The sequence below is a fragment of the Crocodylus siamensis genome, chromosome 2, assembly GCF_052110815.1.
Source record: "Crocodylus siamensis isolate JL-2025a chromosome 2, ASM5211081v1, whole genome shotgun sequence".
Lineage (NCBI taxonomy): Eukaryota > Metazoa > Chordata > Crocodylia > Crocodylidae > Crocodylus > Crocodylus siamensis.
The window spans coordinates 170,089,803-170,158,759 of NC_143396.1; the positions used below are offsets into that span (position 1 = coordinate 170,089,803).

Consider the following 68,957-nt stretch of genomic DNA (forward strand, 5'->3'; position numbering starts at 1 on the left):
CTGCTCTTGTAGTATATCTTCATGGCCAGGGATTTGCATTCAAGGCTTTCTTTCCAGGTCCTCAAAGAAAGGAAGTGCTTCCTGTCCCCTGAAGAAAACTTGGGTCTAATGCTGTGCTGGAGCCAAATCTCCCACTCTCACCAGCCCCTGGCATATTGGCACAATAGTCCTGCCATCCTCAAGCCCCAAGGCCTACAACCCTCCTGAAAGGACATGGACAAGAGCTGGGTCCATGTGGCTGGTACCCAGGTGGCAGAAACTGAGACCATTGCTTTCCTCTTCTTTCTAGCTCATCTTGCTCAGGTGCTGTACCTCTCCTCTACCTGCGACCTGTGTGACTGTCCCTACAGGAGTCTGGGACTTTCCATAAAGATGCTCCATTCACTGCTATTGGTATGAATTTGACAGAATATGGCACCAAGGTGGGGTTCTTGGAGCACCTAAATCTTGCTGGCAGTAGCAGAAGGACCAAGGACCCTCTAGCTGACCTTGGCATGGATCCATAAAAAAGGCACTGCCTCATGACACATGCAACTTGTGTGCTGGCCTACCACTGAATCCATAGCCTGCCCACATGCTGGGGAGGGCATGCAGTTAACCAGCTCCCATCGTATCATGACATCATAAGGTTGTCTAGCTACTGTCACACCATGACATCAGAAGGCTGACTAGCTCTGGCTTTTGTGATAGGACAGCTGTAATTACCTGAATATCCATGGGGAGCAAGCACTGAGCACACCAATATCTAAACTGAAACGATTCTTTGTAGAGCCCAGGCAGGGGTCTAAATAGGTAGTAGGGTGTAGGCCACATCTGGCTACCTGCTACTGGGAAAAATCTGGCAGACAGGAAGGGTTAATGGAGGAGCTCCTGACCCACCAGAAGTGAAACATGTTAGGCATAAGAGTGGATGGAAAGATGAGAGGCCTGTATGAATATGGGAGAATACCTACAACCATTCACTGCCTGCAGTTAGAGCTTGCTCAAAGTAATAGTGTGGGGAAGGGCTGACTGCTAGAAGCCCACCCTGGAGAACAAAACCATCCCTGGTTCTGGGTTCTGCACCTGCACTAGGGCAGCTTCATGGCTTGAAGGGGTAAGTAGCAGAGGTGAAGGACTTACCTGAGGTTTTTAAAGGATCAAGGGGGTTCCAGGGAATGACTTGAATCTTATGCCTTTGCACACTGAGGTGCCTACTCTCAGATGAGAGAACTGAGCTAGTGCCCATGGGATCTGCTCCCTCCAAGCTACTCTGCCCTGATCACCACCATTACTTTATCATCTCCACGTTTGCCTTTGGGATGCTGTCTCCCAGGCAGCAAGCAGGTGAAATCCTAATTAGGAGCACAGGCTTGCAGTTCCCTCAGACTGGCAGCCACTTCTAAGTAAGCGTTAGGCAGGGTCTGTGTTCACACGGTGGTTGCTGGTGTGCAAGTGCAGGGTGGCAAAGGCTGGAGGATGAGATTGAAAGAACTTCATCAGCTCCCTCCTGATCCCACAGACTGTCTTTTGACAAGATCTTTTGCTTCCCAGCAGTAAGATACAAATAAACTATCTACATGAATTATTCACCTACCCACAGCCTTCTCAGCAAGCTTTCCTCACTCTCATGCTACTTTATAAAGTGACTTGGCCTGGGATGCCCAAGCAGATGGCTATTCTGAAGCATGGTAGCTTAGCAGGCAACTTTGGCAGGAACACTCTTCCAGTTATCAATGAACAGTGCCCACTTTTCTGTAGCCATAGACCACTTCTTCCCATCACCCTGGGATTTTCCTCTGAGTAGTTCAGATAGACTGACAAACTTGTTTGATTCCAATGTCCCTGGTGGGCTCTAGTAGATGGAGCTATTGACTACAAGATGTTTGGATGCCCTGATGTGATGGTGGAAGGAAACTCAGAGTTAAGGGCCTGACTTTTTCACTCTACAGTTAAAGGCCCCAGGTGAATTCTCCTTCTCTTTCCCACTCAACGATAATGCATAAGAGATGGGCTTGTGTCTGTGAAGCCACTCCTTTATAACACCTAGCAGGCGTGATCAGTGTGTCTAACTACCATCAAAACTATGGGCTTCAGAGGCATCTCTGCCACAAAGCTCAGCCTGCCACACTTCCCAGCGGTAATGCTGCAGGACCACGAGCCTGCCACCCAGGGGCTGATTGAAGACAGTCTGAAGTTTCAGATGCACAGCAAGCAGGATCAGCAAGCTGCCTGCTCCAGCGTGATCCTCCCCATCTCTATGGACCCAAGCACCAGGAGAGGGCATAATACACCCAGATGAACAGTCTCATCCAAGCGCAGCCTGCCCTCTAATAGGTAAATGATGGTCATGCTGGTTGTTCCTGTAACTTAAGTGCCATGCAACTGGCATTGTGAGTTACTTTGCCCATAGAGCCAAACTGGAAGTTATCTGACCAGATGCAAGGCAGGGAAATCTTCTCCCTTCCCACAAAGGGCCAAAAAAGTGGCAATGGAGTTAAGATGCACAAAACAGATTTATATCAAATCTTAGGGAAAACTTAATGAAAAGTACCACAGAACAGTGAAGCAAGCTGAACATGGATACCGTGGAATCGCCTTCACTGAAAGTTTTCAAGGGGCTGATAGGCTTTGTCTGGCATGGTATAGACAGAAGAAACCTGCAGGGGGTTGACCTAGAAGACCCTCAAGGTCCTTCCAACCCAAGAATTCCAGGTATGGTCTTGCATAGCAACTGCTGGGTGACAGCACATTTCCTTAACCTAGAAGGCAGCGTTAAAAACATGCTGGTGCTTTTCTCTCTACCTGTCCATCATTGGATACTCTCAGGAAGACTCAAAAATTCCAGGTGAAACTGCCTCACCAAGGTGGCAGGCAGTTCTGTGCCCGAGCCTAAAGGTGGTTTCTGTCCCTCTGCAGGGTGGCACCTTGTACTTCCAGTACATCTGGAAGTGCTAATCCTCTTAGTTTTCCTCCATCTTCCTAGAGGCCACCAATTGCTCCATGTTGAATCTGCAACAGACTTACTGAGCTCTTGCTGGTCTCTGAAATGCTCTTTGGAGGTGGTGGGCAGTACTTAGTCCAACCATAGGCTGGATGGTGGTTCCAAACCAGTGGCCAAGGCCAGTGCAACGGGCACCATCCAGTCATGTGGAGAGGGGTGGGGGTCAGCCTGGCCAAGGTAGGTTGGAGATGGGCACAGGGAAATGACCTTGCAGGGAAGGGTGAAGGGGGCATAGCTCAGCCTTCCTCCAGACTAAATAAGCCCAGTTCCCTCATCTTGTGCCCCAGGACCCTAACCATTTTTGTTGCTCTCTGCTGAACTCTCGCCAATCTGTCCACATCCTTTCTGTAGTGGAGGGCCCAAAACTGGACATACTACTCCAAGTGGCCTCACCAGTGCTGAACAGAGGGGAATAATAATAACCTCCCTTGATCTGCTGGCAACACTCCTACCAATGCAGCCCAATCACTAGCCTTCTTTGCAACAAGGACACAGTTGGCTCATATTCAACTTATTGTCCTGTGGTCCCTTCCAACATTAATTTTCTATGATTCTATGATCTCACAGAGGAATAGTGAAGATACACATTCCCAACTGTTTTACAAGCATCTCTCAGTGATGGGTCTCCAAAACACTTCAGTTTGTCTCTTTATATGAAGCTATGGGCAAACCCAATCTAACAGCTGCTCTCTTTCCGAGCTGGTTGAAAAAATTAACTTCTGTTGTGGGCTATCCACAACTGTGCTCTGATCAAGTGACAAGAGAGGCAGGGAGCACATCACATCTTCCTGACAGCAGGACTTGCGCGACACTCGAGCAATGCAGCAAAAGGAAGTAACAGGATCTCTAGCCTTTAGATTCCCCACAGAGCCTCCATGCACACAATCCCCACAGCGTGTCCTTTAAGATGAATAGCTCTTTATTTTTTTAATGAAACTAGATAGCTGCTTACAAAAATGCACATTCTCCTTCCCACCCACCCCCCTCCTCCTCTCCCCTTTCTTTCCCCCCGCCCTGGGCTCTCATTCACAGATGCCTGTCAGTGGATGGGTTTTTTTTCTGTTTGTTACAATCACAGAACGGAATCTAAGCTGGAAAGACAAAACACATTAACTGGGAAAACAAATCCATTTAGTGCAGGAGATGTGATGGCCTGGGGATGAAGCCCCTTCCCGCTGATGAAGCAGGTGGCCAAAGCCCACTGAAAGCAATGATCATCCTGCCCGCCCCCCACCCCCTCAAGTCTTACCCACCCCCAGAGTCCACCCACCCTATCCTGACCCCCAGCCTCCCCCGCCATTGACCCCGACACTACAACAAAGGACATGCCCCCATCCCCCAGATCCTGGGAGAAGAGGCTACAGACTGTAGAACTTAAGGCTCCTGTCCATGCCTGTTGAAGCAATGAATTTCGCATGGTGGCCAAAGGCTACACCCGTAGTCAGGCCACTGTGCTCTGTAGGAAAGAAGACATGAGAGAGTAGATGGTTAATTCACAGCTCAGCTTCTTACATTTTGCCTACATAGATCCCGCTCTGGGACAGAGACACAAGCCTGCTGGTTCTTCCAGCTCAGATCCTCACCTGTGAAATGGAGGATCTCCGTCCACTGCTTGCAGATGTAGATCTGGACATCGGTACCACCCAGGGCCAAGTATGTGCCACTTTGGTCAAATATGAGGGACTTCACCTACAGAGAAGAGGTATTTGAGACTGAGGTGGAGGACACTCCTCACACACCTGTTCTGGTCATCTGGCTTCCAGAGAGGGAACTACTCCTGCATGTCCATACACACCCCTATACAGGAACTCCCTCCACCTCACAGAGTAACTCAATCAAATGAGGCCGCACAAAGTAAGGAGGTGAAGAGCTGCAGAGAAATCACACCCTCCTCAGCTGGGGGATGGCCACTAGGAGAGGATGGGGGAGCAGGCAAATCATGCGCACCTCAAAGTTATTGTCCAGTTGCAGTGTCTTGAAGTTCTTGAGTTTACGCAGATCCCAGAGCTTCACAGAAGAATCATCAGCGGCTGTAGCCAGGTAGTAACCATTCTCAGAGAACGCGATGCTGGTGATAGGGCCGGAGTGGCCTGGGAAATTGGCCACATTGGTGCGTTCCTGAGAAAGACAGAGAAGTTCACCTCTTGCTGGCAGGGAGCAATGAACCAAATCTAGGGCGAGCTGGAGAATGGCATGGGCAGAAAGAGGGTTCTCTTGAGGAGGAAAGAGCCTTTCCCTCACCCCATGATCCATAAAAAATAATGAAGACACAAAACTGTCTCCTTTGCAAGCAATCTAACTCTAGCTTGGAGTTCAGACATCAATGCTTCTCTGGTAAGAGCACACAGATGACAATGGCCCCCATCCAGAGAGAAACAGTAGGTGGATATACCTAGAAATGCTATCAGATGGGAAATGACAAGATGTATTCCAGCTCTGCTCACCAGCTAAGCTCCACCCATTCACCACCAAGATGAGACAGTTCTGAAAATGAACTGATGATGCATCTGAATGAAAGATCCTCTCTCCACTGCTAATTGAAGCATGTGGGAGGGAAGTAGGTAATTATACTGACTTTCATTATCATTAAACTTCAAAATCAACCCACCACTAAAGAAATGACACTCCCCCACAGCTACCACACCAGGTTTTCTACATCTCCAATTACATATTGGGGCAATAGGCCTGTGGATAGCCTTAGACTCTGACAAAGATCTGAGAAGCTTATGCCTTTCTCAACCACTTGGCAGGGTACTGTGGCAGCTTGCAGACTTTCTGCCTGCCTTCAGACTAACATAGATAACTACCTTTCTGCTGTGGATAGATGCAACTCTAAACCAACCTAGAAGGAGGAAGAGGACTTGCCACCTCTTTGATTCAACTGTGACATTTCTGCTCCTACAGAGGTAAAAGTGAATAAACCCCTGTACCTTTAATTCTCACTGAAATGGAATTAAAGTTACCGTTACATCACGCTACCTATAATATTATTGAAGGGGACAAACATTTTAAATTAGAACATCTCATGCCAATAATTTATTTCTTGTAAATCTGTCACCTCTGTCTACAGCCAACACAACAGTTGCAGAATTAATTCTTCCAGGGGTTTCAGAGAGCAAGAGATGTCACCATTCTGCTGAACTGCCCTGAACAGACTCTGCTTGAGAAGTACTGGCAGCAGGACTTGGCCTGTTTGTTCTACCATAATTATGTAATCCCAAGCTTGCTTTACTCCCCTACAACCACTCTCCCACCAAGTTCTGAACCAGCTGAGGTTACATGCAATGAGCCAGACATACCTTCAAGTCCCAGATCTTGATCTGAGAGTCCATTGTTCCTGTTCCAAAAATGAGCCCATCAGGATGAAACTGGGCACAGGTAAGAGCTACAAATGCAAAGAGAGAAGTTTATGGGTAGCTGAATGCTGCCAAGCCTGGGGGGAGGGCCACAAAAGAACACCAGAAAACATGGAGCCCCCTTCCAACCAGGGGTCCCCAGGACTTACATAACACAAGCATAGAACATAAGCCTTCCCCCACAGTCCCCTTCATCCATGAGGTCATGATGGACGCTAAATATACAATCCTTACCACAGCCAGAGCTCTCGTCCGTGACCTTGGTGAGAACGCGGCCTGTCTGGATATCTGAGAAAGCCCAGTACTGAAAGAGAGGAACAGTATATGACCATGTGCTGCAACCAGCCCTCCTCAGCACCCCACTCACCCCTGCTCCCCAGCTGATAGGTGACACTAGCAAGGGGACAGAAGTACAGAAAGTGCCCATGCAACTCGCATCAGGGTCTCTCACCTGGTCATCAGAGGAGCTAAGAAGGTAGTCACCCGTAGCATGGAGACTCAGCCCCGTCACAGAGCTCTCGTGGGCACGGACGACCTGTACACACGAAGCATTTGGGACAGACCAGATGCGGATAGTGGCGTCGGGAGAAGCAGAGAACACCAACTCCTAGAAGGGGAGGGAAAGCAAGAATGTGCCTGAGGGTTAGCAACCACCAGCTTCAAGAGGGGAGTCCAACCACATCAGAGGGAGACATTTCCACCTCTCATCCAAGAGCCTCAAAAGCCTGTTGTAGGAAGAGACTGGACTTCTGCAGATGCAGCCTTCATAGAAGGCAGGTCCTGAGATGAGCTAGAAGCCATCTGAAAAGAAGCAGTTTGCCACAACCCTTACCTGAGAGGGGTGGAACACTACGCTGGTGACCTTCTTGGTATGACCCTTGAGAGTCGCCAGGATCTGCTCTGAGCTCTTGTCAAAGACAATGACATTTTTATCTGCTCCACCTGAAACGTGGATAGGGACTGTGAAATACAAGGCCCAGATCCACAGAGATTCATCCTCCCCTCCCCCACAAATACTCAACATCAAGAATGAGGGGGACTCCCGAATAACCTTCACAACCAGCCTTGGGGAGAGAAATCCTTGCCACCCTAATTAGTACACAGCCTGAAAGGCTAGGTTCCCAGGAAGCAGTGAGACTAGTGACCTGTATCTGAGCCCTTCAACGTATCATTACACTGGAACCAAAAAGGAGACAAAGCCCTATCCGTCTGGTCAAGCAGGCTTGGGTAGAAGCAGTCCCCTTACCAGTGAGGATCTTGTTGGTGTCAGATGGACAGAGGTCCAGAGCGAGGATCCCTGGGATGCTGGCACTATGCAGCCCCTGGGCAAAAGAAAGAGGGCATCAAATTGCTTCATAGCTAAGCTGGAAGAGAAACACAGTCCCTCAAGGCAGGGAGGAACCGTCATCTGGAGCATTAGGTATGGGACTCCATTAACTGGGCTCTACCTGGGATTGCTCTAGAGCAGGCCCTGTGGGAGAGGGGAGGCCTAATCTCCTGCTTAGTGCAGCTGCAGCAGCAAATGTACCAGCTCTGGTCATACTCCAGAGAGTTAGTAGGGAGAAAAGGAAGCAGAGCAAAGAAAGATATGGCTCTGAATCCAGAAGCCAAAAGGAACAGTAACCACCAGCCATCCACATAAGACTAGGAAAGATCATCACCTCCCCAGCAGCAAAGCACTGCAAAATGCCAGGCTGGAGAGGGGGAAGGGGGGGGAGGGGGATAATGACACACACAACTAGGAGACTCAGCATGACTAGAGCAACATTTTTCAACCCATGGGTCAAACCCAAAAGTGGGTCACAAGAATATATGAAAGGGTTGAGAACAAACTTTAAAAATAGATCGATGAACTTTAAAAATGAATTTTCCTTTAAAGGAGAAAAATGTGGGAAAATGTGGTTTTTCCCTTGCAGGCTAGCAGAGTTCCAACCTGCAAGGGGCTGCTTGGCCCTCCCCCTCCCTCTCCCCCACGAAGTGGGAGGCTAGGACCTGGGGGAGGAGGAAAGCAAATCAGGAGCGAGGGGTGCTGGGTCAGAACTGGCCACTGATGTTTACAAATGGATCTTGGTACAAATAAGATTGAGAAGCACTGGACTAGAGGATACAGGGCAGCATCCCTGGCAGCACAGCACCCTCTAGTGTCACACTGGGGTAGGAATCAAGCCCACACTTTAAAGGACACAACAATCACCTCCTGGTGACAAGCTGGACTGCTCCATCTGGGGAAGGCCTGCCTGGCTATTCCCAACCATGAATGAAGTTTACAGCCTATGTTAACCACTGGTTCCTGCATCTCTGCACTCACCACATGCGAGGCCACCTGGCGGTACTTGCTGAGCTCCTCCGGCTTCACCAGCTCCTCTGGAACCGTTTTGCCTCTCTGCAGGGTGGGAGGGAAAACAGCTGTTCTCCTGAGGCCTTGCTTCAATGCTCACCACCCTATCCCAGGAGCAGTCGCACCATCCCACAGCACACTCCCCAAACACCCATCCTACCTCCCTGCTCCTGTACCCCACAACCCTTAGTACCTCCAGATCTGCAGGGAAGCAAAACGCTCTGGGAAGCAGGCACTCACCTTCTTACGCTCCGTTGTCAGCACCGTGGCTTTGTCTTGAAGCTGCAAGATGAGAGAGGTTTAATTAACTTTGTTCAAGAACTGTAAAGCCAGCCATCAGAAACTAGCAAGTGGGGCAGCTGTCTGACTGCCCTGCCCCACAAAGGGACCAAGACTGAAGGAAGACAGGAACAATTCCCCCTTCTGCAGGAGCAATCGGAGATGGAAAACAGATCCTAAAGGAAGACACGAGCAATGAGAGATGGAAAACAGATCCTTACCTTCTGGATTATCTCAGGGGTCATGCCCACTAGCTCTCCCAGGTCCATTGGCTCGCCAGCACCCTGAATGGGAGAAAGAAGAGGCCAATAAATCCAGGGGAGGAAACAGAAAAAAAGAGATGTGGAGATGGATCCATGCAGGGTGGACTCACCGCAGCGTTGGGCTGTGCAGATGGCACGGTTTGGGGAACAATAAGGCCAGCCTGGGGTTTCAGAGTGGCCAAGGCTGCAGAGAGAGAAACACAGATTCAAGGGGTTAAAACAGAAACCATCTGGGGGCTCTGAGGAACAGAACAATAGTATCATCACAGCATTGCTTCCCCTGCATCATCTGTACCAGCATCTCCCTGCTCCATAGTGCCAAAACCTTCCCTCTCCTCACTCCCACCAGCCTCCAGAATCTAAATGCCCTTCAACCTCCCCTCCATACGGCTCAAGCACAGAGCCCTCAGCAAACCAGCTGCACCCCACCCCCTTGGTGTTACCTTCTCTGGCAGCGGTGACCTCTTTGGTGAGACGGGCAATGACACGACAGGCAGCATCATGCTGGTACAGTGCATGTGACAGCTCCTGGCGGGTGGTTTGCAGCTGCTGGCGAAGCGTGAAGCTATGCAGCATAACAGCATCCTGCAGAAGGAACCACAGCATGAGGGGAATCAGAACCAGCTCACCAAGTTCCTTTTGCCTACTCCAGACAGAGGATCCTGTGACCTCACTTCAGAGCAGCAGTGAGGGCTGCCTCCCCAACACAGTTTATATGGCAACAAGGAGTCAGGCACTTACCCACTCATCTTGGAGGGCCTTCAAAATGGCCGGGATGCTGGTAGCAGAGGGTGGCTTGGGTCGTATTGGGTGGGCAACTGTGAAGGAGAAACACGGGGGTACATTAATGCCAATAGACAGGATGAATCTGCTTATCCCTCGCTCCCTCTCCTTAAAGGCACCTCTTTCATCCACCTGCACCTCTGCTCACATTCCATTAATCCAGATCCAGCCACACCCTCAACATACTTGTCATTTTGTGATTAGTGCAGTAGCAGGTGGACTGTGGATCTATACAGGGGATTTATTATGCTGTGTTGAAGCATCTGGGCTGGTGTCTCACTTGCTTATCCGGCTAGTAGTCCAGCACCAGACAGAGCAGAGTGACCACTGCACTGTACCAGCTCAGGGGCTCAAACACTGTTCCCTTGGTTTGTATCCCCCACTCCTCCCTTGTCCTTGGTACCTTTGATGTCAATAAGCTGCTCTTCCGATAACGGCTGGTTGTTCACAGGGTCAGTGCCATTCTCAGCAATATACTTTTCAATCAGCCGGCGCTCATAGACATGATTTGACACTGGAGACACGCAGGGGTGCTCAGGCACCTCATTTGAGACTGCAAAGGGTCAGAGACAGACAGACATGAGTGGCAATAAAGCAGGAAGGGTAATTCAGGCAGCATGAATCCCCTCCCACATCCTGGGGCAGTTCAGCAACATGGGAGCCCTGGAAGGATAAATAAAACAACCAGCCTCCCAGGATTACACAAGAGATCAGTTAAGTTTTCCCACAGCTTCATAACACACAGAGCAACATGCATCTTTTTGTACATTGCTACTGTGATCCTTGCTCAAGTTAATCTTCATTGACCTCTGCATCTCCATCCTGGGAAGTTTGTGTAGGTTAGACAAACATTTGCTTTTCTAAACCTGTCTGCTGGTTTAGAAAAGCATGATGCTGCCTTAAGCAGCAGGCTGGAGTTGGGGACCTCCTGTGGTCCTTTTCAGCCTTATTTCTCTATAATCAAAACCTTCCCCCAACACCTGCAGTCTAGCAGTGATTACAGCTCCAGTTGTTCTCAAACTTCATTGTATCACATACCTTATTTTAAGTTTCTTACATCACTGGGTATCATGATTCTGTACTAGACAACACTCTGTATCACTCTTACCACATTGTTACCTCTCCAACACCCTAAGAGAAACTGCTGAGTTCATATTTTCATCTTTTTTCTCTATTTCCCCTTTCCTTCCTGACAGTGTCCTGTTCCTTCCTCTCATATATCCCAGTTAGAAAAACACTGGCCTCTTCATTTTCTTTCAAACAACCAGCTTAGCTTTCTTTAGAGGATGAGACAGTTAATGCTGAAGCTAATTCAAGTGAGACCAAAATGCCAAACCTATTGATGTCTGCTGTTGTGTGTTTTCTGTAGCATAGATTGCAACAGCACAGTTTGCCTGTCCTACTAATATTACTAAGAGATGTGCCCAGGATAGTGGTAAGTGCCCTGTCCATTTATTTAATGTGGTACAAAAAAAAATTATCTTGTATTCAAGAAACCTTCAGTACAGGACTCAGGGTTGGACAGGAAGAGCTATTGAGGAAGGTTTCTGAACTTTTGTCCAGCCTCAAGGACTGGTAGGAGCAGCTTTTCATGACAACCTGGTTTCAATTCTGAGTCCTGGGGCTAGCGAGGTACCTGGGATTCTACCTAGCCACAGGTCCGGCAGACAACCCTGTGTTTTTGAGCCTGACCTGGAAGGCAGTATGGCCTAGCACTAACTAGCACTCCTTCAAAGAGCTGGTCATAATCCCAGCTCTTCTACAGGCCACTGCCGAGCGACCACATACAAGTCGTTCCTCTCTCGGTGCCTCAGACCCCCCACCAGTGAGACAGGGATAACAATATTGCCCTTCCGCATAAAGCTAAGCAAGATCCGCTGACAGATATCATATAAGAGCTGGGCATCTCTCCTACCCTTAGTGCGTCTCTATGGAGATAAGGGGCTTGTCTGCTGAGCTTGGAGCTCCATCGTGGAAAAATATGGGGTGGGGGGGGAAAGATGTGTGTATGGGTACATCTATGCATGTGTATACATACATACCTACATAATTAACAAGTACCCTCTTGGGCTCAGCAATGTACATCACTTTGCCCTCAATATCCTGCCAATGGAGCCCTTGGAGTCTGCACCCACCACATGGGAACTGTGGTTCCTTTATCAGCACTTACACGCACTGTTCCTGCCCAGCCAGGAAGGACTGCAAGTGCCTTGCCAAATAGCAGATTTTTGTGTCAACCACTCATCATTATTTATACTACTGACACATGTAGGGGCCCTAATCATAAACTACATCCCCAGTGGTAACACACTATACCAACGACTCATGATACCCTTCAAGAGAGTTTGGGCCCCCCCTCAAAAAATGCCAGGTTTTTGTTTTCATTTATTTTGTGACTACAATTAAACAAACAAACAAACAAAAATTCTTCTGTTGCAAAAGACTCAAAAAAACCACAACAGGGCTGAATGCTTTTAAACACTGTGAAACCTTATTTAAAAGCTCTAGGTTTATGTATCTTGTGAATCACGTTTGCACACCTAACAGTGCTAATACTATCTGGCACCCATGGTATCCTTGAAAGGATCTCAAGGCAACCCAGGGTTGCACAGCACCCTAATTGAGAATCACCGCACAATACAAATACAGATAAGCCGCTGGTTCAGAGGCTCTTCTGCATTTCCATGAAAGATTCTCTTAACCCCTTCCGTGGGAAAAGTAATAGTAAGATGGAAAATGTATCAGATTCCTGTAGCCCCTGCTACACATATTTACACAATTAACTGTTTAATCACACAACCCATTTAGACCAGCCATAAAGTGCTTGAAAATTATAAAAACTCTATGGCTGATTTCTTTCCAGTTTTGGAGGGTCCCAAGTAAACTGTTTTTCTGGCACTTCCATACCTGAGCTGAGAAAATATTGATCATGTATTGCTTAAAAATTAACTTTTGACCTCAAGCTAATGCTGGAAAATGTTAGGCCAAAGGAAGGAACATCTGGGGAGGGTGTCTGAAGCTGAACAAAAAACTAGGGTGGAAACTGCCACATCCCAAACTTCAACCCTGATTGTTTCCACATCAAAGCAGCGGTCAATGAGCTGAACCTTCACCCTAGGGCAAAATGACAGAATCACAGAAAGTGAGTGTTGGAAGAGACCTCAGGGGGTCATCTAGTCCAACCTCTGCTCAAAGCAGGATCATCCCCAACTAGGTCATCCCAGCTAAGGCTCTCTCTGGCCAGGACTTAAAAACCTCCAAGGATGAGGCTTCTACCATGTCCTTGGGTAACCTGTTCCAGTGCTCTGCTACCCGCCTAGTGAGAAAGTTTTTCCTAATACCTAAACTAAACTTCCCTTGCTGCAACATGAGACCATTGCTCCTTGTTCTGTCATCTGCCACCACTGAGATCAGTCTGGCTCCATCCTCTGACCCCAGCTGACTTCCTGCCCTTTGGGCGGGAGGCTGGACTCAATCATCTTCTGAGGTCCCTTCCAGCCCTAATGTCTATGAAATCTCTTTGAAACCCGCCTTCAGGTAGTTAAAGGCTGCTATTAAATCCCCTCTAAAGTCTCCTCTTCTCTAGGTGAAATAAGCCCAGTTCCCTCAGCTCCTGACAAGCCACGTGCCCCAGCCCCCCCACGGGTTTTCAGAGCAGATACACTGCACTCTCTCTGGCCAACCCCTAGGGAACTGGGGGAGGAGGGGGGGCCTTAAGGGCACGATATAGTTCAACCCCCTAGAAGTAGGACACAACACTACAGCTTTGTATTTGAACCCTCTGGGTTGTCCCATGGCTGGGCTGTGCCAGTGCGCCTGCTGGGACGAACCCCAGAGGCTTTTGGCCGGGGGGCTGTGCTTCTACGCTCAGAGTGAGACCATCCGCACATCTGGCCTCCGGAAGGCCCGTGCCCCCGACTTCGGCCTGACACGGGCTGCGGGGGCTTCGACTCCCCCTGCTCGGGGCGCAGCCGCCCCCGGGACCTGGTGACAGCGGTGCCCAGAAGCAGGCCGCTGGCTGCGAGGCAGCCCCACTCCCCGCCCTCGGGGGCCTCCGCGCACCGCAGCCTCCAGCGCGGGAAAGGGGGTAGCGCCTCCGGCCGGACCGCGCAGGGAACGGGGCCGCGCTCGCTCCCCCGCGCCGCGCCGCACTCACTCGAGCAGATCAGGGCCATGGCGGCGGCTGGTCCCGAGCCCGCCTCGCTCTGGCTCCGGTTTCTGCTTCCGGGTCACGGGGTTCTGCTTCCGGCGCGCGCGTGCCAGGCCCACGAGGGGGTCGCGAGAACAGGGGAACGGTGCCGCTCGCTCTGGTTCTCCCGGCAAGCCCCGCGGCAGGGTCGCGCCGACTACTTCCGGCTGCGAAAGTGTTTGGGGGACCCGCCCCGAGGCGGGGCGGGGAGGGGAGCTGCCACTGGAGCCGTCCCGCCTGCTAGGCTGCGGCCCCCGCCGAGCACAACCCCCTTCCCGGCATGCCCCGGGCGGCGGCGTGTTGCCGTGGCAACCGAGCGCCCTGCAGCGCCTAAGGGACCCTCGTGGGACCTGTGGCTCCCGTCATGCCCCGCGCGCGAGGCAGCTTCCAACCCACAACCGTCATTCCCAGAATTCACTGGGCGAATTCCCCACCCCTCGTCACCGCCTCCCTGAAGGACTACAGCTCCCGGCGTGCACCGCGTGGGTGGGTGTACCATTCGCGTTCCAGGGTGTGGGCCAACGGCTGACAGAACCACGCCCCCTCAACCCGGCCCCGCCCCTATTCCTGACGCGCTGGGGTGAGCTATCGAGATGGGGGGCGTTTTCCCCCCAGTCCTCGCATGGCCAGGCCGGGGCCCTGCTTCCGCCCCCACCCCGTCCTTGGGCTTGCTGCGGTGTGGAGGCAGCAGGCAGTGGTAGAGAGGGCCCCCATGGTGCCACTCTGCCGCCCAGTACTGGAGCCCAGGCATTTCTCCCCTGCCCAGTGTTGGCTTCTGGGGCTGCGCCAGGGGCAGGCCTGAGCAGGGCATGTGGGAGACGGATCATGTATCACCCCCCACCTGCTGCGGGGGCCCAGCTGTCCTTTCCATCTCTGCAGGCCCCACGCTGAGGTCACTGCCCAAAGTGGGAATGAGGCAGGCTTGACCTTTGGCCCCTGCCTCCTGGGATCCTTCTCAAATGAAGGGCATAGGTGCTGCTGCCTGCCTTTAAACCCGGGTACATTCGGCCTGCACAGCTCGCTGCTGGGGAACGGTGCAAGGAGTTGCCTTCGGCTGCTGGAAAACACAAAAGGTTGGGAGTGGAAACGGGCCCAAGCGGCAGTAATGAGAGAGTGGCCTGTGGAGGATCCTCAGTTGACAAGGGAGTGTGCTGGCGCTGCAGGGAGTGCATTTGCTCTCTTGGCAGTCCAGGGCGGCCCTCCACACAAGCAGGAATCCTGGGTTCCTACAGCTTTGTTAGCGTCTGTGACTTTACCTGTCTCTCCTGTTTTATTCAGCAGGGTTTCCTGGCATAGAGAGAAGAGCTGGAGAGATGGCGGGAGGGAAGTGCAGGTCCTGGAGCTGCCGCCAGCTTCTGCTCCAACCAGCTGTTGCTATCCTGATGTTGGCCACTTTCCTGCACGTGGCTGGTGCTCAGAACCAATCTGGCAAGCTTTGGAAAGAAGCACCTGTCCACACTGACTTCTTCTCCCATTTGGGTCAGGCCATGAAGGAGACCCTGGAAGAGATGATTGGCCAGGAGGCTGTTCATATGGTGGCTGAGGTAAGGCTGGAATTCCAAAGGGGCTGGAAGAGGGTGGAGGCGAAGGTCTCTATGCACAAAGTTTGCCCTCCTCTATCACTGTTAGAGAAATAGCTATTAAGCTTTGCCAGAGTTGCTCAAAGAGCTTCAGTGAGGGAGTCCAGTTTGAGCTTTGGACTGTGACTCTGGAGACATGGTTTCAAATTCCAGTTTTGTCATTGGCCTGTTGGATGTCTTCCCCTGTTTGTCTTCCCCTGCCTCAGTTTCCCCATCTGTAAGATGGGGATAATGCCAACTTCCTTTGTGGAGCATGTTGAGGCTATGACTTAAAAGCACCAGATAAGCTAGGCGCTACGTATATCAAGGTTAACATTGAGCAAAGTTACTGATCTGAAATTTCTTATGCAGCTTATGCTGGCTGGTCTTTGCTTCTCTAAACCTCCTGTTACCGAGAGAGGGAGGTTTGAGTCACTTTAGCTCCAGGTATCTGCTCTGAAAAAAGGCAACATGTGCCCAAGTGACTGAGATGTGGCACTGTTGTTAGACCTCTGGGTGCTACTTGTAGTTCTGTCTGTAATGAGCTCCTGCAGCTTCTTAGCTAGCCTATCTCCTGGGCAAGTAACAGTTGCACACCCACCCCCACCCTCCAGCAGGGGCATAAGGCTTCATTAAATAGGGGCCGTGAAGGGCACAAGTCAGGAGTAGAGAGGCTAGATTGTCTGCTGGGTTAGGCACCGAGCCTGAGATTTGGGAGGCCCAAGGTAAAGCCTTGATCTGCTGCCAGCTTCCTGCTTGACTTCCGGCAGGTCACTTCATTCTCAAAGGAGTCTGATTTGAAACTGCCTCCATTTCCCCTAAATAAAACTAAGAATAATAGACATTCAGATATTGTTGTGACAGGCTAGAAGATAGAAGCATCAGCTGCTTATTTCAGGCAGAGCTCCTTGACGATGGAGCCAGCTGGGTGGCTAAACAGTACTCTGGCCCTATGGGAACAAGCTTTCAGCACAGATTTTCCTCTTGAGGAAGCTACCTACTTCTCAGGCTGTGGACAGATTTAACTGTCAACCGTTTCAAAAGGGGAGGAGTTGTTCCGCTCTGCAGCTTATGTCAGCTGTGACAGCATAACTGTTGTGTCTGCATGATTCTGCTGAGAACTAAATTGTTGTAACTTGAATCCTGTGGGATGCAGGGTTAGGGTTACAATGGCTTGGCTACAGTGGTCTCCCTGCTGGAGCATGCAGATGTGACAACTTATACTGGTTTCATTGGTAGACACACCATGGCTTGGTTTGCATACACTGTGTTGTAAGAGGCACCAACCAACTGGCTCTGACACTGGCAGGGTTGGTTTCCGGTTGCGGTGTCTCTGCCATCTGTTAGGTGGTGAGACCCTTGCTGGACTGGTTACACAGCTTATCCAGCTGAGCTGAATTGCAGCAGAGCTGGGTACCAAATGAAGGCAGGGATGGGGAGACTTAGGGCCACTATTGTACTTTTCCTAGTACAAAGCCATCTCAGCCCCTGGGGGAGCTAAAGCATCTTTGGGGTTGCTCTAAGTTTTGTCTGGTGGGTTCCTGCTGCACCTACAATTAGTGAAGGCTATTTGCACCCAGCCAGGCATAGGTTCCTACCAGAGCTCCCTTGTGGCCTCTGAAACCTCATATGCGAGTGGTCTTGTCTCCTTTCTCCCCACTGGTGTCTTTGAACACTTGGCAGGGACTGAAATCTCTCTTCCCTGCAGACCATCTCTACTGCGCTGTGGATTGTCTCCACTGGCATCTCCGCAGGGCTGATCACCCTATCTGAGATCATGGGACAGATCCTTAGTGCTTTTGGCATGAATGGTAAGCTGCTTTCTATCTGTGTGATGATGTTAATGCCTAGAGACCTCACCTGAGGGCAGGGGGCCATTGTGCTGGGTACTGCGTAAAAGCCCAGGCAAAGGGAGGGAGGGGAAATTGAAGCATCAGCTTGCTCACAGCAGAGGCAGAATTGAGAGCAGGAAGCAGATCTCTGGTTTTCTGGTTAAGTGCGCACTTCCCTAAAGCCCCCTTGGACAGCCCCCTCTGGCAGGTTGGGGAGGCTGTTCCTAATCCCTCTGTCTGGGGCAGAGGTGTGTTTCTTTGAAGACCAGCCTCTCACTGGAATATGTGGGGGACTCAGTCCCATTCCCCACAACAGACAAGGGTATCTGAGCTTCCTTTTTCAAGGCCTGTGGCGTAGGAGGGGTCAACTCATGCTTGACAGCCCATCTCATCTGGGGAGAGCAATTTCACTTCCCTTCTAGCACTTGATGGGCTAAACCTGATCGTTATCCCTAAATAAAGAAAAGGGGCTCCCATCTGGTAAGGAGCAATTCTCTCCCAGGTTTCCTCTTCCCAGCACTGGAGAGAGCTCTCTTGCCAGCTGCACCACTCCCCTTTCAACTCCCATTATGCCCCTCTCTTCAGGAGCAGCCTGCCTCGCATCACTTGGGCAACAAATAGGGAAGTCATCCAGCTTCTGGGTAGCCAGGGACCGCATGCAGCACAGGCCACAGATCCTGGTGCTGCAGGAGCTACCTGCCACACAGCTGAACTCCCCGCTTCCCTCCCCTCCCCCACCCCCATCACATGTGCAGACCCCTCTCTCAGCCACATATGATGTGGGGGTAGTACACAGTGTGGGCAGCCTGGTTCCCCTTTTTTCCCCAAGCACATAGTTTGGCCCTCGCTGTGCTGTACAGCCCACAAGAGCAGGTGTGGGAGGGAGGGTCAGGGGGGCAGGAACCAGAAGTCAGAGGAGGAAGGGGGAGTTTATAGTCCCCTGCCACTGTTGCCAGAGCAAGGACTGGAGTAGCAGCCAGGCAGGAGCGTGTGGGCCACATGCTAAACCAGGGGTGGGCAAAATGCAGCCCGCGGGCTGGATGTGGCCCGCCAGGCCATTCTATCCAGCCTGTGGGGCCCCTAAAAAATTCAGAAAATTAATATTTATCTGCCCCTGGCTGCCTGTCATGCCACCCTCGATGGCTTGTCAAAACTCGGTAAGCAGCCCTCCACCCGAAATAATTACCTGCCCTTGTGCTAAACCCTTGTAGGCCAACATTTGGACAGCCCTGATGTGGGGATGCCCCATCCCAGAAGTGCCAGCCCTGTGCTGAGACACCCACACACCTTTAACCCCTTTCCTTTTCCCTCCAGGGGACCATGTGATGCAAACCTTGAAGCTAGACCCTGCCCGTGTGCAGACCCTGCTGCTGTGGGGCCTGGCTGCGTTGGTTGGTTATTGGCTACTGTCGCTGTTGCTGGGCCTGGTGCTGACCATCCTGGGCCACATCATGACAGGGGTGAAGGTGGCCTTCTTCCTGGTCTGCTTCATCTTCATCATGTCCTCTGTGCCCAGCCCCTCCTTGCAGGCCATGCTGCTGCTGGCCTTGCTCACCGTCTATGCCCTGCTGGGGCACCTAACTAGGACGCAGCCCTCTGGGACGCAGTTAGAAGCTAAGGTGCACAGCCTGGAGCGGCAGGTGGAGGAGCTGCGGCGCCGCCAGAGGTGGGTGTCCCACAGGGACCTGGAGCAGGAGGATTGAGGGGCTGGGAGGCACAGCCTTTTCCCATCATGCTATACCAAAAACTGACTCAAGTAGCACCACTGCCTTCATGCTGCCCCTGCTCCTCCCCTCCCCTTTGTACACACTGCCAACCCCAGCCACCCCATAGACTTCCAGAGTCTCTCCCTTGTGTGCAGGCTCCCAGCCCCCACCTGCCCAATGCATTCATTCTCCTGAGCCCTTTCTCTTTGTGTACACCCATTTCGCCCCACCCGTTCCCTCCTGGAATCTCTCAAGCCTTTCTCCTCATTGCCCCTGGCACTTGCAGCTGCCTCCCTCCTCTAAGGAAGACCAGAGCCCAGTGGGAACTCACTAGAAGGGAAATGAACCCCTGAGAGAGGATATAGCTTCCTGGCCTGCCCTCTTCCTGAAAGAATAGGGGCTGGACAATCCCACAACCATCTCCTGTAGCATCATTGCTCTGGGGCTAAAATTGTAGGGTTCATGCGGGGGGCAGGTCCTTTGGGGGGGCAGTCTCACTCACTAAAGTGCTGAACTTCCTGTTTCCCTGATGCCTTCATCATCCCCAGCATCATCCTCTAAGTCTTTCCCAACCCCACTTCTCTACCTCTGCCCCTTCTCCCTATCATCATCATGGCTTCTGCCCCCATGTCATGCCAGATTCTCAGCCTCATTAAGGATGGCAGAGTCCTTAGGGCTCAGTTCGCTGCAGTTCTCTACCTTTTATTTTCCCGGTAGCTTCTACTGGCATCAGAAGCTGCTTAGGGCTCTTCCTGGGGCTTGGCATGACGGGCAGGGGCACAGTATTTCACGGGAGGAGGGCGGGAAATCTCTGTTCAAAGAGGATGTGTCAAGGGGCAAGCTAGAGTCATCCTCCTTCCCCAGTATCTTCATTCGAGCCAACAGTGCCTTTCTATGTTGTTTGTCCAAGACTGGATGTCTCAGGTGTGATATACGGACCTATGTGAATGTGGAGGTGTTGCATACCATTTTTAAGACCTTCCCTCCAACTACCGGCCAAGCCAAAGAAACTGCAAAGCAAGGAGGTGCAGTGTACACCCTGGATCTGATGAGCAGGGGGGGAAAAGAGCAGTGTCTGGCTGGCGCATATGCCACGTTGTAGGGGGCTTTTATCTTCCTCTGTCCTGTGGCCTAGAGTAGATGGCTCCAGCTCAACAGAGACAAGAAGTACAAGACAACAGCCTACTGGGGTTGGGGGACTGGCAGGAGGGGCCTGCTCCTCCATGTTCCCTCAGTGAGACTGGCCAGAAGCTGGGGGGGCAGGGGCTCTTGGGCTTGTGGGGAGTTGCCACACCATCTTTTTTAAATTTGAATTTTTAACCAACCAATTATTGCCTGTTTCAAATAAAGTCTATTTTAATCACAGTGTGCCTGGCTCTGTGGTGATACTTGGTTTCAGTTCTTAGGTCCCAGGAGAAAATGCCTCAGGGAATGACTGCCAAGCACAGGATGGAAGGGTCTTTGGCTCCAGCCTGGATCAGCAGGGGTGCAGTGAGGAGCATGGCAGGAGTGCTGGCTATGGAAAGGAGCTCCTGGCTACTCCAGCTCCAGACTGCTCCAGCCTTTCCCAGCTCTGGGAGCCATGGGGAATGGAGCAGGATAAGTGGGGGGGAGTGGTGATGGCTAGTTGAGGTGCAGTGCCAACTGGCAGCAAGCAGCCACTGGGGTTCCCCTGGGAGGGCTGTGCCAAGGCCACCAGCATGAGCGGCTGGGACAGCTAAGCCCTTCCCTGTGCCCAGCTGTCAGGAAGATTTCTGCGCTCAGGCAGGGTCACCTCAGGGGGTTTCAGGCACAGAGCCCTGGGCTCTTTGACAAAGATTAACTCCAAAGCTGCCTGTGCCTGTACTGTGCCAGCTGGGGTCCCCCAGCCCCACAGGCCATGTCTGGGGTATGAAATGGAATCAGGAATGGGGGAGGGGGGCATTCTGGCACCCTCTGCCCTGCCCTGTAAGAGAAGGGGGGCATTGTCTAGCACAGTGGGGCAGGCCCTGAGTGACAGGGCTGAGTCATGCTGGCTACTCCTTAGGGCCCTTCTAACCCACTGATTCTGCCAGGAGGCAGCTAGCCTACCCTCCATCTCCCCATATGCTTGGCCTGAGTGCTGGGGGGTGGCACAGACCCATGCTGGCAGTCCCCAGAGCCAGTAGCAGCAGGACAGTTGTTTAGAGAGGCCCCAGCAGCTTGTTCCATAGGGGTCACTTCTAATTGTTCCCACTGCACCAAGGTCACAGCCTAGGTCTGGCTGTGCCAGGCACTGCACAAACAACCCTGCACCCCTGCCAAGGATCAGGGGCTGTGTCTGGCTGGTTTGGTTGTAGGTGGGGGAGGGAGTAACATCTTACAGCCTCCTTGTGCTTAGAGTCCCCTCTCCTCTTTCCCTCCCACCCCCACTCCTTTGCTCCTATCCACCTCTCATCTAGCCCTGGGGCAGGGAGGGAGGAGCTTTGCTGTGGGCTGCAATCTGTTGCTTTGCTGGCTTACTTAACCCTCTGCTGCCTGGGCTGCAAACAGCCGGGGCAAGACCAACTTTCCAGCTCTGCACTGCTGTGGGGCCCAGGCAGCACCTGTGTTTCCCCTAGCCTGGGATGGAGGGAGGGTGAGACAAGTTGGGGCAGGAGCATGCAGCCTTGCCAGGGTGCCTGGGGGCTGGCACTGACCGGCTGCAGCTGGGCTGGGGAATCCCCCCAGCCCTCCCTGGGCAGCAGGTTCATGCATGCTTAGGAATCCACACACCTTGTCTGCCTGGCTGGCTGCTTGTGTGCAGCGGCCCAGTCTTGGGAAGTGGGGGAAAGGTGATCTGTCCCCTTCAAGGGGCCCTGCTACACATTCAAATGAGAGCTGGCAAGAAACCAACTGTAGAGTTGGTACACATTTTCGAGCAGTAACTTCATAGCTGGCTGGCTTTTTTCATGAAGGCACAGTCATTTTTTTTATGGTGTGATGATTACTTTGCAGGTGTGGCCAGGCTAAATTTATTGCACTCACTAGTCACTTGCTGTCATATATGTAACGTGTAGCAGACATGTCTGTCTGCCTTATTTTCAAGCAGCTGAGATGGGGTGGAAGGGGAGTGGAGTTGGAGCTGGTGTGGGTTACGGGACAGAAGGAAGCAGGAGTGCTGTCCCCTCATCTGTCTGTCTGTCCCTCTGTGGCTTCTGCTGTTTCTCTCCCCTCCTGTCTTCCCCTCTTCCCCCACCCTCCTGGGCCTGGTGCTTCCATCCCTTTGCTTCTTCCAGCCCTTTTCGGCTAGGATCCTGATCAGGCTCACCCAGCTGTTGGTGTCCACAGCCTAGATGCTACTCCAGGAGGTTTGCATGCCAGGTCTCCACACTTTAACATAGGCGACTCATTGGATTCGCCCTTAGGAATTTTGGACAGCATCAAATACAGACTGAGCTCTGTGTTGCACATTGAGGATTTGTGAATTAATCTGAATGCAATCATTGCAATGGTGGCTAATTCAACTTCAACCCAGCATTTGCCAGCAGCTGGACTGCACCTGTATTGGTGCCAGTCATAGAATCATAGAAAATGAGGATTGGAAGGGATCTCAGGCGGTCATCTAGCCCAACGCCCTGCTCAAAGCAGGACCATCCCCAACTAGATCATCCCAGCCCAGGCTTTGTCTTGCTGGGTCTTTAAAACCTCTAAGGATGGAGAGTTTGGGTAACCTGTTCCAGTGCTTTAGTACCCAGGTCTGTTGGGAGGGCAGCTTTTTCTCTCTGTCCCTGGCTGATTTCCACCCCCCAGTCACTGATCCCATCTTCTGCCCAGTCCTGCAAGCATGGCCAGCCCTGTTCAGCAGTCACCAGTGCGATTGCATTGGTAGGAGCATTACCAGCAGGTCAAGGGAAGTGATTATTCCTCTCTCTTCTGCACTGGTAAGGCCACATCTGGAGTACTGTGTCCAGTTTTGGGCCCCTCATTACAGAAGGATGTGGACAAATTGGATGGAGTCCAGTGGTGGGCAAGGAAAATGGTGAGGGGGGATGACCTATGAGGAGCGGGTAAAGAAACTGGACTTATTTAGCCTGGAGAAGAGAAGACTGAGGGGGGATTTAATAGCAGCTTTCAACTACCTGAAGCAGGGTTGGAAAGAGCATGGAGCCAGACTGGTCTGACAGAACAAGGAGCGATGGTCTCAAGTTGCAGCAAGGGAAGTTTAGGTTAGATACTAGGAAGAACTTTCCCACTGGGAGGGTAGTAAAACACTGCAGCAGGTCACCCAGAGAGGTGGTGGAAGCTCCATCCTTGGAGGTTTTTAAGACCTGGGAGCCTTGGCTGGGATGATCTAGTTGGGGATGGTCCTTGCTTTGAGCAGGCGGTTGGACAGGAGGACCTCCTGAGATCCCTTCAGCCCCCATTTTCTACGGTTGTGTGACTGCGCTGCCAGCTCGGATCCCAGCCAGCCCCCGCCCTCGCGGGAGCCAGGGGAGTTTAGGACCTGGCGCGGGCTGGCAGGCAGGCTAGCAGCCCATGTGCTCCCTGTCCCCTCCCTCCTCCCTCCCCAGCCTCTATTGTCTGGCAGGAGCAGCCCGCAGCCAGCGGCAGAGGGGCCGGCGCTATGCTGCCAGGCAGCGGCATCTGAGCGCCGGGCCAGCCGCCCCCGCGCCAGGGGCACAGGGATGGGCTTCCAGGGCAGTGCCCCTTGCCTCTGGCTTGTCCTGCTGGCGGCAGTGGCCCTGGAGACAGCGAGAGGTGAGTACCGGTCGGGGGGAGGGTGGGGGAAGGCTAAGACATGCAGTTGGTATCCCTGTGCTTGCTGCCGCCCACTGCCCTGGCCCCAGGGAAGCTGGTGGCCCCTGGGGCTTTGCCCACCCCCAGCATCCAGATCCGGACCCACCTGGCTGTGGTGGAGGCAGCAGGGAAGTGCTGCCCATCTGACGTACGACCCTGCTGGGACCCCCACGCACCCACTGGAGGGGCAGCAGCACCTCCTGCCATATGGCTTGCAGCCTGAGTGGACCCCATGGTGCCCACCACCCTCGCCAGGGAACCGGCAGGATCCCGTACCCCTCTGAGGTGGCTCTGAACCCAGCTGGACCCCAAAGGACCTGTGTGTTTCCCCTTCATGGCGGGGATAGCAGCAGGGACCCCCCTCGCCATAGGATCTGGTTCTGCATCCAGTTGGACCTCTGTGCCTCCACCTCCCTGGGAGCCAGTTAAAATCCCCTTGTCCCTCCCATCCGGCTTTGAATCCGATCGGACCCGGACAGACCCTGGATCTCCCTGCCAGGCAGCAGAGGAGTGAGCACGGACCAGTGACCCTCGTCCCACTGGTCTGGTTCTGAAGCCATCGGGCTCTGTAGAATCCTCCTTTCTTCCCCACCCCCAACCAGCAGGGATCCCCCATTCCTCTGAACCAGCTCTGAACCTCTTCAGAGCCTGCAGGATCCATGAACTATCCACCAGTGCGTGGAGACCAGTGTAGACCCCGCAGGGATTTCCCAGCATCACCCCCTGCTCCCACCCAGCTGGATTCTGCAGGACCTGTGTTCTCTCTTCTGATATCTGTAGGAGCCAAGTGGACACCTCCACCCCAGGTTCCCTGTGGTCCAGCCTAAAGCCAGCAGGACCCCCCCTGCCTGTATCTATAGGCCTCAGGAGTTCTTCCATCTCTCACAACCTGGTTCTCACGCATTTGTGAGCCACCTCCATGTCCCCCCTGCCAGAAGCATGGCCAAGCCCTGGTAGCAGTGGACACCCACCCCATCCTCTTTCAAGGAAGCCAGGGACTCCCCCCAGGGTATCAGAGTCCTCATATTGTCAGTGGGTTCCAGTCCTGTCTGGTGGCCTGGCCAGGATCTGCCCTCAGGGCAAGACTCTGTAAATGCAGCTCTCTTATAGCAACTGCCCCTCAGCTTGGCCAGGCTTCCCCCAGCCCTGCATGTCCCCCTTATGGAGGCCCCCCCCATTTCCAAGGAGACAAAAAGGAGGCATCTCCTCTCCACTGTGCAATCAACCCTGCAGCGAGGTCCCTGAGTATCACTTTCCCTGCTGGGGCTGTGCAAGGTCATTGGACCCGGTCGATTCTGGGATGCAGTGTCAGTGGATTCCCCAACCCCAGATGCCTGAGGGTCTATTTCTTCCCACCCATGTCACACACTCAAGGCAGTTCTTGAGGTCCCTGGGCACTGGGGGGCGCTGAGGGACATGGTTGTGATGATACAGAATGAGCCATTTTGGGGAGGGGGAGCAGCTTGGGGCCAACAGCCACAGGATCATGATGGGTTAGAGAATCAGAGCTTTTCAGGAGCACACTGGGAAGAGCATACCTCAGGAGCAAGAAGGATCCTAGGGCTTTGCAGGAAGAGTGGGGGCTCTAAAAGTGGGGAAGGGTCCCAGATCATCAGGAGGGAAAGTGGGAAGCAGAACTGAGGGTACTGGGGAGCTACACTCAGGTTTCAGGCTGAGGAGGCGAAACGGATGAGAGGGCAAAGCAATTAGGAGGCCAATGGAGTGGGAAAGGGCAGGGTGCAGAGGTCACATGCTAGGGGAGACAATAGCAGGCTTGTAAAGAAACCCACCTGTTTCCTCCCACCCACATGCACACACTCCCACCCCGGACTCTGGGAGCAGAGAGCAATGGGGGAAGGGAGGGATGTCATGGTATCTCTCCACCATCTGCTCCCTCCCCAGGGGGAAGTGGCCAGGACAGGCATGATGAGAGAGATGACAGCAGGGAGCAAGCAGTGTTTAAGGGGCCTGTTGCTTGGGGTTGGGGGTTCTCTCATTGGGGGTGGGCTGATGGCTGAGGAGGACCGAGGCTTTGTGATCCCCAGCTTCCTGCCTGGATGCAGCTGGCTGAGAGAGGGAGCCTTGATGGAGCATCTTGCTGCTGTGGGTGCCCATGGGTGCTAGCTGCCTGGACCCCTAGTTGGCCACCCTCTTGGCTGACACACTGGGGACCTCCCAAGCTAAAGCTTGGGCTGTGACTGACTCATACCCATTGCAGAGCAGGCACTGAGGAGGGTTCCACTTGTGCTGGCCAGTGGATCTCACACACATAGTGACAGGACTTGAAATCTGGATCTGGCCCCAGCTAGCCCAGAGAGTAAGCTACAGAGGCACCAGACTGGAATACACTAGGGTCTCCAGCCCAGACCCCCAGCAAGCAGGGTTTACTACTCTGTTCTGGGTCTCAAGGATCAAACTCAGAGCTCCAGTTCGGTACTGCTGCCTCCTACCTCATGCATAAGGGATCCCGTCAGGCTGGGCCAGCCCCCTGTACAGTGAGGCCCCCTCAAAAAATCAGTGTCTTGCATCCCCTCAGTCAATCAGGTTGTGGCAGCCTTATGCATCCTTTCCTGGGGCATCATGGGACTGGAGCAGACGTCAACCATTTCATGGCAAGGAGTGGGCTAAAGAGCAAGGGTGGTCCTGATTATAATGCCTGGAGACTGTGGGTGGCTAGGGCCCCTGCCTGGCACCCTAGCAGAGGGATCCATGGGGAAGAGAAACCAGAACCCACTGAAAAATTAGCCTTGGAGAGTCGATTCTGTTTGACACCCTAGTAAAGGAGATCTCTAGTGGTGGTAGTAGCAGTGGCTGCCTTCCTGGCATCCTCTGCTGAACTGCCAGGACCCCTGTGCTGGATTGTGTGGCAGCATTACCAGGGTCCCCCGGCACATACAGACCCTTCTGTCTGGATGGATGCTTCCCTTGCCACAGACTCCCTTGTACAGGAGATGGGAATTGCAGTTTCCCAAGTCAAAGCATCCTATTCCTTAACAATGGTAGCCCAATCCTTCAGTCTGCCCCCATCTCACCCCACCCACTGGAGGCAGCACTGTCACTGTTTCTCAGCAGACTTGGACAAACATCAGTGCATCCAAGACAAGTCACCTGTGAATTCTCCAAAAGCTAGAGACGACCTTATCTTTTTATGTAACACATGCAGCCCGTAGGAGCTGAAGGCACTGCCCCAGGAGCAATTCCTGCTGGCCCCTGGCTAAGAACATTTTCAAGCCTCTGAACCCCTGACATCTTTTGTGTTGACAATAAAGATCACTCAGTGCCACTGCTGCCGCCGCTAAATGCAGTCTCTTCCCAAGCAAAAATCACATTCCTAGTCAACTCTGATTGTGAGCAGAGATCAAACCATTTCCAATAACATGTTCAAAACAGGTTGGGTAATTTTTTTTAATAAGCTCTGTAAAAACCTGGGAAATTCAGGTGTCAAGCTAAAAGCAAAAGCCTTTTTCTTAACATTAAAATTAATTTGTTTCCAGTGCCTCTAGAACAGCTGGCCAAAACAATGTCAAATACCATAACGCCATCTTCAATATTGTGTGATGAATAGCATTTAGTGTAGAGCCGGGAGAAATACATTTAAACCACTACTTTCATGAACAGTATTTAAATTGTTTTAATTTCCTTTCATTATTCAAACCATAATGTTTTAATTGAAATTGGCATCAACATTTTCCTTTTATCAAAATTCGAGTAAAGCAAAAAACATCTCAGTGATGTTAAATGCATAGAATATTTTTTGTAAAAAGAAAAAAGCCCCCCAAAATTGGTTCTTTGAAAGAATTTTCCTTCTGATGACATTTTTGGTTTAGTTCCTACACGCCCCCTACACCTTCTACTGTTTATTATTTATTATTTTACTGCAATCAGCTCAGGAAGCACAGATTCCTCTCCTGTTCCTTCTCCTTCCCACCCCCTCCTGCCCATGTGCTAGGTACTGTACAAGTGCAGTACAAAAGGTCAGGGCCTGACCAAACAGCTGATAATCCATGCAGGTTTATTTGTGTTAGATGTTAAAGATCAGAGTATCTTTTGACTGTGTACATCCTCTCTTTCCCGATTATTCTGTTTTACCCTCTTGTCTTTCACAATGTCCAAGTTCTCTTGCACTTCCAGGTATCTGTATAAACACTGGGAAGACACAGGCTGATTTGTTTATGTAAAGCAAAGGCAGAAAAATAAGTATCTTAAACATAGCCCTTCTAGCCTTTGGATCTAATCACAAAGCAGCCCAGGCAATATAGGTAGCTCCTAGATACATTGCTTGGGAACCACTGTGTTCATACCCTGAGCAGTGAAGGGCTGTCCCTGGCTCAGAAAACTGAGAAACAGAAAAAGCAGGAGCAAAGGAAGGACTTTGAAAACAGGGCACGACAATACAGAGAGGAGTGAAGACTGGAAATGTCAAGAGCACAAATATGTGGCATGCTGGGTACTTTGGGGAATCTTTTTCCCCCTTATCTGGGCACCAAGTTGGAAAATTAGCTTTCTGGAAAATCTGACCTTAAATGCAGGTGTTGAAATTTTTGGAAATCTAGCCCCTAAGTGACTTGCCTAAAGTCTTTGAAAATGAAATGACAGCAATACGATTGCTATTGCACTAATTTGCTCATCTTCCTCCGCTCATATGAGAAGTCAATGAGGTTGGGTCCACAGGGATTGAGCCCAGAGTGAATTTAGGGTTTTTTGTGGCCTTTAAAAGATGTCATCTGGTGGTCAGAGGCTAGAGCTGTGTCTGGAGTTGCTTCCTCTGCCTGAGTCACACCCTGCCAGATTTCTGTGGTTTGACATTTGCATTTTTTTCCTTTTTTTTCCCCTTCCCTCTCCCCATGGGAAAGATCAACACACGCAGCAGAGGAAACTGGTGCTGCTGAAAGAACTGCTAGCACAGTATCTGGTTACCTGGCTCTGGTCTCTGCCCCTCTAGTATGAAGAGCAGCTAAACTTAAATCTCTGGAAACCAGGAAATACAGAGTACCTCCACAATTCAGCTTCAGCTCTGCCCCACTGAGCTGGTAGTATCCAGTGGGAGTGGATTAAGAAAGGTGATGTCATAAGACTAATGTAGTATTATACATACTATCCCCAAAGTGCCCCAGATGCACATGAGGACAAACTTTGGCAAAAAGAAAAATAACCTTTTCTTTCTAATCCACCATCTAGTTGGTCATCTTGGGTCTTAGGTGACATAACACTATCAGGCAAGACATGCTCATGGGGAATATTCATACCAACAGTGTCTCTTTAACAGGGACCATTCAGAATGGATGCTGCCTCTCCCATAGTGTACTACAGTTAAATTTTCTGAATGGGCAGAAGGTTGGGCCCCTCAGAGCTCCACAATGGAATGACGGGAATTCTGGTCTCCCCGGGCAACCCCAGGGCGACTGGATCTCAAACCAGGCTGTCCAGGCTCAGCTGCCGGTTTAGCCTGAAGAAGTTCTGAGATGGATCTGGGCAAGAACAGGGTTGTTACTGCTGGGAAACTGATAACATCAGCTTTGGAGCTTCCTGCTGGTTAAACTAAGCAAGGTGGATCTTCTCTGTTCTTTGGATGGGAGACCACCAAGCAAGAGCCTGGTGCTGGGGAAGAGTGATGCTGGAGGTCCACCTGAGTCTCTGCTGCTCAGTGCTGGCTGTTGTAAGTGATAAAGGGAGAGAGGTGTGATAGCCTGGCGAGATGTCAGTAAAACTCCCTGGCTGCTCTTTGCAGTGCAACAGGCCTTCCAACAGTTAGTCAGCAAGTTTTAAATGATAGTGCTTAAGCCAGTGGTTTCCATGGACCCCTGTCCGCAGACTATGTGTAAGGGGTCCACAAAAGATGACTATGATGAGTCAAAAGTATGTGAATACCCACACTTACAATTCAAAGGGATCTGCACCTCCATTCAAAATTACAAAGGGATCTGCATTTGAAAATTTTTAGGGATCCATAAATGAAAAAAAGGTTGAAAACCACTGGTTTAAGCATAAACTTTTTACCTCTCAAGCTGAGGGAGTAACTTTATGACTGGGCAGGAGTAGTAGGCTCTTATCCTGTATTTGGACAAGGGGGCACTTTACGTATGTTTTGCCTACATCCTTGTTAATTTCCACCTAACTCAGCGTCCCTAAAGCTTTCGCATCCCATTCCAATTGCATGCGTTGGCTCGGAGTCATAATCCATAGACTGGCATTAAGAGAAGATTAATCTTTAGCAAAAGCAGCAAATGCCTGTGTGTTTGGGCTTGGCAGCTGTTTAACAGCTTGCAGCAACACTCCACATGTTTTCAGGGCGGGAAGTGGAAGGGTTTGCCATGGCCAGTCAGAATTGCTGGGGGAGGGGAATACTGGAAGTCTATCTGTTTATCTATCTATCTATTGACAGATAGATAGATAGATACACACACTCTCTCTCTCTCTCTCTCACACACACCACACACACACACAACAATCTGCTTTGCCTCCCTGAATATAGGAAAGGGTTAATTCTATGGGACAGAGAAGTACCTAAAATCAAGGCACATTATTAGCAAGGGAGGCTGTTAGGGCATTAAGCAGCAGAGTTCAAATCCCTCCAGAGGTGAATTGCTTAATGCTTCCGTGCCTCAGTTTCCCATCTTTATACTGTGGGTAGTAACACTGTGCCTCTCCAGTGTCTGACACCAGGGGTTTTTTATCTCAGTTCAGGCTACTACAGACTGGAGTACTACAAATAGCTCCCTTTCCTCTGTTAAGAGGTCACCCAAATCACTGGGGAAGCCATTCTTTTCTCCACTGTCTTTCCATACCCTGGTGGGAAGCCTGCCCAAGTTCCTTTCAGCCACAGAAGGGGTTGGACATAGGGAGGTGAGGGCTCTGTGCGTGTTGGAGAATGGATGTATCCCATATCAATGGACCTGGTCCTTCCTTTCTCTGCAGTGAATGGAGACTCTGACCCCCTGGACCCAGTTTACTTGCCAGCTGAGCTTGAGGTGCTAGACATGCTGGACTATTTCCGGCTGCAGCGGACAGATCGATACCTGCCAGGAAATGTCTCCCTGGGCTACCGCTCAGAGACCTACCTCCTCCTTCATCACCAGCCCACAGCACAGCCTGTCATCCAGGCCACCTACCTACCCTTCACTGCTCGACAGGTAACGCTGCCGGTCCAGCCACGGGGAGGAGTCTCCACTCTACATGAGCTTGGAGATGTTTCTATGCCCTGCACTGCCCCCTAATGTGGGGGGAGCCGCATATTTTCTGGGCTCAGCTTGCCTTTCCCTTTGCAGGTGGCACCCGTGAATGATCCCCACCAGAGGGACAGTCCCACCGCCTGGAATGTCAGAGCTGTGTCCATTGAGGGCTCAGTGTCCCCATCTGAGCCATATGCTAGGGTCCTTTTCCATCTCAAGGGTCAGGACTGGCTCACCAGGCGGCAGGACCTGCCCTGTGTCTGGCTACACGCCTACCATCATATGCGGGTAGTGCATGGAGCCTGCCACCTCCAGGTCAGTGTGCCAACTGTTCTCAACCTTGCCTGCTCTTCTAGGCTGTGAGGTCATCAGCGTCTGGAGGTGGGGGTGTGGTATGCAGGACCTTCAGACCTTCCCCCCAAAGATTGCTTCACTGAGGCTCTTCCTAGGTCAAGATTGGGTCACTGTGGGTAGACTGAAAGTTGCTGTCCTCCAAATCATGGGGAGAGGGGCTGGACAGTTGGGCTCTAGTCCATCTGCTCTTCTTCTGAGGATGTCTTGGGGATCTAGAGGCACAAAGATGTGCTATATGTTGGAGGCAGCAGTGCCTTGAGAACTGGGGCAAGGATTGGGAGCCTCTTGAACTGCCTTAAGGATGGGCAATAAGTTATAGGGTCTGCCCTAGTAGTGGGAGTTTCGGAGGTGTTGGGGAGACTACAATGATGAGGTCTCCCCCCAGGGTTGGAGCCCAGTTCATGCCCTCTAAGCCTGTGCCCTGCTCTCCTTTGCTCAGGCACCCCTGGGAGTGTGCGTGGTGGAGCTGGAGATCCCACCACGCTGGTTTTCCTCGCCGAGCACTGCCTCACACAGCCAGCACAGACCCATGGAGCTTGCCGAGCGTGCTGAGCTGTACTACAGCCTGGTGCCCGGGGAGTGTGGTCAGGCAGGGCTTCGAGAGAAGCCCCGGCTGGGCAGCGAGATCCCCAAAGAGAGCCTGCTGTATGTGGGCTCCATGGAGCTGCGTGTGATGGACCCTCCTCGGCGCCAGGAGGTGCGGTTGGATGACAATGTATTGATCCGCGTCCCTGACATGGCACTGCGGCCAGGACAGCTCTTCACAGCCACCCTGATTCTGCAGCAGAACTTTACTGCCGACCAGCTGACCCTCAGGTGAGGCATGGGGTGAGGTCTGAGGGCAGGGAATGCCACCTGAGACAAGGGGGTGGCCCCTCTCTCCCAGCTTGCTGGGTCCCAGAGGAGCTCCAGGGGGATCCATCTCCAGTGTATGTCCCACCAGCCCCATGTGGTTTCCCTTCTGTGTTTGGAGGATGGTGGCCTCCACCTTGACCTTCAAACCAAGTTGCACCCTAATCGTGTGCTGTACTTCTCACTTATTTCAGGATCAAGTTGAAGAAAGGACTGCAGGTCCTGGCTGCTCGTCCTGCTGTCCCTGAGGCCTGGACAGCCAAGTTGGACAAGTTCAAGGGCTCCAAGCATCACACAGCTCTCGTCACGTGCCGCCAAGTGAACAATGGTCAACTAGAATGGAGGTAGGAGCTACTTGGCTCAAGTTGGGATGGGACTGGTACTCCTGTTCTGCCAGGCACCAGCCTGTTTGACTGGACACAGGGAGGTATGTGGTATTTGGGGTGCCTATTAATGCAGGCATTGGCCAGTTGGACTGATGGTAGGGAACTGTGTGATTCATAGAAAGCATAGTGTCAATGTATCTGTTGTCTCAGGATATAGCCAGCCAGAGGGCAGGCTGGGATCCCTGTGACTCACTGAATGGGTAGTAGCCATGTTTCTGTTCTCCAAGGATCTAGCCAGTCTACATGCAGCTATGATCATACCCATGGGCCCAGGGATGTGGCATTTGTTGCCATTTCTCTGAATTCTGGCCAATCAGATGGGAGGGAGGGACCCAAGGGGCTCAGCAGTGCACAGGGTTGCATCCCCATCTCCATGGATTCATAGGTGTTAGGGTCCGAAGGGACCTAAGGTCATCGCGTCCGCCCCCTGACATGGGCAGGAAAGAGCACTGGGGTCAGATGACCCCAGCAAGGTGCTTGTCCAGTCTCCTTTTCAAGAACCCCAGGGTAGGGGAGAGCACCATCATCCAGCTGGGCATAGCAGTGAGACTCCCCTGAGTCACCACAAAGCAGGACTCTGGCCACCTCCCAGTCACTGCCCCCTCCTTTTCCCCCACCTAGTGCCGCAGATTTTCCTGAGTTCCTGTACCTGGACCTGCTGGTGGAGAACGGTACAGGGGGGCTGGCATCCACGCGCCCCGTCACCTGGCAGGTGGAGTATCCCGGCCAGGACCCTGAAGCCGAGAAGGACAAGATGGTGTGGGAGATCCAGGTGTCAGAGCGAGATGTCCGGGCTCTAGTCCCACTGGTGAAGGTAAGGCCTTTTGGGTCTGTTCCCACATTCCTGGGCCACTGCCCTGAGACCTGTCTCAGTCTCTTGCCTCTCCTTTTTTAATCTCCTCAGGAGCAGGAGATCGTGAACACAGCCCCCCTGACAGGAGTTCCCCAGTCCGTGCCAGTGAAGCTGGTTGCTGTGGAGGTGGGAGGAGCTGTGTTCGAGGTTACCGAGCAGATGGGCTGTGAGTCCGCCAACAAGCAGGTCCTGCAGGTGAGAACGTAATGACAGAAGCCACCTGCCTGGCCCACTGCCTCACAGTAAGGTGCATCCTGGGGCATCCCTCCCCATTTCTATATGTGGTGCCAGAATGAGGAAGGAGCAGAGGGCACAAGGTCAGAGGTTACATGGGTGTGCTTCTTGCCCAGGTCATGTGAGGCTGGTGAGATAGGCCAGAGGCAGCCAGGGCAGAGGGGCAACTTTTTATCCAGCTTCATCTGGAAAAGCTGGGCTTCCACAGGACCCCACTCAAGCCCTCTTCACTACTTCCCAGCTCTAAAATTTTGCCTCTCTCTTCCATAGATAGCCCTGGCTCTGTGGAACACTTTAGCGCCCCATCTCTGCCACCTCTCACACCATAGCCAGATGGAGAAGCCCCCTACTTCATCCCAGTGATCCTCCCACAGCCCCTTCCCCCACCTGACTTCATGGCCAGGTACTCCTGGTCCTCTTCTGTTCTCCTTCTGCTTTGCTGCCCCTCCCTGGTCTCTTCTCTCCCTTTCCCTAGATCCATTGAGTATCCTCCATGGCCAGCAAGGGCTGGGGATGTGTTGGAGCATGGGGTGGGTAGGGGAATCCATCTGCTTCTCCAGCCCTATCTGTGTTTTGGGCTAATTGTGCTTTTTCCCGTGCACCTCCCACCCGCAGGTGACTGATGCCTGTGACTCTGTCTATGTGGGAGGCAAGGAGAGCCAAGGAGCCCATGGGGCACGTGTAGATTTCTGGTTCCGCCGGTTCCATGCCTCTGCACTCTTTACCATCTGGGTGCCACTGCTGCCACTGCGTGTTGAGCTGACTGACACCACACTGGAGCAGGTGCGCGGCTGGAGACTGCCCAGCGCCACCTCAGACAGGTCAGTCCTATCAGCTCTCCAGGGACTAGGCTCCTGGCTCAGCAGTAAGTGGAAGCATGGGGAACAGACCGGGCCTTGTTCATGGGGAAGGTGCCAGGGCTGTGGTGTAGGAATGGCAGTGGGGGTGAAAGAGGAGGAAAAGCAGGGTAGACCTGGGTGTGTAAGGAAAAGGAGGGTGGAGCTGGGAGTGTGATGAGAACTAGGGTGGTTTGTGAGGAAAGGAGGTAGAGAGAGTAGGAAGGGCCTGGTGTGTGAGGCCTATTGCACAGGGATGTATCAGGGTCCTCATGTGAGGAAAGCAGGGTAGTGTGTCCACCAAGACCTGGTGTGGGAAGGCACTAGAGCCTGGTTTGGGAAGAGGGCACTCAGCTGAGACTCCATCGTATGCTCTGAAGTGCTCTGATAACCAGGGTGATGAGCCCACCCAACAAGCAGTTTTTGAAATGATCAGAGGAGGGTGCAGGGAAGATCTCCCCTTGGAATGGTGAGGAGAGAGGCTGGGAGGCAGGGGGTGGAAAGCCAGCCATCTGAGGAGAGATGTACAGAACTGGGTATGGGTAGCTTGGAGAAAAGGAGATGAAGGAGGGACACGATAGCACGTTCCAAATATTTGAAAGGTTGCTGTGCAGAAGAAGGAGAACAATTGTTCTTGCTAGCCACAGAGAGTGGGACACAAAAGCATTGGGTTTAAATGTCAGCAAGGCAGAGTTCAGTTAAATCGCAGGAGATGCTTCTCAGCTGTAGGAGCAGTAGGACTATGGAACAAGCTGCCTTGAGACTTCGGTAACTCCTTCACTGGAGGTTTCCAAGAAGAAGCACTTGTCCGGGAGTGTTTAAAAACAGCGCATCCTGCTTTTGTGCCAGGACACTTTGGGATGGAGGCTTCGCAGGAGGGAGTTGTCCTAGAATATGGAGGCAGGAGGCCAGGCCCATGTCAGTGGAGCCTCCCAAGGTGGAGTCCTGGCATCTGTGGTGCAGTGAGGGAGGGATGAGCTGGCTCCCAGGCTTTCCCCTGTTGGCTAAGGGCAGGTTTCTGTGGCTGGACTCTTTCTGCTGAGCCCTCTGACCCTCATGAAGCACATCTCTCTTCAGCCCAGCAGAACCTGAGGAGCCTGGGGAGGATGTGGAGAAGAGGGTTCGCAGCTGCCGCCTCCAGTACCAGCGTGCCGCTGTCCGCTTCCTGGCGCATTTCGTGGCTCACCCATTGGACGGCAGTCGGCACCTGACCTACATGCCCAGCTCTGACTGGCTCCTGGATGTTTCCCACCTGGTCGGGGGACGGGCCCGGGTGCAGGACCCCCGCGTGGCCACACTGGAGGGTGGGAGTGTGGTGGTCGGCCGAGAGCCAGGGGTGACATCTGTAGAGGTAGGGGTACAGGTGGGGCTGGGCAGAGGGTGATGGGTGCTTGAGACTGGGGGTGGGGATGAGAGTGAGGGGGAAGTAGAAAGGTGGGAAGGGGAGGGAGGGAGGGGGGATGGTGAAAGGAGGTGCAGAGGCTGGTGGGGAAGGGGGGTGGGAATGAAAGAGGAAGAGGAGAATGGGTATGTGAGTGAGGGGACGGGCAGGAGATATTTGGGGGAGGTACAGGGGGTTATGGGTTGAGGGGGACAGGGAAGGCGATGGTGAGGGTGAGCAAAGGGTTATTTGTGGAGTTGGAGTCCTTGGGGTCTTTTCTGTCAAGTACCTGTGTCTCTCCCCCTGGCATAGGTACGCTCCCCTGTCTCAGATTCCATTCTGGGTGAGCAGACACTGGTGGTGTCAGATGAGAAGGTGTCTGTGGTGGAGCTGCGGGCCCAGCTGGTTTCTGGCCTCTCGCTGGCACTGAGCACAGAGCCAGGACATCCTAATATCCTCACTGCCACCTGCCAGGCACTGACTACCCTGCACTCCCCCAAGCAGGTAAAGGGGGCTCTGTAGATAATTATGGGGGCAGGCAGTGCTGCACCATGGGGCTGGGACAGCCCAGAGCTAGATTGGGCCTGGGCAGACTGAATTGGGGGTTGAACATGACTGGCTGAGCCAGGCCACGGCTGCTGCTTTCCTGGGGCTTGGTTCCCGTAATACAGTCAGGGCCTCCCAGCCGTAACCAGCCACAGAAGACTCAAGCACCTGGCAGGACCTGGTGCCCATGGGACTGTGCCTCCCACACACCATCTGTGCACAGTGGTGGGAGTGACCCAAGGCGGGGGGGATTCAAGGCCATGCTCCTTGCCTGCTGGTTTTGCCCTTTGCAGGAGGCCAAGGGGAGTCAGAAGGCAGCTCACACCCTCCCACTCAGAGGAGGGTGCAGCAACATCGGGCTCACTAGCATTTCTTCTCCTCCCTCCATCCTGGCCCTGCCGTGTCCCTCCCTGTAGGAAGCAGCACTCAGTGTCTGGCTGGAGTTCTCCGATCACACCCTGGCACCCTTGGAGCTGTACAGCTGGCATGATGTGGTGCTCTCGGTCTCTTCCCTGGACCCCAGCGTGGCCACAGTGCGGCTGGCTGAGGAGCAGATTCGCCCAGCCATCGTTGCTGAGGGGCCAGGCCATGGGCCTCTCCTGCAGTTGGGCCTACATACCCCAGACTCCTGCCGCAAGGGCAAACACAAGGCCCCACTGGCGTCTGGTACTGCCTGGCTGGAGGTGGGCATTGCTCGGCATCTCCCAACAGCGGGTAGTCCGCGCCTCCATGATCCCCACCCTCACGCGGAGTCACCCTTCCAGCGTGCAGAGGGGGCCATGTCAGGGGAGGCGGTTACAGTGGCCACGGAGACTGTGGTGGGACCACGGAAGCGGGACCCAGCCGGTGTGGGGCCAGTGTTAACCAAGTTCCAGGGGCACGGGGCCGGCTCCTCCGAGGAGGACAGCCCAGGGGGAGAAGGGGAGGAAGACGAGGAAGAGGAGGATGAGATGGTGAAGGCCCCCGAGCGGGTGACGGACCTGGAGATTGGCATGTATGTTCTCCTGGGTGTCTTCTGCCTGGCCATCTTCATCTTCCTCGTCAACTGCGTCTTCTTTGTGCTGCGCTACCAGCGCAAGGAGCCTCCTGATGCTGGGCTGGGGCCAGTCTCTACCAATCAGCAACCCCACAATTGGGTGTGGCTGGGCACTGACCAAGAGGAACTGGGCCGGCAACTGGACCGCCGCATCCAGCACTCAGAGCCTAGCTCTGAGCCAGCACCTGACCCTTCTGCTCCCCCTGCCAAGGATGGCGGGTGCTGCTGCTGTGGGACACCCCCAGGCACAGAGGTGGGCACTGGGGAGACCCCAGCTCCTGAGGTGGCAGGACCTGACATCACTGTTCCCACAAGCACCTTCCTCCCCACGGCTCCTGGGAGCCCAGTTCCCACCAGCACCTTGTCCCGGAAGGAGGCATCTGCGTCGGGGGGCAGGCGCAAGCGGGTGGAGTTTGTGACCTTTGCCACACCCCGTGCCCCTGAGGACACAGCCTCTCCCCCGCCTGCCCCTGTCCCTGCCCCTGCCTCCAATGTCCAGTCTATCCTGGTGGCAAGTGAGGATGACATTCGCTGGGTCTGTGAGGACATGGGGCTGCGGGACCCTGATGCGCTGAGAAGCTACATGGAGAGGATTCGGGGCAGCTCCTGATCTCTGGGCTTCTGTGCCCAGCTGGCACCAAGCCAGGCAAACCAATAAGGGACCAACCCTCACACTCCTCTGTTGCTCTCCAGGGGGTAAGCCCAATGGCATCCTTCCCCATCATTTCTCAGGGGAGGACTCAGCCCATAGGGACCAAACCTACCCCCTCCCTGATCAGTGTTAGGGGAGAGCCCTACCTGCTGGCATCTCTAATAGGAAGTGCTCTCCCCTTGAGGGACTGTCCCTAGGTCCTGAGGAGGGCTCTGCCTTCAAGGACTGACTCCTAGGTTCTGTCCTAAGGATCTCCCCAGTCAGCTTCCATTATGATCCAAGCACTGGTACCATCTCAGTATAGGGAGTTCTGCCTCCACAGGATTGAACCCAGGTGCCCTGATCATCCTCTGAGGGATGCTTTCCTCAGTGGAGCCTGAGCTCAGGCTGCATTCTGCTCCACAGCAGACATGGGAGGGGAAGGAGGGGAGTTGTGCCTGGGTTCCCTTATTGCTCTTGCTCCCATTGCGACTTTGTGTTCATTGTGATGGTTGTGATGGCACATGTCCTTCCGTGTGACCTGGCCCCGAGGATGCCCCTTCTTTCCATGGTAGGTGAGGATGGGGACTTCCAGGGCCACCGGCCAGTCCCTTTCATCCCTGGCTGCATGTTCATTTTGTACGATCTCTGGCATTTTATACCTGTAGCGTTGGGAGGCTGCCACAACGGGTCCTTAATTTATGGAAGATTTTTTGATTCTTACATTGTTACAAAAATAAAATATTAAAGATGAAAAAAAAAACCAACAAAAAACAAAACAAAGCAGCCCACCTAGTGTGTTGGTGTTTGTGTTTTTGGCTTCTATCATTGGGGTCAGCCTTGTGCTCACAATGCCTTTTATGGGGAGGGCAGAACCGAGGGATCCCCCTTGTTCTCAGCTGTACAGCAGTGCAGGATTCCAGTTTCTAGGACTCACTTTGAGGCCCCAGGGATCTTAGTCCCATTGGGTTGAGAAGTGGAAGAGAATTATTTTAGATGATGACCTGACTATTGTAGGATGAACAGAAGATATGGTACAAAGGACAGCTGCAGACAGGAAGAAGGCAGTGGGAAGAATAAAGTCACATACATGGCTGTACACCAACCTGATGGTCTTGGGCAGTCTCATCTAGGAACCAATTACCATGGATATAAGGCAAGGTAGAGGTGCACCATATATAGACGGACTCTAAATCAGTTTATAAAATCCACCTCTACCTTGCCTTCTGCCTGATTTCAGGCTAACAGCTTACTACCTCTCAGTCCAAGATATCAAGAAATTAGGTGATTTAAGTACCAAGAGCATTAATAGTTGATAATGTTTTGGCAAAAGAATTTGTCTGCAGACAACTAACGAGGAAGACAGCTTCAAATATTAGAGCTAAGGTCAGAGGTCTGTCCCAGCCTCAGTGACCCAGTCTAACATGCTATAAATTGTAACAAAGTAGATTTAGTTGAGATCTTGGGGGAAAAAAATGTCCTTGCTGTTAAAACAGGTAGTGGGATATACTACTGCCCAAGGAAGCTATCAAATCTTATTTTCCCGGGTGAGGGGGAGGAATTAAAAAGGTGGCAATTTAGGAACAGAACTTTTACAGTCGTTCAGGGGTTTGGACCAGATGATACTTGAGGTCTTTCCAATCCTGTGAGTCTGTGTTTTAAGGCATGCACAAGGAGTAATGTGATACTGTGTCCAGCCACCTCACTGATTCTCCAGTTGGCACGATAAAGTCAACTGGGCCTTCAGCATGAGTACAGTCAGGGTCTTGAACTCATGCCTCAGAAGCTACAGTATGACATAAGGCTTATTGTTTCATATGGGCCCCTTTTCAGCAGGCAGAAATACAATTAAATGCTTTTGAAATTAAAGGACCCTGTTCTGAGGCCAGTGAGTGAGCATGATATAAGGAACATCAGATCTAATAAGGAACTGCAGGGGGCTGGAGGGTAAACATCAAACAGGACCTAGGAGCTTTTTGTGTGAATTTCTAGCAATTGGAGAAATACAGCTCCATAAAAAGAAATGGGGGCAAACTGTAAGAGAGGCCAAAGGTGTAGAGATGGGAGATAGCAGTAATTTACACTGGAAAAAGGAACCATAAGAGAGAAAGATGGGGCTGCTGAGAATATTTCCTGCACTAAGGGGCTATGCCAGTGGGGGAAGAACTGGCACGATGGCTCTGCTCCTCTCTCTCCAGGAAGGTGAGTAGACTGGGTGAATGTGGGGATTGCATCTAAGATAGCTATTCTCTTCTCAGGAGATTCGACGAGCAGAGCGTGTATTACACCAGCCTGGGGATTGCTTTAGCTCACACCAAGTCTAGGCAGAGCCTGGAATTGCCCAGGCCAGCTCCTTATAGGGGAGTGGATGTCCCTAAGGAATAAGGAAGGGGTTTCCCTGGGTACAAGCAGGAGAAGATTTGGGGCAGGAGTATCCAGGAAAGCAATTACTGAGCTCAGGTCCTGTATGTATCTGTAGCCAATCCAGTCTATCCCCACTCTGTGATCACCCTGTGAGATTTCAACAGTTTTTTTCTAAAGGGAAAAGCCTCCTTAGCCTATGCAGAGCCACCCTGATATCCTGGCCTCCACCCATCTCTGTGCCCTCAGACAGTTCACACTGCCAAGAAGCAGTGGAGCAGCTCCCAGTGGGGCCTCTCTGGGTTTCCTGAGAGCTCCCTTGTGCAGAAAGTATTTCTGCCATGAGGCTGAACATTTCTTTTCCTCATAAGAACAGTTAGCTAAGCAGAGCAGACAGAATATCCCAGGCTGGTTCACAAGTGGGGCCACTACCAAGCCTGGCTCTGCTCTAAGGCTGACTGAAAGGGACACTTCTACTTTTCAAGTCTCATTTAAATCACTCTGACACCTCAGGAGACTGACAGAATATGGACCATGTATTTATTGTTTCCAGTACTCGGGGCTTTTTTTCCTGGCACTACTCTCTGCTTAGGTATAGGCATGAGAGCAAGGAGGAGGGTGGAACAGTGGTAACAACCGTAAAGTGAGTTTCCAGAGACCTGGACTCCATCCACACCTCTGACACAACTCCCTGTATGACCTTAGACCAGTGTTTCTCAACCCATGGTATGCATACCCCTGGGGGTACATGAGACATGGGCAGGGGGTACATGGGTGCTGCTTTTTGGTCTTTGCCTGCTCAGGCTGGAAATTCCAGCTGCTGCCCCTCCTGCCATGTCCGGTGTGATGGGGCTTTCACTCCTCAATGTCAGTGTGCCAGGGGATAGGGAGAGAGGCCCTGCACATACTGCTTTGCCCTGGGCCGCAGTGGAAAAAGTGGGACTCGGCTCACAGTGGCAAAACCAGCAGTGCCACAGTGGGACTTCCTGTTTTGCTTTTGCCGCATCAATCTGAAGGTGGTACATAAGGTACCAAAGGTTGAGAACCACTGCCTTAGGCAAATCACTCCATCAGATCATGCAAAAACTCATGCCTAACTTAATGTACCCGTGCTCAAACTATGAGTTAGGCATGTCATACTCTTAAGGATCTGGGCCCTTACGCCTCTGAGCGGGAACAGGAAAATTTAATCTCTGCCATTCAATTCCTCATCTGTAAAATGAATGTGACAAGTTTTCCTCTTATCCTGGACCTACACTGGCCAAATCTAGAGACTGATTGGACATGAGCAGACTACTGCGCTCAGTGTGCTCTGCAGGATTTGAAGTCCAGCCTGCGGGCAGGGACTGTCCTCTACTTAAAGCCCATAGCACCAGCATTTTAACTAAGGGGGGCGACCAAGTCACTAGCCCCAGTCACTGACTTCAAGGGGCAGAGGGAAGAGGCAAAAACAGCAGTGGCTGCGCTACAGGCCCAGCCACTGCCATACAGGGCACAGAACAGCCCAGTTATGCCTCTACCTGGGATACAGGGGCTCTGATCTCTGCTGGAGATCTAAGTTGCATAACCTTAACATAAGGTGTAGTAATTCCAGCAATGAATAGTGCAGTTCGCTTCAGGATCTCTTCTCTTGCCATACTTTGGACCATGAACACTGAAGGGGAAGCTTTATTTGCTTGCTTGCATCAATCCCATTACAGTTTAAAAAAACCTAACAGTGCAAAGCATTCCATTGTGCTGAGTTCTGATGTATGTTGTCAGTTGTTCTTTTCTTATAAAAAAACAGGCTGTCTCAAGCTGGGCATTTAAGTCCTATTTGATGTGCTCCAATTTTAGTCTGTATTTGCCTCAATGTTAGGTTGACTTTGAACATGTTTTTCTAAACAGAGATAATAAATTAAAGCTCTAAGACTACAACATCCCATATTGACCACCACTCTGTTTGGAATAACCCACCTAAAAAGAACAGGGCAAAACCCTTGTCACTATCTTCTCCCATCACACCCCATGTAGCATGATACAATTGATTGTGATTCTCCATTACCACCTGTAGGTTCTCTCCCAGATCAGGTCCCATCATGGTCTCCTTGAGACCTTAGGTTGGGGCCACAAAGGGTTTGTCTCCTTGCATGACCCCTTGTACAGGAAGGGTCCGGCTCTCCTGGTCTCTGGGAATTATCACTACATTTTCTGCACAGCCAGTTCTTTCTCTCAGCTGACCAGCCCCTTACAACTGCCCATCTCAGGAAGGTCATCTAGAGTGCTTTACAGCTCCTGAGCCTGCTGGGTAGCTAAGTCCAAGCAGGATAGGGCATCCCTGGGACACAAGGAGGATTCTGGGTATGTGGTGCAAGATCCTACAGACTGAAAAGGAATGGAGAAGCATTTCCCGATAGGCTCCATCCCTGCCCCCTCTGCATGCATTACTGGTGATATACCCCACTGTCCTGGCAAGGGTGCATCCCTTTCCTTTCCTCCAACCCTAAAAAGGCAGAACTGAACTAGCTACACCATGAGGGTGACATTCTACCTACCAGCCCAAATCAAGAGACCTGGTGAGTGGGAAGGGGAAAGTGGAAGCGGTGCTACAACCCCTAGAGCCTAGGATTTGGTTTGTTGGCCTGTTAGTCCTCTTCATGCCCAGTGCAGAGATGGCAGAAGTCAGGTTCCTGCTCCTGCTCCTGCTCCCGCTCCCGCTGCTGCTGCTTCTCATAACGGCTGGAGATCCAGACAAAGAGCAGGCAGGTCACCATCTGGATCCCGGCCAGCAGGAAGAAGTAATAATCCATATGGCAATGGTTAATGTTCCCTGGGAAAGCAAGGGGGCAGCAGTCTTAGCTCCACTTACTGACACTACCCATTCACCTCCAACTCTTTCCTTTGCCATGATCCCAGGCCATGGTCTACTATTACAGTGCCCCTGCTGGCAGCAAGTGGGCATTGCCAACTCCTTGCAAGCACTTCTGCCGAAGGGAACACCTCTCTCTTACACCTTGCAGTCGGGTGGCCCCTGATGCCAGCACCTTCCCCACCCACAGAGACCCTTCTCCCTCAACACTGTCAGTGCAACCCCACTCTAGCCTTGGCATAGAGGCCCCTGCTGAGCACAGGTTATATATATATTCTCCGCACTGTGTGGAGTGTGGCAGGGACATCTGGGTGACAGTCTGTCATCTGTGTCATGCAGGAGATTAGACAAGATGGTCTCTTTTGGCCTTCAGTTCTGTGAATCTCCCATCTCATGGCACCCAGAGTGAGAGCCCCCTAGCTGGTTGTGGGTAAACACCCATGCTTCACGCTCGGCACCCATCCTGTTTAGTACAAGCCCCGCTGGACACACATGGATCTACTTCCACCCTCCACAAGATCCCCCTCCTGGTTTAAGCAGGGAGGTGCTTCTCCCTTCTCTTTTGGGGATCCTGGCCATGCACTCACCATAGTCTTCAGGGCAGTGCATCCAGCCCTGTGAGGACACCGAGAGAAGAGTCAGCAGCCCAGAACCCAGGAGTGAGCCCACACCAGAAATGAAGAAGAAGAGTCCCATGATGGCTCCTTGCATGGACTTGGGGGCCTCAGAGTAGGCAAATTCCAGGCCTGGTGAGAGAACAGAGGGGGCCCTCAGTCATCACAGAGAAGAGCTCATGGGCAGCCCTTCTAGCGACCACAGTAGCAGTCAGGGATGTATAAAATGGAAAACATATGGCAGAGCCATGCCCTGAGACTGAGGGTAGAACATTGGCCTTGAATCAGCTGGTTTTGGGTTCAATCTACTGCCAACCAGCTACTATAAAAGCCAAGACATGCCTAGCATCAGGAAGCAGGAGGCCAGTACTTCCCTTACACCAGCCTGGCCCTTGGAGCTGTTCAGAGCATACGTTAGCCATTTCCTTTAGCAGCCCCCATGCTTGCTGCTGTGCCCCTCACCCCTAGCAGGAGCACTGCTCAACCGCCCACCTGGAATGCTGGCAAAGATCTCGCTGACTCCAATGAGCAAGTATTGGGGGATCTGCCACCAGATTGGAAGTGGGGCAGCAAAGTACTCATCCTTCCCAATGCGTTGTGAGATGGTCTGGTTGTGGGTCACATACCACAGTCTCTCTGTTTCCAGGACACCTGCCAGGGAAAAGTAGGAGAATCAATGTAAATGTGTAGGCACATGCACAAGACTGTCCTGACTGAGCATGTACACTCAGGGGATGAGTCTTGGATCCCATCTTTTGGGTCAGAAAAAGCATGTAGGCTCCTCTATGGGCTCCTATCCCACCCCAGGCAGCTCCAGCCCTGGTCATGGCAGTGTTTCAGTCTCCCAGCAGCTACAGTTTCTTAGCTACTTGTGCTGGGCATTACCTGCTGTGATGATGGAGGCGAGGCCGAAGAACATGCCCAAGGCCATCCTCTTGAGCGCCGAGGGCAGTAACTTCCTTCTCATCAGGAACGGGTCAATGACATGGTCCTTCAGTGGGACCAGGGCCAGCAGGACCACCACATTGGCTAACAGAAGCCAGGCATCTGGGAACTGGGGAGAAAGAGATCTGGGTCAGCACAGCACCTGAGCCAACCAGTGCAGAAGGCAGGAACAGGGAACTGAATAGAGGGACTTGGGTTAGGCAGTGTTGTCTTAATGTGATTCCACCACATCTGACCACCCTCCTACCCTTGGACTTGGTGCACTCTCACCCCCCTCCCCACAAGTCCTCATCCCACTTCCCCTCTGGGAAGTACCTTGGGCCTCTGGGTCCAAAGGGAAAGCAGAAGAACCTGAGAGCATTTCCATCCTGCTTCTGGCCAGGTCTGTGACCATGGCCAGAGTTGCACATGCACAGATTCTGCTTCTCAGTGTGCTGTCAGGAATTAGTCCTGCTCTGGTTTGGGAGTCACAGTGTCATCCCTTAGGGTGGCCCCCTCTGCAGGCTGGAGAAATCACCTGCCTCAGCTTCACAGGAGGTGGCACCACTCAACACTTGCCTTGAGCCTAACAACATCCCTCCCCTCTCACTCTGCTTAGGGCTTTATTACCAGGCTGTTGATGTCACCCACTCCTTTCCCACAGTGGCACTGTGACTCCCCACTGTCTCCCACCCCTCTCACCCTGACTGTACCCCTCACCATATAGCTGCTCGTAGTGTTGGTAGGAAGGACACTGCCATTGGTCTGGCTGGCCTGGAAGATGCTGGGGACAAAGAGATGCAGGCCCTGCAGGTAGTAGGTTGACTGCATCTGAAACGCAATGAGAGGACAGTGTTGGGTCTATGGATGGAGCCCAGGCAGAAAATAACCCTCGCACCACACCCATTGATATTATGCAGAGATGCTTTAGTTGGGACGACACACAGTTCAGATCTCTTTGTGCCCCAGCCCATAGTCAGGATGGCATGTGCCCCATGACAGCATTAATTTGTGAAGGCAGCAGTGTCCTGCTTTCCAATCACAAGTGGCCAAGGAGAGAGGGCTGGTCCATGAGCAAAGAGACTCTCTCAAAAGGTCCTCATAGGGCCCTGTCTCCAAGCCTGGGCATCCTCACAATCATTAACACCTTTAGCATCATAGTACCCTACACAGATAGCAAAGTGCTGTTATCATAGGTATACAAGTGGGGACACCAAGGCACCATATGAAAAAGGACCCTCATTGTCAATTCACTGGGGGGAGGGTTCAGTGGCAGGAGCTGGCTGTTGCTGTCTGCTGCACCAGCAGATCTTTCTGGGCATCCAGGGGCAGATGCTTCTAGAAATAGCGGTCACAAGCTGGCAGAGGGTAGATTTAGGCTAGATATCAGGAGGCACTACTTCACTGTCAGGGCGGCTAGGATCTGGAACCAACTTCCAAGCGAAGTGGTGCTGGCTCCTACCCTGGGGGTCTTTTAGACAAGGTTAGACAATCACCTAGCTCGGGTCGTTTGACCCCAGTACTCTTTCCTGCCATGGCAGGGGGTCAGACTTGAGAATCTGCTCAGGTCCCTTCCGACCCAACCAACTATGAAACTACAAAACTGCAAGAACTGAACCTGAGTCATTCAGAAGCCAGCCTCATCCTGGAGAGCAGTATGGGTACAGAATAAGTAGTCCTGACCTGGGGATGAAGGGCCAAGCTGGGCAGAATCATATAGCTGACCAAGCTCACTGAATTACTATAGAAGGAATGTGCCCATACGGAGGTCCCATTCAGAACAGGGGCCCTATTTGTAGGAATATTCGGGCAACTATTCTGCCTTGCTGGGATATTGTCACAATCCAGTCCCAGTGTCTCAGCTCCACATAATATTATGGTATTATGACCCAGCACAGGCCTCTTTGAGGTCACCGGCTCAGCATTGCCTAACTTGCTGAGGTGATGTCACAGCAGGGCTACTGTAAGGTTACTGACTCACCACTACTTAACCTGTGGAAATGGTGTCACGGCACATGCATCTAACTAGAGATCACTCTCTCAGTGCTACATACCTTGCTACAATGATGTCAAGCATAGGTCCCTGTGAAGTCACTGGTACAGTGCTACCTGGCTTCCTGGGAAGAGGTCACAGCGTGGCCTCTTTGAAGTCAGTGGTCCAGCACCTCTAATCTAAGCAGATACTGTACAAACTTTAGGCAGGCAGAAACATTGCCTATCAGGAGGACTTAGCAGTCTGAAGCTTTAATAAAACCCTCTAGGAAACGCCTTCAAGGCTTGATGACCTTCCAAGTGCTGGTCGGCGAGATTGGCCGCAGGGGGACCCCCCCACCCCAGTTGCTGCCTGGTCACTGGGGGTGTGTCCCCCCAACTCAGGTGGCACCAGTCACCCATGTTTCAAGTTCCTCATTAAACCACTTCCTGGACTGTTAGAAAAACTGGAAACACTCTCAAAGCCTCTGACAGCTGAACAAGCATCTGTAGAGGGGTGAGTACTATCAGACACTGCTTCATGCAGGCTCCTGTCTTGTAGCACCCTACAGCCACTACACATGCTCCTCCCCTCTGCCCAGTTAACCAGAAAGTACCAAGAGGCCTTCAGGTCCCCACTGAACCCCTTCCACAGACTGAGCCTCCCTCCATTAAAGGAAAGGAGGTTGAACTGGGGGACAGACTCTTGAGTCTCACTACCCAATGTTGGCCAGCATAGCACCACCATACCAAGACAAGAGGGAGTTTGGCTTGCTTTCTAGGCATGAAGTAGAGGGGATAGAAAATGATGGGGAAGGGGCTGTGGTAGGTGTGGGGACATCCATAGCTCTGGCTACTTGTGGCCATCTGGATGCTTATCTAATGTCAGCAGGTAAGGTAATCTGGTGGTCTCCACATATCATATAGTTTCCCCTCTGACTCAAGAGATGAATCTTTGCAATGTTCATCCCCCACTGCATGCACATCATCAGACAGGTTTTGAAAAGACTCATTAGATGGTTGTGCTATTCCATGGTATTTTGCATGAAAGAGGGCTATTGGGTTTAATGTTTTTTAGACATTAACCCCGACCAGCTTCTAAGGGCAGGACAAGAGAGATGAGAGGTGGAGGCAAAGATTCTTAGCTCTTTGTAAAGGGTGTTGAGACCCACTAATGAAATGTACTCCAGGTAGCTGCTATTTATTAATTATTTCTTCTTGTAATTCTTATTATGTGAACAACTATGAATTAAAATACTCAACAATTGCCAATTATTACTATAAATCATGATTACAGCTTGATGATTGAATCTCCACTGTGCCAAAAATACCTGGAAAGTTTAAGCAAATTTTTGTGTCCTAGAGCACTGGTTTACCTTTTTAGCTTCCAAAAATGTTCTTAATTTCACAGAACCCCTGTTGAGAATCCCATGTTGAGAATCCCCAAGCTAGAATTTAAATTCAGAAAAGATATGGAGTGGGCCTTGTGGCTAAAAAGGTTGAGAACCACTGATCTATCTAGCTGGTGCCAGGTGAAGACAACAGGGGCAGAACCTAACCCTGATATGCCCTGCTCTTTCAACTGTCTGCCCCCTCCCTGCCCTTGATCTGTACCTGATGGGGGCAAGGGACCAGAACTATCCACCACAGCCCCAGAAGCCTGGAAGGAGAAAACAGGATGAGCTGCACTGAAAACCACAGCTCTGGCCCTATGTCTGCCTATGCACCTGAAGCAAAGTGCACTGCTGGGAGTATGGCGGTGGGTCTGGCACAGGGGCTTTCAGGAGGAGTAGGAGAGGTCAGCAGTGGCAGCAGTACCTTGAGAAGCAGCTACAGGCACCACTAGGGTAGCCAGGCAGGTACAGAGCATGGACAGGCATAGAAAGGAGAACTCATCCCTCCTTGCACAGGGATTGTGTAGCACAGCACCTTTAAAGGGATCTTGTGGCACCCCAGGGTACTGTGGTACCCCAGTTGTGAATCACTTTTCCAGGACCTTTTCTTCACTTCAAGAGCTAACTCAAGAGTTGCCCCCAAAGACTGAGTGTTCTTCCCTGACATAGCCCCCTCACTTAACTGGGGTGATGTCTTTCAATCATGCTGGCGGAAAGGCCAGTTTTAGCAGAGCACTGCTAACACAACTACTGTGCAATGTGGACACTGCTTTGTGCAGCTGGACTGTTGCTAGACCCCCAGTGCCTTTCTACAATTCATTTAGGCGGTACTGTCTTTCCACGTGCCTATCCCCTGTGTTTGGACCTACCTGGTTCTAACTGATTTCAGAGGGGCATGAACTTTTGTAGGCAACACTCTACTTTGTCAGATGCTACAAATGGACAAGATAGTAGTAGTACCCAGTAGTCCGTTAATAGTATGTGACAAAGTAAGCTGTCGTACAAAAGTGCATGCCTCTCTGAAATCAGTAATCATCATTAGGCACCACTCTGCCCTGCCTTCTGCCTGACTGGACTATCACATCTAGCTACCTGTAAGCAGATCCTTTTTCCTGCTGCTGTTTGTGGGCTAGGTAGCTCTGCTATTCATTCTTCATACAGTTCAGTTCCCACCAAACACACTTCAGTCTCTTAACAACACAAACAGAACCAACCGAAATCCTCTGCCCTCCCTGGACATTAAGAGAAGAGCAACTTTCCACTCTGGCTGTTCCCCAGCAAGTAGCCTGGCTTCTCCTCCTTGCAAATTGTTCCTTCACAGCTGGCTTTCCTTCTGCTCTCTTCTCTGGGGTTTTAAGCTCCCAGTAGGGAACTCCCTCTTTAGCAGAATGCCCCACGGCTGAACATCCTTAACAGGGCTGGGCTGGCTGCCCCTTCTTAAGGAGACAGACCACCTGTTATACCACCTCTCTGTTTGAACCCTGCATTTGTGCACAGTTTACTGTACCAGTGACACCACTTAACCAGCTCCAGTACCAAGCAAGGGCCACTGATAACACTGTCCAGGAGGGTATCTTCCCAGTATGCTGCCAGCTGGTCAGAGGCTAGCACCACAGTCCTGGTGGATCTCTGGTGACAGGCCAGTGTGAACCATGAATTTAAGACCAAGATCTAGAATTTGAAGCTCTACGAGGACATCTCAATGGATGCGACAGCTAACCCCAAGCCCTTCCCTCCAGACCACTTCATACTTGCACACCCAATGCCCTTTTTTGCCACCAGCCAACCTAGTGTTGACCACACACCTGGAAGTAAACCATCCAGTAAGGGATGAAGGTCAGTAGCACTGGCAGGAGCTTCACCATCACTTGGAAGTTGGCAACGTCCTCTTCATAGGAAGAGGCCCCAGGCTGTGGTTTGTCCCCAGCACAAGAACTCACAGATTTTGCAAGTGGCCGGTGGAAGCCCGCCCTGGAGAGAAGGGAGACAACATGATGGCAAAGGGGAGGCTTGGAGATGGGTTGACACCAGAGATGGGAGCGTTGGGACACTTCCTGACCTGGTGCAGGTGCCTCTGATCCGGAGGAAACATCTGCAGCAGCTGCTCTGGCAGGCCAGCTGGAGCAAAACAGAGACCTGGCTGCCTGTGGGCGGCTTGGTGACAAAGGTGGGAGAGGCCAGGAGGAAGATGAAGAGGGCAAGGGCCACACAGGCAGCAGGGATGGCATAGCCAATGAGGAAACTGATATTCTGCTGGACGAAGGCCACAACCAGCAGAGAGATCACCGCCCCAATGTTTATGCTCCAGTAGAACCAGTTGAAGAAGCGCCGTGTAGCCTCCCGGCCACGATCTGTCACCTGCAAGGTAGACATGGTAGGGGAAGGGAAGTGAGCACCACCTCACTACTCCCAGTCAGTGTCCCATTCCCCAACACAGACACCCTGGTCCCTTGGCCCAGGGCTTACCCCCCGCAAAGGCCAGATCTGAGCAACATATAGGGCTTTTCCCCCTACTCCGTCCTCATCCTTCATCCACACCTCCCCCAGCCCAACCCCCATCCACACCTCCCCCATTCTTGATGCCCTTCCCTCCCCTATCCACATAACAAACCTGCCTGCACCCATCCTTATGGCCCAACTCTCCCCCTTCCCACTGCTCTCACCAATCCCACCCCTCTGCCTCTTTGTCCTTTCCCCAAGAACTTTCCCATCCCTCAGCACCTCCACTGCCTCCACCCATGATGTCCCAGAGTAGCCACAACTTTGTCCCTTGGGTCTACGGGGGAGGGGGCCAAGGGCTCTGCCAGGGATTGGAGAGATGGGAGGCAGCCCCTCCAAAGGATCCAGATGCTCTTGTCCAGAGGAAGGGAGTACAATTAACTTCTTACAGGCTGGGAGGAGCCACCACCCAGAGAGGAAAGATCTCTTCTCCCAGTTAGACCCCACTTCTCCCCTAAAACCAGGGACACAGCTGTTAACCACTTCTAGTGGGAGAAGTGACCTTCCTAAAAATGAAATCCATCATACCCTTCCCCCACATCACTTCTTCGTAAACTCAGAGTGACAGAGAGGGGAATTCTTACCCATTGCCTCCTGGGAGAAGAGAAAGAGTCGCCTCCTCCACTGCAGCAAGGGAAAGCCCCCTCCAGTACACAGGCATGGGTATAAGCATGCATATTTGTGTGCTCACAAGTGTATGTGTGCGCATGCGTTAGCATGACAACCTGGCAGCAAGCATGTCCTGTATGTGCTTCAACACCCTCCCCACACACACACACACATAAGTGGGTTATGGGCGTAAACCTGTACTTCTGGGTGTTTGCACTGATGTTGCATGGCTGTGCCTTGTGTGCATGCTTGTGTGTGTATGGCTATGTGTATGCATGGCTGTAATTCATGAGTGTGCACGTGTGCATGTGCATGTGCATAGCTATGCTTTGTGTGTGTGCACCTGGTTGTGTTTTTAATTGCAAGTGCATGCTGCCTAGGCCAAGCTCCCTGAAGCTGTGATGTATGGGGCGGGGGTTAGCATCACCCCAGCATATCATGCAAGCAGAGCTCTGCTGGCCAGGTGTGGCTGGGATGCTCATCATGGGCAGAAAAAAAATGGTGAATGTGTAGTCTAAGGCCTCTTACCTGGTCAGCACCGAAGGGCGTGAGGTTGGCCTTGATGGAGCTGACACCCAGAGCCAGCACCAGGAGACCAATGTACATTGTGGGTGCACAGTACTGGCTGGGCGTCTGTTGAGCACACTCCCCGCTGTGGTTCTTGCAGGAGGGATTAATGTGGTAGGTTGACATCTCCCCACAGAATGAGAGGCGCCCATCCTCCGTGGCTGTGACAGGCAGCAGGCAGGCGGCCCCCAGGTAGAGCAGGAAACTGAGAATGATGGTCCAGTAGCGACCCAGGTAGACATCGGCCAACCAGCCGCCAATGGGTGAGAGCAGGTAGGAGGCACCAAGGAAAAGCAGGGCAGCCCGTGACGCCTGCGACCCCCCCCAGTTGAAGTTGCTGCTGTTGAGGTAGAGGACGAGGTTGGAGACGATGCCGAAGAATGCCGCCCTCTCTAGGATCTCCACCAGCAGCACGGCTGTGCAGGCTGCCTTCCGGCCCTTGAATGCAGACCAGAGGCTCCCATCCACCGATGCCTCCCGCCCCAGCAGGGACTTAAGCTCCCCTTGGCCCCTGTCCCGGGCCATGCACCACCCTGCCTCAGCACCACACAGGCCTCCCCTTGCTCCTCTGCTTATCTGTCTGCCTTCAGGGCCCTGCCTATCACCCCCCCACTCCCCTCCCTTCCCCAGCTTCTATGTCTGTCTGTGCTTTCTCCTCTCAATTTCTGTATCTCTGCTTCCCCTACCTCAGCCTGTGGCCACTGGTATCTGTCTGTCTGTCTGCTTTTCTGTCCTTCAGTCTCTCTGTTTCCTTCTGACTGCTTCTTTTCCTTTCTGGGCGGGCTTTCTCTGCTATCCCCCCACAGCCTACCCCACCCAGTCAGCCCAGCTCCCACTTCCTCTTTTGTTTATTGAATGGAGACATCACATGAGTTCAGCCTCCCTGAAATGAAACTCCAAATGCTACAGGGCCCAGCACAGATTCATCTCTCCACAGAAGACTTTTCCCTCTTAAAGTTCTCTTCCCAAGACATTCCTTCTCCTCTTTCCTTTCCCAGAGTTTTCCTTTTCCATTTCCCCTCTCCCCATCCTTTTCTTAAGACAGCTTCCTCTAAGTAACAATAGCAAAGAAAAGTAACACTTTGTTATCCATTTTTCGCCTCTACAAAGAGGGTCAGGATTGTTTTCTCCATTTTACAGAGAGGGGGAACCTGAGGTTCAGAGTAGGGACCAGGAATGGCACCCGGATCGCCCAGGTCCCTGGCCTGTGCTCTGCCCACCGGTACACAACTTCCCATAGAAGAGGGCCTGCTCGGTGCCACGTGGGGTGGGCTCATAGAGGGGGTGTAAGTGGTTGGCGGCAGTCTCATGGTCAGACCTCCCACTGTAAACATGAAATGAATACTTCACATGACTGCCGAGATGTTACGGTTCCTCCCAACAGGATATCCCACAAATGGGAAGTAGCTAAGAGTTTGTTTTAACAGTTGTTGCCAAACAGCAGTACCTTGACTGATGGGAGCCATGTGCAAAGAACGTTCTTCTGATAATAGGGAATTAATTAAAATGTGCACCGAACCTCTATGAGTTATTTTTGAAGAGCCCCACTAGAAGCAGGAAAGAAACACAAGTTCATAAGTGCTGAGGTTGTTCAGTCCTCAAAGTCTGACTTGCTAGTCACTGGATTTCTCTCAGTGTCCCCATATTGAACCCAATACCTTATGACTGACCACAGTATTTCCCAGAACAGCTGCCAGTATTGCTTTGAGACGGGGAATTCATCACTTCCCTCAGCAGCCTTGTCCAGTGCTGCATCACCCTCCTGGTTACAAACTAAATTGATTTCATCTGTCTTTAACTTTCAGCCATTGATTTTTGTTGCACCTTTCTCCACTGGATTACACAACCTGGGCACATCTACATGTACAATTAATTTGAAGCAATAAACTCCCAGAAGTTATTGCTCCTGGGATTGCCACTTAAACCACAGCATGTTGAGCCAGGTCAGAGCAGCCCCAGCTGGCAGGGAACTGAGCTCTACGTACTATGGAGGGACTGGCTGAGGCATAAGGGTGTTCAGGCAGCCCCTGCACTGAAGCACCCTTGGGCCTCAGCCAGCTAGGTCAGCATCGACATGTCCGCTGCTGTGGATTAAGAACTCTGCGGCAAAATAGTTTATTAGTTTACTCCAATCTAATAGCCCAGCACATGTAGATACGAAGATGTTTACTGCAGAGTTAATTACTCTACCCCACAGTAAACATCTCATGTAGATGTACCCCGTGTATTTCCTCCTTTGCAAGGTTCTTACAACCCATGATTTTCAAAAGCTTACAGGAAATACTTCCCTGGCAGTGCCCATGGGCTGTTTTTAAGGAGCATAGGGGAGCAGCAAATAGCTCTGGCAAAAAATGATTAGCTCTCAAATATAATTCTGGGCCCTGGTAGATTCATGGAGCCTGGGCTATGTCAGATTTCTCCAAATCTGCAATCAGCAGTGACTTCTGCCATGTGCGTAACTTGCTGAGCCAGAGGACAGAATTTGGCCCACTGAGGATATATCTGTCAGGCCACCAGAATCTCTTAGTAGGCTCTCAGGTCATCAGCCTGCATGGAAGCCAATGCCACTACTTCTTTACTGCTGGTGTCACCCAGACCAGCTAAATTATAGTTTGTATGATTGTGCCTGTGGCAGGAAGCCACCTTTGTTTCTCCCCAAAATCTCTGCTCTGGGACAATTTGATTAGGATGGGCCCAGCAGAGGAGACACACACTTACCCTATCTCTTTAGATAACCTGAGCTGGCTACATTTCTGAGGGAGGGGGGAAATCTGCTCCCTCTGCCTACATGACTGGTATTGGCTACCTGGATGAGGGGCTTCTACCTGGTGGTCTAGAGTCTGCCCAGCAACTAGTGATGTATTTCAAATTGGTTGGCCGACAGCCAGCAGGTGCTGGCCTGAGCGGGACCAGGTAAATGAGGTCACAGGGGCTATATAAGTTAAGACTACCCAGAAGGAGAGGGCAGCAGCCATGCATGGGACTCGAGACTTAGAGAGGAGCTTTACCATCTGAAACTGGCTCTCTCCCCCATAACTCCTGAGTGAGGAAAGGCCTGCCTCCAGAGGGGATCTCCAACAGCCTCTGGATGATGCTGGTGAGTAAGCTACTTGAGATCTGGTTAGATATCTAGCTGGCAGTAACTCAGAAGGCTACCTCCGCCAGACTGTTTTGCTCCATGGGATTTTTATGATATTGCTCTATCTTGTACCCTATTTTCACCCTCCCCCTGTAATCAGTAAAGTTCTCCTTTGTGACCGGTGTAGGAGACTTATTGAGGGATGGGTCTAAATTATGCCTAAGAGGCCCCTTAGGTCTGCGGACTTAGGGAGACCTTCCTTTTTGGCCCCCGATTTGGGGAAATGCCCCAAGTGCCTGTACTGGGTCAAGTACCCATAGGACTATCAGGCCTGTGTTTCCCCGAGGACACAGGGCTGAGAGAGTCCCTTCTCAGGGTGGTGACAGCTTACTTTACCCCCAGGCTAGTGAGTGTGCTCCAGGAAGGGGGTCAGTCAGACGTGAGGCGCCCCTAGGGAGGCATTCGGAGCCTGGAAGGTGGTTGGGCGCAGTGAGGTGGGTGGCTCAATGCAGGAGCACCCCCTACCGGCCCGCCACACATAGTGGTAGTCTTTAATAGCCTCGATCTTGTCCCACAAGGGAGCGATATAACTTCCACACACACGATGTCCCAAATATATCACTTTGGATAGTGCCCACTGGCACTTTTTGGCTCCTTACTGGAGCTCTAAGCAATCATATGGCTCTTTTACATAAAGTGAAACTCCTCCTCTCCCCTGCCTTTCCTTCCTGAACAGTTTGTACCCATCCATCACAGCACTCCAGTCATGCAAGCTCCCACCAAGTCTCTGTTATTCCAATCACATTACAGTTTTGTGACTACGCGAGGACATCTCACTCTTCCTGATTGTTTCCCAGGCTTTGCGCATTTGTGTACAGGCTATGGTACGTCAGTAGGGGGCACTCCTGCACTGACCCACCCACCTCACTGTGCCCGTCCACCTGCCAAGCTCCAAGTGCCTCCCGGGGGGTGCCTCACGTCTGTGGTATCGCTGCCACCACCCAGGTGCCTGGACTGTTTCTAGGCCTTGTTACCTTTGGGGTACACAGGCCCTGTAGTTCTTGAGGGTGCTTGACCCACTGCAAAAGCTTGGGGTGCTTCATCTAGCCTGAAGCACAAAAAGCAGTGGTGATGTGTAAGGGGTGCACGTGCACCCCCTGAGAGTGCTGGTACACCCCCTGACAGCCAGCACTACCCGCTTAGGCAGTGGGGGGAGAGATGGGAGTGTCGGTGCCCCCCCGTGACTGCCATCTGGGGAGTGGGGGTGCCAGAAGAAGCACCGCTGGCACTTTCTGGAATGCCGCTGGCCGCACTCCCATTTCTGGGTCGGCAAGATCAGCCACAGGGGGACCCCCTGGTCACTGACTGGCTGTGTCCCCCTTGACTCAGGTGGCACCAGTCACCCATGACAAAAAGTAGCCTTCTTTAGTCAGCCAGAACAAGGGGGCACAAAGGAATGCCTTTCCCAACAAGTCCACCATGTTTGGTACAGTGAAGAACTTTATTGGTTACAGAGGGAAGGCTTGGGGAAGGGTGCAGGACAGAAGCATTACAGAATAACTCTAGAGTAAACAGGATGGCTAGCAGCCTTTGATCATGCATCTGCTTTACAGCAAGCTATATATCTAGTTAGGTTTCAAGTAGCTTACGCACAAGTACCCTCCAGAGGCGGATGGAGCTTTCCTCTGGAGGCAGGCAGTTTGTATTGTGTCCATGTGTTGTGTGAGAGAGACAGGGACAAAGAGCGCTACAGATGTTCAACTTCTCTCTATGTCTTCATCATGGCTGCTCCTTCTTCCTGGGAACCCCTTTTATCCCCTATTGTGACCTCCTCACTAAGGTCCCACCAGAAGCAGCCTCACTGGCTACTGACCGGTGCTTTCAGATGACCTAAAATTGACCAGGTGAGAGATCTAGTCACCCAACCTAGAAGGGCAGGAAACGAGACAAAGGGAGCAAGTTCCCTCCTCCCTCAGCAACGTCTCCAGCCCTGTTTCCATGGAGACCAGGTGCATCCAGACTTTCTGACCAGAGGGGGACAGGCAGGCAGAGAGGTTGATTCCTCCACACAGGCACATGAGGTAACTAGTCAATTGGCCCAATTTCTCAGGACGTATGAGAGCACCTCTCCTGTTGCTGCCATCCTGCTTGCTCCTCCTCCAGGTCTCCCACTTCTTCACTTACCTTGGGGCTTTGGTCTCCATCCCCCCCCGGGCGAGCCTAGTTTAAAGCCCTCCTCACTATGTTAGAGAGTCTGTCCGCAAAGATGCTCTTCCCTCTCTTCATCACATGGAGCCCATCTCTTCCCAGAAATCCTTCTTCTTGGAACCACATCCCAGTGGCAGACAAAACTGTGACCCTGGATAGCTCAGTTGGTAGAGCATTAAACATTTAATCTGAGGGTCCAGGGTTCAAGTCCCTGTTTGGTGTTAGTTGTTGCTTTTGGGGCTGGGCATATATAAATCAGGTCTGGATGCTCTTCATCTGAGGCTACTAAGGGAACTGGCAGAGGTCAGAGAGGGTCCCTGGTATGAGCATTTGTGATGCTCCGGCCAGGTCCCAGAGGACTGGAAAAGGGCCAATGTGGTCCCCAGTTACAAGAAAGGGAGAAAGGAGGACCCAGGTAACTACAGGCCTGTTAGTCTTACCTCAGTGCTTGGGAAGACCTTTGAGAAAATTATCAAAGAACACATCTACAGGGGCTCAGCATCAGAAGTAATGCTCAGGGGCAACCAACACGGGTTCATTGCAGGTAGATCCTGCCTGACTAACCAGATTTTCTTTTACGACCAGGTCACAAAATCCTTGGATGTGCGCATTGAGGTGGATGCTGTCTACCTGGATTTCAAAAAGGCCTTTGACACTGTTTCTCACCCCATTCTCATAAAAAAAACTAGGAAACTGTGGCAATGATGGGTGGCAAATTGGCTTGATGGTCACACCCAGAGAGTGGTGGTGGATGGGTCATTTTTGACCTGCAGGGATGTGGGCAGTGGAGTCCCCCAGGGCTTTGTCATCAGTCCTGTGCTATTCAGCATCTTCATCAGTGACTTGGAGGTGGGCATGGAAAGCACTCTGTCCAAATTTGCTGATGACACAAAGATGTGGGGAGAAGTGGGCACACTAGAGGGGAGGGAGAGCATCCAGCTAGCTCTAGACAGGTTACAGAGTGGGTGGATGAGAATAGGATGGAGTTCAACACAGACAGATGCAAGGTGCTACATCTAGGGAGAAGGAACCAGCAACACACCTATAGGCTGGGGCACACCTCCTTGTCAACAGGTGGCAGAAAGGGATCTTGGAGTCACTGAAGCCAATGCAAGGAAGTGTCAGTAAGGCTAACCGCACCTTGTTGTGCATCCACAGATGCATCACAAGCAGGTCCAGGGAGGTGAACCTTCCCCTCTATGCGACACTGGTCAGGCTGCAGTTGGAGTACTGCGTCCAGTTCTGGGTGCCACACTTCAAGAGGGATGTGGCTAACCTTGAGAGGGTCCAGAGAAGGGCCATTCACATGGCCAGGCCCTACGAAGATAGACTAAAGGGCCTGAATCTATTCAGCCTCCACAAGAGAAGACAGAGGGGATCTGGTGGCTGCCTATAAACTCACCTGGGTTGACCAGCAAGAAATGGCTGTGGCTTTGTTCCCCTGGGCACCACCCGGGATAACAAGGAATAAGGGCCATAGATTGATTGAGAGCAGGTTCAGGCTTGATATCAGGAGGAACTACTTTGCAGTTAGGGCTGCCAGGCTCTGGAATGGGCTCCCCAAGGGAGGTGGTGCTCTCCCCTACCTTGGGGTTCTTCAAGAGGAAGTTGGATAGATATCTGGCTGGGGTATTATGATACCAACACTCATTCCTGCCCAAGGCAGGGGGTCAGACTTGATGATCTGTTCAGGTCCCTTCCAACCCTGGAAACTATGAAACTATAAGCCAAAACCCTACTGGCAACATCACCTGTGCAGCCAGGTGTTGATCTGCAGGATGCATCATCTGCTCCTGCCCGGCCCCTTTCCTTTGACTGGAAGGATCAATGAGAACACAACCTGAGCCCCATACCCCCTCACCTTGCACCCAGAGCCTTCTAGTCACTTCTGATATGCCCAGGGCCCCCTCTGGCAGTATCATTGGTGTCCACATGGAGAAGCAGCATAGAGTAGTAGTGAAAGTGCTACCCCAATCAACATAGAAATGTTGATCTGAAAAGGACATCCTGTGATGTGGAATCCAGTTCCCTGCTATTACCAGAAACTAAGTCCTAGAATATCTTTCATCAAGTGTTGCTGCTCCCATCTTAAAACTAGTTAGATATTTTCTCCCACTACTCCTACTGGGGTCTGTTCCAGCACCTTGCTGCTCCCAGTGAGAAACCTCCTTCCAGTTTTCAGCCTACATTTATTCATGGCCTGTTTATCCCTATGCGTCTTCATGCCAACACTGTTGTTTCACTAAAAGTAGGGCTTCTCCCCTCCCTGGTGACTACATAGGAGCATAGTCATTGCCAAACTGGATTGGGTCAGATCTCTCTATATTTGGAGATGCTATCTCTGGCAGCTATCAGCTGCTTCAGAAGAAGGTTCAAGTACCCTTGTGTAACAGGAGTCTTAACCCCAGTAACTGAAGGGAGCCAGGCAGTTAATTAAGTAATGGCCACAGGAAATGGCAGAGGTAGTCTGCAGGGAGGCCTGGCAGATTACTTACTTAAACCTTCAAATAATGGTAAAAAGTTAACATTCTATAGGCTGAGTCATAGAATCATAGAAAATTAGGGTTGGAAGGGCCCTCAGGAAGTCATCTAGTCCAACCCCCTCCTCAGAGCAGGACCATCCTGAACTAGATCATTTCAACCATCCCCAACAGGGCTTTGTCAAGTCGGGCCTTAAAAACCTGCAAGGATGGAGAGTCCTCTACCTCTCTAGGTAACCTGCTCCAGTGCTTCACCAGCCTCCTAGTGAGAATGTTTTTCCTAATATCTAAATTTAACCTCCCTTGCTGCAACTTGAGACCATTGCTCCTTGTTCTGTCATTTGTCACCATTGAGAACAGTCTGGCTCCATCCATTTGGAACCACTCTTCAGGTAGTTAAAGGCTGCTATCAAATCTCCTCTTAGTCTTCTCCTCTATAGACTAAATAAACCCACTTCCCTCAGCCTCTCCTCATTAAGTCATGTGCCCCAGCCCCTATACCATTTCCATTGCTCTCCACTGGACTCTTTCCAAATTGTCGACATCCTTTCTATAGTGGGGGGGCTCAAAACTGGACACAGCACTCCCGGGGCACTTGTACACGTGACAAAAATTGCCCTTTTTGTGGTTTAATTTCATCACACTTTACATGTACAGGGGCTTTTCTTGCAATTTATATGAGTTTGTTGTGATGCAAAATAAACCACATCCTGACACATTTTAGTTTGCATCAATGCAAATTGCAACGATACACCCGTTCAACTGTCATATGTACGTGTGAATTCTCTGAATGAGCCCCTTTATTCACCAGATGCCACTACAATTTGTGTAGTGAACCCCTTTGTCCACCAGATGTCACTTCAATTTGCAGGTAATCCATCCTTGCTTCATACAAGGAATTCAAACCCACCTGGTTGCTTTACCCAGGTGTCCTGGTGTCATTTTCCATGAAAACATGGGTGACTGGTGTGTCCTGGCTCTGGGGGGGCATCAGCAGCTGATTGCCAATGGGGTGGGTCCTCCAGCAGCTGATCGCTAACCTGGGGGGGTCCCCAGTGGCTGATCGCTGATCGCCAACCCCAAAAGTGCTGGTGGCAAACCAGAAGTGACACCAAAAAAACTGGAAGTGCCGCCAATGCTTCTCAGGGTGGGTACCAGCCAGCACTCCCCACTCCCTGGCTGAGAGCCAATTTCAGGGTGGGGACTTACCCCCCCCCCGTACGCTGCCCCCATGCATTGCCTACATGCTAAAAAGCATAGATTCACAGAAGTAGGGTCAGAAGGGACTTTGTAGATCATCAAGTCTGACCCCCTGCCCTGGGCAGGAGAGAAGACCAGGCTCAAATGACCCCAGCCAGGTAGGCATCAAGCCTCCTCTTCAAGACCCCCAGGGTAGGAGCCAGCACCACTTCCCTTGTAAGTTGGTTCCAGATCCTAGCCGCCCTGACTGAACTAATGCCTTCGGATGTCTAGTCTAAACCCACTCTCTAACAACTTGTGGCCGTTATTCCTTGTTACCCCGGGGGGCACTGTATGGTTGTGTGAGAATGCCAGGCAGGTCCATCGCATCAGTGGCCGCTTACCAGTCAGCCACCATGGCAGGAGGCATTCCTGGACAAGGGGGAGAGAATGGCAGTCACACTTGGAAACCAGGAGGCATTCCCATACAAGGGCGAGAGAACAGGAGTCAAGTTCAGAAAGTTAGAATTCTTGTTGCTTAACTGTTATAAAAGTTGTTGATTATTGCTTACTGTGTCATTATAAAAGTTGTTGATTACTGCTCACTGATTATTGTTACCTTGTAAATATTGTTTTGGTGAGAATTGATAAATTATGCTTAATATATCAATTGTGTTTAATTATGTAAATAAAGGTTTCTATGTGCTTGACTTCATGTTCCATGTGTATTTCCTTACCAGTGAGGTACACTGTTGAGTTTAGGAGGGGCTGTGGATGGAGAGGGGCAGGGAGACCATCTCAAGAGGTGTCCAACACCCAGTCCTGCCCAACACCCCTAACCTCCCTGAACCCAGGGAGTCTTGGGACTGTGCAGTCACCATTTACTTTGACCATCAAATGAAATTGCTCCTGGGCACACACATTAACCAGACAAATGGTTATTAATTCCTTGCATGACTCAAGCTAGAAGCTGCAGTTCTGTGACCAGGTAGCCACAATTTGCTTTTCAGTAGGTAATGAAACTGCTCCCTTCTGACTGCCTGCATAAATCAGTTAACCATTTTTTATTTCCTTGTATGAAGCAGGGGTGGATTATGGGCCAATGGTACACCTGGCAGTCTGGGAGCCAGGACCTGCAGGGCCCAGGCATGCACTCTGGTCAGGGGCATGCTGGGTGGCTGGGAGTGTCTGTGCAGGTACTGGCTGCTTCCGGGAGCTCTCTGCTGCCTGTAGTCCTGGAACCAAGCTGCCGCAACTTGCTTTTTGGTGGGCCATGGAACTGCTTTTGGCCTCCTGCAAAAGGCAGCCAAGCAGTTTTGTATTCCTCGCATTAAGCAGGTGCAGAGTATGGACCAACAGGGACATTGGCAACCCAGCCCCCCACACCAAGGGAGAGCCAGGGGCAGCATGAGCCAGGCAGGTGGAGCCACGGCTTGCCATAGCTCCTGTGACTGGGCAGGTGCTCTTTATTGTGACCAGCAAATGAAAGCACTTTAGGGCATCCAAGAGGTTATTAATCCCCTGCAGGAACCAGGGACTGATGGTGCCGTAGGAAATCAGGACCCCCCAGGGGCAGCACGGCTCAGGCAGGCAGCCGTGGGGGTCCCTGATAGCAGCAACTTTCCAGGAATGTCCGCTCTCATGCCCTGCTGTTTGCAGTCAAACACCCCCCACCTTCAGTCTACAGGTGAGCCAGTCCTCTCTCATTACACTGGCTTGTTTCAGATACATTGCAGTATCTTTAGCTTGGCTTACATCCCCCACATCCCCCCAAACCAGGCATGTACAACCTTTCCCATAACAGCAGGCAGACATGGATTTCCTTCAAAAAGGAAATACCTTTTTAATTTAACCAAAGCAGTTACTTTATTGACAATAATCCAAGCAAACCCAGAATAATGCAGGATGCCCATTCCCTGATTTATTAAAGCAGCAGCAGCACTACCAACTAAGAACCCCTCACCAAGCAGTATTACCTGAACACCAGCAGCATTACCAGAACCCCTCACCGTCATATGCTCTTCTTTCCTGGCCATGCACCCTCTGTCTGACCCTCCTCTTCTGCCCTAAACTGCAGTGGTGCTCTCCTGATCCTGCTGGAGTTGGGGCACCCTTCACTTGCAGACAATGTGGGTGTCCCTGAGGTCGTCATGGGGGGTGGGGGAAACAGGGACAGTGGCCTCACTGAGGGTCACCTCCTGGATAAAGGCAAGCTTACTGGATCTTGCGTGCTTGGTCCTGGGCGGGGGAGGCACTTACAATTCAGGGCCTTGGTCACGCACCTAAGGATCTCCTCTCAAAACACTAACTGAGCAGTGGGTCTCCTCGAGTTTGACATGGCACCATGAGGCCAGCTCAAGGAATTGTTTTGTGCTGTCTATATCTCTTTGTAATTCCCTAGCACTGGCCATGCTTTCCATATCCCTGTCTTATCCTCTCTAAACATCTCCTGGATTTCATCTTTTCATAGATTTCATAGACATTAGGGCTGGAAGGGACCTCGGGAGATCATCGAGTCCAGCCCCCTGCCCAAAGGGCAGGAAGCCAGCTGGGGTCAGGATCCCAGCAAGATAAGCATCCAATTTACTCTTGAAGGTGTTCAATGTAGGTGCTTGAACCACCTCCGCTGGCAGACTGTTCCAGACTTTGGGGGCTCGGACAGTAAAGAAATTTTTCCTTATGTCCAGCCTGAAATGGTCTTGCAGGAGTTTGTGACCGTTCGACCTCGTCATCCCTTGGGGCGCTCTGGTGAACAAACATTCCCCCAGATCCTGGTGGTCACCCTTGATAAACTTATAGGTGGCCATCAGATCACCCCTGAGCCTGCGCTTTTCCAGGCTAAAGAGTCCCATGTCTCTTAGCCTATCATCGTAAGATCTGTTTTCCTGACCTCTGATCATGCGTGTGGCTCTCCTCTGGACTCTCTCAAGCTTCTCCACATCCTTTTTGAATTGTGGAGCCCAAAAACTGGACACAGTACTCCAGCTGCGGCCTCACCAAGGCCAAGTACAAGGGGAGAATGACGTCCCGGGATTTGCTCGAGAAGCATCTATGGATGCAAGCCAGCGTTTTGGTCGCTTTATTAGCCGCAGCATCGCATTGCAGGCTCATGTTCATCTTGTGGTCAATGATGACCCCCAAGCCTCTTTCTTCTGTAGTGCTATCCAACGTAGCACTGCCGAGCCTATAAGGAAGCTGCAGGTTTTTCCTCCCAAGGTGGAGAACCTTGCATTTTTCGGTGTTAAACACCATCAGGTTCTCGTCTGCCCATTTGCTGAGCTTGTCCAGGTCAGCCTGGATCACTCGCCTATCTTCTGGCGTGGATGCTTTGCCCCAAAGTTTGGTGTCATCGGCGAACTTGGCCAGTCCACTCCTGACTCCAATGTCCACATCATTAATGAAGATGTTGAACAGTATGGGTCCCAGGACAGAGCCTTGAGGGACCCCACTGGTCACAGGGCACCACGATGAGTGACTGCCATCAATTACAACCCTCTGGGTCCGACCACGGAGCCAGTCTCCCAGCCAGCGGATCGTGGTGGAGCCAAGGCCACAACTGGCCAGTTTGGCCAAGAGGTGATCATGGGATACCAGATTAAAAGCTTTTTTGAAGTCAAGATATATGACATCAATCTCTTCTCCCTCGTCCAGGTGATAGGTCACCTGGTCATAGAAGGAAATGAGATTGGTCAAACAAGACCTACCCGCAACAAACCCATGCTGGCTATCCCTTAGGATGTTAGCCTGGGCCAGTCCATCAAGGATGGCCTCCTTAATAAACTTTCTAAGATCTTCCCCAGGATAGAAGTCAGGCTAATGGGCCTGTAGTTAGCCGGATCCACTCTCCTCCCTTTCTTGAAGATCGGCACCACATTGGCCTTCCTCCAGTCTTCGGGCACTACACCAGAGCACCAGGAGTTTTCAAAGATCCGTGCCAGGGGCTGGGCTATGACGCTCGCCAGCTCCTTGAGTACCCTGGGGTGCAGATTGTCAGGGCCAGCTGACTTGAAGGTGTCCAGCTTCTCAAGGTGTTCCTTCACGAGGTCAGCATTTATGGAGGGTAGGGGATCCCCATCACCCGGATCTCCGTCCCATAGCAGGCATGGGCGTCCCATGGGACTGATGAAAGACTGACACAAAGTACCTATTTAATAGTTTGGCTTTTTCCTGGGCATCAGTTGTCAGTTGCCCCACCTGGTTTAGCAGGGGTCCAACATTGCCCTTACTTTTCCTCCGGCTCCCCACATATCTGAAAAAGGACTTTTTGTTGTCCTTGATGCTTGAAGCTAGTTGGAGTTCAGTTGCAGCCTTGGCTTTCCTGGTTTGCTCCCTGCAGGACCAGACCAGTGCAGAATAATCCTCCTTGGAGGTGAATCCCATCCTCCGTCCTTTGTAGGCTTTCCTTTTTAGCCGCAGGAGGTCTGCTAGGTCCCTGGAGAGCCAGGAGGGCTGCTGTGCCTTCTTGCTGCCTTTCCTCCATGTTGGAATAGATTTAGCTTGTGCATTGAGTATCACTTCCTTGAGAAGCAACCACTCTTCTTGAACTCGCATCTCCCTGGGGTCATGGTCCCTGAGGGCCTGACTGACAAGCCTCTTGAGCTTGTCAAAGTTGGCTTTTCTGAAGTCAAGGACTTCTGTGTTGCTGACTGACTTGCCAGCTTTATGGCGGATGGTGAAGGTGATCAGCTCGTGGTCGCTGTCACCCAGCTTCCCATCGATCACTAGGTCGCCGATTAGGTCGTCCCCCATAGCCAGTACCAAGTCGAGCAGCGCTTTGCCTCTCGTCGGCCCATAGACTTCTTGAGTCAGGTATTGGTCATCCACGCACGAGAGAAAGCTTTGCGACTGCTCGGATTTTGCTGAGTGATCTTCCCACGAGATGTCCGGGTAATTGAAGTCACCCATGACAACCAAGGTCCTGGAGCAAGCAGCCTCAGTCAGTTCCCGGGCGAACTCCTGGTCAAGCTCAGGACTTTGAGTGGGAAGTCTGTAGTAGACTCCCACCATTGTGTCCCCTGTGCCATATTCCCCACGAATTTTTACCCAGAGGGTCTCTAGCTGTCTATGCTGGTCGCCAACATCAGCTTGCAGGGACATCCAGTGTTCCCCTGTGATTCTGTGGCCACCACAAAAGCCTCCATCATTCTCTCCCTGGAGCATCCCTGCCTGTGGCAGAATTCACACATTTACCGTGCTCCAGTGAGAGCTGGTGTCCATGGTTCTGGCACACATCCACAGCTTCCGTCGGGTGCAGTAGCTGGTAACAGGAATGGGAACACAAAGTGTTCATGGTCAAAGATCTCACCCCCACTTGCTAAGCAAAGTAAAGGTTAACCCCTGCCTAAGCAACTTGCAGAAAACCCACAACACGTGCACCCCACTGGAAGCAAAACATTGCATGCCTGCTATGGTCCCAAAAATCAATATAATGCCCCATCCCTGAAACTTCCAATCCCCAGGCATGGATCCTCTGGCATCTCTGGCACTAAAACTGACCTTTGTGTCTCTGGAACTTCTCCCGTGTCACACAAGTCTGGGTGGGGATGGGGGGGAGTAGAGTTTCATCCAATGTGTCCTCCTCCTTTGTGTTCTGCAGTCAAATCATCAGAGAAAGTGATTCCCTGATCAGGATAACTAGATCTGGGATGTCCCCCGTCTACCAGCGCCCCATTCCTCTGACATGTTTCCTGTAGGAGTTGCAGGGCAGTCTGGACTCTTGGCTAGGTATGGCCTCCTGAACCCCTGCTGTCCTGAATAAATGGAGACAAGTCTCACCTGCAGCCTTGACAAGAATGACAGATGGCTGCTCATAGAATGGTGCAATTGTGTGTCCTGACCCAGAACAAGAGTTCTCGTCCTTGGCCCAATGAAAAGCACATTTCAAGGCCTTGATCCTGCTCTGGCACTGTATGCAGTCCCGGTTGTGCTTGTGCACCTTCATTTCTCTATCAGTAGCCATATAGAATAGCTTATTTAATCTGTTTTCCAGCTGTTCAAAGATCTTTTCTTCCAACCAAATATCCATCAAATCATTAAGTTCTTCCCAGGTCCAATTGGGGCCCTCATTTATGGATGCATCTGGCTCCTGCTCTGTACCCTAGAGACTTGATTTGTTCAGCATCACCATCGTGTACTTATTCATGGCGAAAATGGGTTAAGAGAGGGCTTGCTATGCTGCCACCAGAGTTGTGAGATGCTTTCTGGTAAAGGCTGAGAGCAGTTATATAAACATGTGTTTAAAGAGCCTTTTCTGAAATTCCACATATGCATACCTATGAAGGTGTGAACTGTGTCTCAGTACTGGCAGTCAGGGGAATCTCCTCTAGTGACATTTCCTATCAAAACACTGGTGATATACACAGCCTGCCCCAAATTGCCCCCTATTGTTCAGAAGGATAGATCATAGTGGCTCTCTGCCAATCACACCCAGAAGTCTTTGCCTGGCAGCTTTCCCTTCACGTACACACACCCCCTCTCCCCAGTGTCCCACCTATCAATTGCTCAACTGTTCTGGAGGTCTATTTGGGTTGATGGGAGGGGAAAAAGCAGGGTTCGTCCACTGAGCGTTCAGCTCAGCATCCCCCTTTTTATCACTGAGTACTTGATGGATTTCAGGGGGGATCACCAAGAACCTAAAATTCCTTGTTTTGGGAGGAGGGCCGGTTAGAGGGACCTGATGTGTTTGGGATTTTAAGTGAAACACGTCTGTTAATGCTGCACTATTCTAAAACTGGGTCCAGGATGATTTCAGACCATTGTGAGTGCAAGATTACTTGATGGTTCTGGCCCCTCAATGCCTGGCATAGGTGTTGATGCGCATAGCTATTCAAAAATAGCACCAACACCAGACACCCACATTTCTTCCCTGGCTAATTCCAGGGTGGGGTACATTGCTAGGGTGATACTTTTGTTGACCTATTCATTGGTCTAGTAAGTGTCATTATCTGCTCCCCTGGGCATATGACAGTTTTATGGGCTCATCCTACACCCCAACTTCTTGGAGGATGTGTGGTACATGCCCTGCTCCCCACCATCTCTGCAGGCAAAACGCTCTGCTGAGCCAATGCCCAGCCCAAGGCCTCCTGAGCCGTGTATGAATTGAAGTGTAAATACCATGGCATTATAATACTAATAGATTCTATTCAAAAGCCCTACCTATTCACACAACCTGTGAGCAAAAACAGCCACCCCGTTGTCTCCTGCAAAACAACAGGGCTTCAATGAACCCCGATGGACTTAGCAAGGAGAACCAAATGCTGTTGGACGCCCTGGAGATATCCAACTACAGAATGAAGCAATCGATAATGCGGAGACGCTGCTGCTGACTGCAATGCAGGGTATGATAAACCTTTTATGAAGTTGTAAAGACATACCAGAACCTAACTGATGACTTTGAAACTTATGTTAATCTTGGGCCTACTCACAAAAGTTAATACAGAATAATAATGCTAACTGCATATTGCAAGAGGATGCAAGTTCATGGCTAGGCCATCTAAGAAGGAACAATAAAGTCTCTCTTTCAGCCTATCTTGCTATATTTAAAATTATTTTAAGTAGATTTTTAGTTGTTTGGTGTGTAACCATATGAAGTGTCTATCCTTGATTAATTAGTATGGTAAATATTTCTTTTGCAACTAACTCGTGTTTATGTGCAGGAAGAGATTCTCCATATGTAATAGATGTCTTCTCCTGATTTAGTATGTTTTTCCCAGCTGTTAATAAGTTTCTTGATAGGTTTCAAACTGGATAACGACTTGTTGCCAAAGAAGGCAATTCATTCAAATTAAAAATTTCAGATAACCAGTAATAAGTAGGATTTTCCTGTCAATTACTGCTTGGGACTCTTAATTTACACAACTAAAAGAATGCTTTGAAGATGCTAAACTAAGGGTATAAAAAGGCAGTAAAACAGCGCATGTGC

General features: G+C 51.6%; 4 protein-coding genes across 4 annotated transcripts; 2 read left to right on the top strand and 2 right to left on the bottom strand.

Annotated features, from left to right (window-relative positions):
* Nucleotides 1-4,254: 4,254 nt before the first annotated feature.
* PRPF19 (pre-mRNA processing factor 19) lies at nt 4,255-14,311 on the bottom strand. Its single transcript, XM_090032220.1, has 16 exons — nt 14,159-14,311; nt 10,406-10,555; nt 9,961-10,037; nt 9,663-9,804; nt 9,330-9,403; nt 9,178-9,240; nt 8,918-8,959; nt 8,648-8,722; nt 7,586-7,661; nt 7,172-7,281; nt 6,791-6,946; nt 6,574-6,643; nt 6,283-6,368; nt 4,931-5,101; nt 4,567-4,672; nt 4,255-4,439 (listed from the first exon to the last, which is right to left on the bottom strand). Exons 1-16 carry the CDS (start codon nt 14,175-14,177, stop codon nt 4,342-4,344), a joined length of 1,515 nt encoding a protein of 504 aa, XP_089888346.1. The 5' UTR covers nt 14,178-14,311; the 3' UTR covers nt 4,255-4,341.
* Nucleotides 14,312-14,677: 366 nt separating this feature from the next.
* TMEM109 (transmembrane protein 109) lies at nt 14,678-20,653 on the top strand. Its single transcript, XM_090032222.1, has 4 exons — nt 14,678-14,771; nt 15,470-15,735; nt 17,459-17,561; nt 18,897-20,653. The coding sequence occupies exons 2-4, from the start codon at nt 15,505-15,507 to the stop codon at nt 19,283-19,285; spliced, it is 723 nt and encodes a 240-aa protein (XP_089888348.1). The 5' UTR covers nt 14,678-14,771; nt 15,470-15,504; the 3' UTR covers nt 19,286-20,653.
* A 3,130-nt stretch (nt 20,654-23,783) lies between these two features.
* TMEM132A (transmembrane protein 132A) lies at nt 23,784-39,094 on the top strand. Its single transcript, XM_090032223.1, has 11 exons — nt 23,784-23,986; nt 30,941-31,155; nt 31,291-31,509; nt 31,988-32,364; nt 32,595-32,744; nt 33,408-33,600; nt 33,691-33,834; nt 34,489-34,694; nt 35,787-36,060; nt 36,403-36,594; nt 37,053-39,094. The coding sequence occupies exons 1-11, from the start codon at nt 23,914-23,916 to the stop codon at nt 38,280-38,282; spliced, it is 3,273 nt and encodes a 1,090-aa protein (XP_089888349.1). The 5' UTR covers nt 23,784-23,913; the 3' UTR covers nt 38,283-39,094.
* Nucleotides 39,095-42,204: 3,110 nt separating this feature from the next.
* Nucleotides 42,205-52,829, bottom strand: SLC15A3 (solute carrier family 15 member 3). The gene is made up of 8 exons (XM_090034901.1): nt 52,052-52,829; nt 50,475-50,773; nt 50,221-50,386; nt 45,771-45,881; nt 45,012-45,180; nt 44,619-44,777; nt 44,100-44,258; nt 42,205-43,473 (listed from the first exon to the last, which is right to left on the bottom strand). Exons 1-8 carry the CDS (start codon nt 52,613-52,615, stop codon nt 43,289-43,291), a joined length of 1,812 nt encoding a protein of 603 aa, XP_089891027.1. The 5' UTR covers nt 52,616-52,829; the 3' UTR covers nt 42,205-43,288.
* Nucleotides 52,830-68,957: the final 16,128 nt, after the last annotated feature.

Excerpts from the sequence above, each read along its gene's own strand:
- PRPF19 (XM_090032220.1), bottom strand. Across the intron at positions 9,805-9,960 it reads AGGCCCTCCAAGATGAGTGG|GATGCTGTTATGCTGCATAG; the intron begins GTAAGTGCCTGA and ends TTCCTTCTGCAG. Across the intron at positions 8,723-8,917 it reads TGACAACGGAGCGTAAGAAG|AGAGGCAAAACGGTTCCAGA; the intron begins GTGAGTGCCTGC and ends CCCACCCTGCAG.
- TMEM109 (XM_090032222.1), top strand. The coding sequence starts at position 15,505 with ATGGCGGGAGGGAAGTGCAGGTCCTGGAGCTGCCGCCAGCTTCTGCTC. Across the intron at positions 15,736-17,458 it reads CTGTTCATATGGTGGCTGAG|ACCATCTCTACTGCGCTGTG; the intron begins GTAAGGCTGGAA and ends TCTTCCCTGCAG. Across the intron at positions 17,562-18,896 it reads TAGTGCTTTTGGCATGAATG|GGGACCATGTGATGCAAACC; the intron begins GTAAGCTGCTTT and ends TTTTCCCTCCAG.
- TMEM132A (XM_090032223.1), top strand. The coding sequence starts at position 23,914 with ATGGGCTTCCAGGGCAGTGCCCCTTGCCTCTGGCTTGTCCTGCTGGCG. Across the intron at positions 33,601-33,690 it reads CTCTAGTCCCACTGGTGAAG|GAGCAGGAGATCGTGAACAC; the intron begins GTAAGGCCTTTT and ends TAATCTCCTCAG. Across the intron at positions 33,835-34,488 it reads CCAACAAGCAGGTCCTGCAG|GTGACTGATGCCTGTGACTC; the intron begins GTGAGAACGTAA and ends TCCCACCCGCAG.
- SLC15A3 (XM_090034901.1), bottom strand. The coding sequence starts at position 52,615 with ATGGCCCGGGACAGGGGCCAAGGGGAGCTTAAGTCCCTGCTGGGGCGG. Across the intron at positions 50,774-52,051 it reads CGCCCTTCGGTGCTGACCAG|GTGACAGATCGTGGCCGGGA; the intron begins GTAAGAGGCCTT and ends TCTACCTTGCAG. Across the intron at positions 44,259-44,618 it reads GATCTTTGCCAGCATTCCAG|GCCTGGAATTTGCCTACTCT; the intron begins GTGGGCGGTTGA and ends TTCTCTCACCAG.